The 58,087-nt window shown below is 30.0% G+C and overlaps 8 protein-coding genes and 1 pseudogene across 12 annotated transcripts; 4 read left to right on the top strand and 5 right to left on the bottom strand.

Moving 5' to 3' along the window:
• Positions 1-1,178: 1,178 nt before the first annotated feature.
• Positions 1,179-2,158, bottom strand: LOC102663665 (uncharacterized; annotated as a pseudogene).
• A 570-nt stretch (positions 2,159-2,728) lies between these two features.
• Positions 2,729-7,377, top strand: LOC100790233 (CASP-like protein N24). Its single transcript, XM_041012989.1, has 4 exons — positions 2,729-2,768; positions 5,781-5,955; positions 6,422-6,557; positions 7,179-7,377. The coding sequence occupies exons 1-4, from the start codon at positions 2,729-2,731 to the stop codon at positions 7,368-7,370; spliced, it is 543 nt and encodes a 180-aa protein (XP_040868923.1). The 3' UTR covers positions 7,371-7,377.
• Positions 7,378-9,963: 2,586 nt separating this feature from the next.
• On the top strand, positions 9,964-12,556 carry LOC100793908 (2-methylene-furan-3-one reductase). The gene is made up of 5 exons (XM_041012817.1): positions 9,964-10,115; positions 10,251-10,475; positions 10,915-11,238; positions 11,871-12,030; positions 12,162-12,556. The coding sequence occupies exons 2-5, from the start codon at positions 10,263-10,265 to the stop codon at positions 12,431-12,433; spliced, it is 969 nt and encodes a 322-aa protein (XP_040868751.1). The 5' UTR covers positions 9,964-10,115; positions 10,251-10,262; the 3' UTR covers positions 12,434-12,556.
• Positions 12,557-16,438: 3,882 nt separating this feature from the next.
• On the bottom strand, positions 16,439-18,939 carry LOC100792857 (2-methylene-furan-3-one reductase). Its single transcript, XM_003553804.5, has 4 exons — positions 18,341-18,939; positions 17,864-18,187; positions 17,131-17,290; positions 16,439-16,866 (listed from the first exon to the last, which is right to left on the bottom strand). The coding sequence occupies exons 1-4, from the start codon at positions 18,551-18,553 to the stop codon at positions 16,601-16,603; spliced, it is 963 nt and encodes a 320-aa protein (XP_003553852.1). The 5' UTR covers positions 18,554-18,939; the 3' UTR covers positions 16,439-16,600.
• Positions 18,940-20,638: 1,699 nt separating this feature from the next.
• Positions 20,639-23,170, bottom strand: LOC100791274 (2-methylene-furan-3-one reductase). Its single transcript, XM_003553802.5, has 4 exons — positions 22,616-23,170; positions 21,886-22,209; positions 21,432-21,591; positions 20,639-21,021 (listed from the first exon to the last, which is right to left on the bottom strand). The coding sequence occupies exons 1-4, from the start codon at positions 22,826-22,828 to the stop codon at positions 20,756-20,758; spliced, it is 963 nt and encodes a 320-aa protein (XP_003553850.1). The 5' UTR covers positions 22,829-23,170; the 3' UTR covers positions 20,639-20,755.
• An 11,833-nt stretch (positions 23,171-35,003) lies between these two features.
• LOC100788619 (quinone oxidoreductase-like protein At1g23740, chloroplastic-like) lies at positions 35,004-39,781 on the top strand. 3 transcript variants are annotated; one of them, XM_014771346.3, is made up of 7 exons: positions 35,004-35,218; positions 35,347-35,466; positions 36,140-36,253; positions 37,481-37,692; positions 38,163-38,486; positions 38,792-38,951; positions 39,240-39,704. In XM_014771346.3, the coding sequence occupies exons 3-7, from the start codon at positions 36,220-36,222 to the stop codon at positions 39,503-39,505; spliced, it is 996 nt and encodes a 331-aa protein (XP_014626832.1). In that variant the 5' UTR covers positions 35,004-35,218; positions 35,347-35,466; positions 36,140-36,219; the 3' UTR covers positions 39,506-39,704.
• A 6,532-nt stretch (positions 39,782-46,313) lies between these two features.
• Positions 46,314-49,828, top strand: LOC100786477 (protein KINESIN LIGHT CHAIN-RELATED 2). Of its 3 annotated transcripts, XM_041012816.1 has the most exons (4): positions 46,314-46,454; positions 47,159-47,801; positions 47,868-49,068; positions 49,361-49,828. In XM_041012816.1, exons 2-4 carry the CDS (start codon positions 47,183-47,185, stop codon positions 49,575-49,577), a joined length of 2,037 nt encoding a protein of 678 aa, XP_040868750.1. In that variant the 5' UTR covers positions 46,314-46,454; positions 47,159-47,182; the 3' UTR covers positions 49,578-49,828. The 3 variants fall into 3 exon arrangements, with proteins under 3 accessions (XP_040868750.1, XP_003553842.1, XP_006603813.1); XM_003553794.5 differs by having other exon boundaries at positions 47,159-49,068; XM_006603750.4 differs by lacking the exon at positions 46,314-46,454 and adding an exon at positions 46,543-47,069 and having other exon boundaries at positions 47,159-49,068.
• Positions 49,829-50,200: 372 nt separating this feature from the next.
• On the bottom strand, positions 50,201-51,325 carry LOC102663404 (GDSL esterase/lipase At5g14450-like). The gene is made up of 2 exons (XM_006604887.2): positions 51,034-51,325; positions 50,201-50,337 (listed from the first exon to the last, which is right to left on the bottom strand). Exons 1-2 carry the CDS (start codon positions 51,323-51,325, stop codon positions 50,201-50,203), a joined length of 429 nt encoding a protein of 142 aa, XP_006604950.1.
• A 750-nt stretch (positions 51,326-52,075) lies between these two features.
• Positions 52,076-55,026, bottom strand: LOC100785435 (GDSL esterase/lipase At5g14450-like). Its single transcript, NM_001255055.2, is given in 5 exon segments — positions 52,076-52,566; positions 52,697-52,967; positions 53,345-53,517; positions 54,096-54,296; positions 54,723-55,026. Coding segments are annotated over 5 exon segments (1,140 nt in total). The 5' UTR covers positions 54,982-55,026; the 3' UTR covers positions 52,076-52,330.
• Positions 55,027-58,087: the final 3,061 nt, after the last annotated feature.

Below are 58,087 nucleotides of genomic sequence, written 5' to 3'. Positions count from 1 at the left end.
AAAATTAAGTATCTTTATCTTTTTTTTTTTTTGTAAGTTCCAATGTTCAATTTCCACTCCATTCGACTTTAATTTTTATTTCACAATTTTGTTGCCAAATTATCTATTTTGTGATAAAAACATGACAAACTTAAACTACGTAAGTGACACATTATCAATTTATTTCCTACTTTTACATCGGTTTCTCTTTTATCTTCTTTAAAATATGTTCACCGCATTGGCCATGGATTTTGGAAAAAATTTCTTCTATGCTTTCAACTTTATTTACAAAAAAGACTCAGTTATTTGATGATGTCTCACTTTACGTAGTTTGTCATGTTTTTAATTGTCAGTTTTATTCTTCATAAAATTTAAATTTCTATTTTGTGTTAATTAATTTTTTTGGGCTAATTTAGTTTTTTAAACTTCTAATCTATTCTTAGTCCACCTTTTTTTTTTTTCTAAATTCATTAATCAATCATCATGACATCACTGTGGATGAACCATAGGCATATACATACACCACCACTAAACACCATAAGCTGCCATTAGATGGTTGAATGTGGCCAATGGCCATAAGTCCATGATGGTGGCTATAGCAAATGTAGCAATTTCAATCATTGTCACTAATAATCAAAATCCGACAATATTTTACCTTTGCATTAGTTTAATGATTAACGACCACTTTTTACTGTAAACATGTTGCCACTTGCCAAAATCATATCCATCGCTGCCACTTGCATGTATTATTGGCTATAAATCTTTCATAATAATTCATTTCTAGAATACCCTTAACATCCTGGATTGGATAATCCTTAACAAGAAGGATTTGGGATCGATAATCCGTAATAAGTGGTAATTTGAAAATGTATTTTAGAATAATTATTCCGTAATATATGAATAATCCGTAACAGGTGGTATTTTGAAAATGTATTTCAGAATATCAATTCCGTAATATACCATAAAAAATGAGTTTATTATAATGTGATTTATATTTGGATATTTTTTTTTCAAAAACATGTTGATAAAATGAAATTTGTTTAGATAATACTAAATTACTAATAACAAGAACTTTTACTTGATGTTGGTAAAATGAGTTTTCAAAAGCAACTCCATATGGTTCTTCCAACTAAAACTCAGTTTGGGTTGAAACTTTGGTGAAAAAATGAGTTTTTTAAAGGTTCAAAAGCATGTTGGAAGCCACCAAACGGTGAACCAAACATGCTCTAATTCTGGAATACAGTTTCTGGTGATGGTAACTTAAGAAAAAAGAAAAGTTGAAGGGGTGCATAAGTGAGAAACTGGAAGTGTAAATAGTAATAGCCTAGTAGCAACCGGTTACGGGCCTGGAGCCCAAGAGAAAAACGCAGAACGAAGAACTTTGCGTTGCGTAGTTTCTGGTTGATACCATGAGTGAAGAGAGCGAGAAAGAGACGAATCCGTCGTCGGCGACGGCGGCGCCGTGTCCGACGGCGAGTCAGCGGGACCAGTGGATGGTAGAGTCGCAGGTGTTTCAGATTTACCAACTCTTCGCCACCATTCCTCGCAACGCCCAAAACCTCATGTATCCATCGCACTGCAACATTTCTTCTTCATTCTAAGTTTCGTAGTATTTCGTTTTCTCAAAGTTTTGTCTCTTCTTCTTCATTTTCAGGTTGGAGCTTCAACGCGATAATCACGTCTCCAAAGATCTCCGCCATCTCAATTCCGCATTTTCCGTCTTGGACGCTAAGTAAGTCTCTCCCTCACTCTGTGTTTGTGTGGTTTTAATCAGTCTGTATTAGGACCTGTTTGGATGCAGGTCAGTTGTCATGCAACTTGCCATTGTAGGCATGAAGGTAGGTTGATTTTGAAGTACATGCTGGAAAAATTTCTCCTAGGAGAATTCCCTTAACTAATCTAAATTTCTTTCTAATTTCATTTATCATGATATTAATACTTTTTTATATTAACTTCTTAATTAACTCTAATTCTCGCAGGCACTAGTGAATCCAGTTCAGCTGATTTTAAAAATAAATAACTAGCATACCCCATTGTCGAGAGGCTCTTCGCTATGCGAAGGTATGAGGGAGGAATATTGTACGCAGCCTTACCCTTACATATGCAAAGAGGTTGTTTCCGGATTCAAACCCATGACCAACAAGTCACCAAGGCACAACTTTACCGCTGCACCAGGCTCGCCCTCAGCTGATTTTAAAAATATTGCTTATAAATTTGTTAATGAGTGGAGAGCACAAGAACCACGTTTTCACAGTATTGCTTTACAACAATATATTCTCTTATGTGCACAGGTCTGCATTTTGTCTACTTGTTTCATGTCATGATCCTAGTATTTCTAGTTTCTCTCTTAAGATGCCTTGTTGATTCTTTGAAAGCTTGAAATAAAAGTTTAGCTTTATTAATATGATTGCATCTTGTCCAATAATTTTGACATTCAAAATTTTGATCCATCTGACATTATGTTTTGTAAACATACAGATGGATGACTAGTTAGAAATTTTAAATTTCTGTGTGAACTTTGACATAATCTAAATGTTAGTTGAATCATTTGACACTTTGCCAAAACAAAAAGGCATTGAATCAGTTGACTTCATTTTCAGACAAATTAAAAACAAAGTTAACCTTTTGGTAATTAATTTCTTTTAACCAATTCTATCTATATGTACTTCCATTGCTTGCTTCAATTTGTTGAAATTTGCATTATTAATTTGCTTGATGCAGGAGCAAGAGAGAAATTCATTACTGAGTCATGACAACTGACCTGGTTTTAGCTACCAACAGCTTTATCTGTATAATATAAAATAAATTCATTGGAACATTACATATAAATGTAAAACAGCATTGGATTGCTCGGGCTTTGTAATTTATGAATGCCACAATACCAAGTAATGTTTTGTGAAATGTGAGACCAATTTTTGACACTGCTGAACTGGTTTTTCATTCTATAAATGACTTTGATCGCCGTTTGATTACGTTAGATCCGTGTACTGCGAATTAGTGTCATTGGTTATACTGATTTTTTGTTTTTTTAGGTTTTGTAAACATTGGGAAATCAAATGAGGGAATACCGGTTGTACTGATGATCCTCATCTCTAAATTTTCCCTAAACAAATTGGTTGAATCTCATGCCTGCTTCCTTGTTCGAATCTCAAAATCATATCTCTATGTTCTAATTCTTTATACAATCTAAATATAAGAATTACGATTTTAAACCAATTTCAGTTTTAAATTACAATTCTAATTTCATGTGTAGAATGCACCTTAATGCAGTGTTAAAGTAATATAATCTTGACTTATATAAAATTTGTTGTAAAATAATAATCAATTTCCTCAAAGCAAAAGAACAAACTTATTAAACTCGAGAGTTTATATAGATTAGTGAGAGTTTCATAGACTCGACTCATAAACGGTAAAAGTCTATTTTATATAAAAATAATAACAAAATATCTATAAATAATATATTAATTAAATATTTTAACAATATAATAAAGCAAAACAGTAAATCATAAAATTGAGAATATTTAAATAACTAAGTCTAGTAATAATACATCACCACTAGACAATAACTTGTAGAGGGTATAATAGTGGTAGATAATCCTCACTGAGGGTTTGATGATATTAGAGAATAAGGGTTTGATATTATTAAAGGTGAGAATTTTGTATTTGAGAATAATACGCTAAATGAAAGTATGTTGAATGCTAAATAGACAAAACAATCAAAATGACTTACATTTTAGTCTAATTTTTTTAACTTGTTGACTCGGTGATAAACTCGATTTAGTTAGAATTTATAGATTTATCCATAATCTACTAAAAAAAAGTTTACTCAAGAGTCAACTCGCAAAATATAAGTGGACTCTTAAATTCATACTCATAAGAGTTAGCTAGTTAATTCAAGAGTTTGATAACCATGCAAAAGAAATCATTATTTTTTTTGCCCCTTTTTAAATTGAAAGTTTTAAAATTTGAAGTAAAAGAACAGTCAATATCCAAAAGACATCTATAGCAGAAAGATAAAAAGAATATATCCAAAAGGCATTTACATCTTGCAAAGAAAAAATTATAGGAAACAAACATCATTTTCATCTTGCAGTTAATTTTTTTTTTTTTTTTATCTTTTTCTATCAAGTCACTCCTCGTGATAGTCGAGTGTTGATTTCTTTTCAGCTGAAATAAAAAGGCATCTTCTTCATAAAAGAATGTTTAGAAGGCATCTTCTGTAGTTCTGTTAAGTGTAAGGTAAAACAAAAGAAAAAAAAAGTGTTTTTGACTACAATTTAAAATACACCAAACGGGCGGCAAAGGTCCAGACAAAGGTGAAACAAATTCAATTAAATCCTGTAATTTTTTTTATAGTATTGCAATTAGATAGAATTTGTTTCTTAACATCAACATATTTTTGACGGATTTCTTAAAATAAACATACAATTATTTTTATTAAGCAAAAATAATTTAGATAAAATACTAAAAAAACAAAAAAATATTTATTTTATTAAAATAAGTGATAAAATAATAAGTGTTATTTTTACAAATAAGTTTACATAAATTAGTCATGATCGATGGCTTCAGTTTAATCAATAATAAGCAGTGCGATAACTGATAATGCGGTGGTGCTAGCTACATATGAAGCTCAATGGATCTATTCTTTGAAAATAAGTCATGCATTGCTTTTATATAATTTCACTTATTGTCAGAAGACTTGTTAATTGCTATTAGTGATTAGTAATACCCGCTATTCAATCACCATTCATGGTTTCATTTGCCAAGTTTTTGTTTCAAAGGACTTTAACTCTTGTATAAAAAGTCTATAACAACTCACACATAACTGAGTTAGATTTTCTTTGGTTCATTTAATAAGTTTTGCACAAACTGAATTTAAAAAATGCATATTATATTTTTAGTATGTTATGACTTTGGTTCCTCTAAGTGATACACAGATGGTGTCACACTAATTCTTGAAATAAAGAAAATATTAAATAAGCCTTTAAACATAATTATTTATTATCATTTTTATCCTTAAATATATGTTAATATTATTATTTTGTTCACACGTGTTTTTTAATTTTGGATTAATCAATTTTTCAATTTTAGTTTTAGAATATTTTTCAATTCATGGACTAGTTACAACATTCTACGTACTCTAGGATTAAAATATCATTTATTTAGTAATAATATATTTAACTCTTTAAGTTTCACAGAAAAAAATATAAAAAAGGTAAAATTAACAAATAAGTTACACTTAAATATATCTCAAAAAGTTACATTTAAATACTTCCATAGAAGGACTTATTCATAATATGTCATTTATATATTAATGTCCGACCAAAAAAATTGAAACTTAATATTTTTTGTATAATTGCAACCTCTTAAAGAAAATTGATGATGCGAGTTTGAAGGAAAATACTTTTGAAAAAAATTGATACAGTAGATATTAAATAAGAACACTTTTTTTTATCAATATAATTAATTTATTTTCTTTCTATTCACTAACTAATATCATCAAATTAAAATAAATATTGCAATATTACACAATTAAAACACCTTTGGTACCACTTAAACGCTTGAATCTAGCTAACGTTTTTTCATCCATTTAAATTTAAATTAACAGGTAAGTAAGTTGTATAATTACCTTTTTCTAGTAAAATATTATAAACACATTATACTTAGTCAGTACTCAATTATATATCCTAAATATATATCATTGTAAATTGATTAGTTAAATAATTATCAATTATTAGCTTGCATGAAGTGATATATTTATCACTCATTAAATAGCATACATTTTTAGTGGAAAAAGTGAGTATTACTGCTTAATTTTGTGTTTTACAAAAAACCATTTTCTGTGTTGGCTGCTGATAGAGAGAAAAAAGTGCGTAGAGGGTCATCAACAAACAAATGGTATGGTTTCTACTCGGATTCATCATCATCTTCGTCTCAACATTCTCAAACACATCGGTATGACTACGAGGAATTCAAGTAAGTTTTTCTCTTAATTAATCTCTATATATCTCCCTCCTCCTCATATATAGTTTTTCTTTGTTTGAGTAATAAAAATAGTTTAGAATCATCTCCTTAATTAATTAACAACCTTTAGAAAAAACATTTTTGTCATGTTTATGATTGTAATTAAATAACATTGCTCAAACTTTGATATTTAAATTAACTCTTAAAACATAATGTATAACAATTCATGCATCAATGGGGAAACAAAAAAAGTAGTTTCAATGAATTACGAAATGCTTTTCTTGCAAAACAACAATTTTTTTATTCCATCCAAATATTGGGACTTTTGAGCCTATTAATTAATAAATGAATTTCATTTTATTTACTTTTTTTCTTTTTTGTTTATTATTATTGCTTCTGTTTGGTGTTACTGCTTAGATTTGTGAAGGCGCTGCTATATACAGCTATGAGTGGTTTTGATTTGGGTGTGATTATGCAGGTACTTCTTATCAGTGAATATAATAGGGTTCGTGTATTCTGGATTGCAAATATGTGATATAGTGAAGTACATGATTACTAAAAGACACACAATGGACCCCAAGCTTCGGGTTTACTTCAACTTTGCTATGGATCAGGTAAAACCAGTCTTCAGGGACATTCATTGTATTTGTATTATTAGACACTACCGAATGTAGCCCTACTTGGATTTTGGTTTAAGCTACTCTTAATTTTGTAATATTAATTGGTGAAAGAACATATGTTGATAATATTATACATAAATTTAGTACATAAAATGGTTAGTTATTAATTATTTAATTGTCTTGAGTTGTTAAAATAAATCTCCTATATTGTAGTCATAGAAGTTTTCATGTTGATTGAGGTAATGCATGGATATCAGCATATACAATATATTCTTGCACCTTTTTAGTAGGAGAGATAACACAAAGAGGAGATGGGTGTGTGAAAGTTTTCCTATTTACCATATTTAACCTCATCGTATGTATCTCTCTCCAACGGAAAATTTCCATTATATCCACACACATGCTTAATTCCTAGTTCCATGGATCATGCCACAATGTCTATTTCTTTTTATTACATCATTTATTACATCTCATAATATTACTCTCTCTGTCAAGTATGTAATTTGTTGTATAAATTATTGTATCAATAACATTTCTCATTTAATTAGTTATTGTTATATATGCTTATATACTAAGCTCTAAGTAGGGTGTTTCATCGCTTCAATTTAACTGCAGGTCTTGGCATATCTTCTAATGTCAGCATCATCTTCAGCTGCCACCACAACCTATTATTGGACAAATAGTGCTTCAGCTGCAGACAAGTACGTGGAAATGGCAAAAGCATCTGTTGCGTTATCCTTCGTTGCATTTGTGGCATTTGCCTCTTCCTCTGTTGTTTCTGCTTTCATTTTTTGTAGATTCAACTAGTTTATACAACACTCTTGGTCTATTTAGTAATTTTATATCTATAATCATATGTGCCAAATACACACACTGCATGTGTGGATTTTAATTACAATGAATTTTAGGTGGACAATATTGATATGATTTGCCATTGAAGGTAGATTTGTCTAATTAGCTATGTGATTCTAATTAAGAAGTAGGGGTATGTTACATTTATGCAGCATTTTGTTACGGCTCCATACTGTAATTTTGGGGCAGTATTTCTTTTCATATGTATCATGGATGCTCCATTTTTATTTTACTAACTTGTGCACATCTTATGCCGAGTTGAGTATTATTAATATTTTTACTTAATAAAAAAAAACTGTGTGAGGATTGATGAAATTTTATCATTTTCGAGTTATCAAGTGCCCAAGTTTTCAGAACTAAGATTCGTTTTTTCATGAGATATGTGTTCTGCATTTAAGCTTAAGTAGAAAAAGAAATTTTACACGTGCATTTCAATAACATATATACTATATCATTGTATTGCATATTGTGTAACCAGAACACAAACCATTTACGGGTAATTATAAATTTACAACACAAGCAACAACCATATCTCTAGGAGATTTATTACAACAGACACACTCGAATAGGAAATAACCAAAGTAGAAGAACTTATATAGGAACATGAAATTGGCATGCATGCAAATTATGGAATGGGATGTATGACTACTTTCCCATGAATTTGAATGAGTTTCATCTTTTCCCAGTTTCCTATCTCTTGTTTTCATTTTCATTCATTTTCTACTAACTATTCTTCTTCCTTATCTTTTCCTTAAACAAAATAGAAAAAAGAACACCTTGGATGAACCTGCTCTGCTCCGAGCTTTGTCACGGCAACAAAAGTTTAAAGTTTTAACTGACTTAATTGTTAGTATTAACAATGAGGATAAGGATTTATGTTTGGTAACTTCACTGGGCAAAAGATATACTTATTCACCTAATTTCCATTATATATATACAGGAAACTGTCGGTATGGTGTCAATCTTGCAAAGTAGTTAGTAACATGTTTGCTAAGTGTTCTTGATAGTTGTAGGAGTGTAATAATATCCTTTTCAGATAGGATTCCACAAAAGGTATAGTCATACCATGAAGTTTCTTAAGCTGGTATTATTGAGCAAATTTTTTTCATCTCAGACACACTTATTGTTTCCTTTATTTATCTTTTAAATAGTTGTCGATTATTATAGTCAAAGAACTTGGAAATCATCCAAAAGTTTATATTTGGGATGGGCAAAGTAAATATTTATCCAAGTTTAGATTAGATTATTTAATCAGATTTGTTAAATTTGTTTTAACAGTCAGAATGTGGTTAATCCCGGTCACTAACACAATTTTCAAAACCAAACCCACAAATGGGGCATCTAGCTTGGGCCGATGCATTTGTTGTCACAACAGATTCAGTTAGCATGATAAGTGAAGCTTGCAACACTGGGTATGTCTGTCAGAAATATTTTTCTATGATTAGATTCTCCCCACTCTGATCTTTAAATGATTTTACTAAAATTTAGTATTTATAGAGTCCACTGATACTTATTGATTTGTACCTGATTCTATATGATTTTGTTGTTGTTATTGTTGTAGATTGATACATGTAATTTTTTTTATCTGATATTTGTTTTTAAGAAATCAGTTTTGTTCCTCCCACATGAAGCCTGCATGTGTATATTATGGGAGCTGAGCGTTGCACATGAAAGTTCACAGAATTCCACAAATCATTGAGAGAACGAGGAGTTGTATTAAAATAGTATTTGTATATATTTTCTTTCAATGGGTTGCTAATAATCTAAGATGTTTAGGTTCATTGTTAAACCATCACCACCATACCGCTAATCCCGAAGAATGCACTGTTCAAGACGCACACATGTAATTTTTTTTTTTGTGTTTTTGTTTGAGTGAAATTGGAGTTCACTCCAAAGTCCAAAGTTTTTGTTTTTTTGAAATTTAATTTTGTTGTTGGTGCAGAATGCTAGGTACTTTATGCATTAAAAATAATAATAATAAAATAATCTTGGTTTATACTTCATGAAATTCTTTGTCACCTTATGCAACATTCCTGCATTTTCCCTCTTCTGGTCTTTAGATGATGTGGATCAAAAGGCAACTAAAAAATTATTTTATAGTTTTAATACAATATATATTTTTCTTCTATTGAAAATTTTCCTTTTTATTTCTGCATAATAGTTATTATTATAAGAGTATACATCAATTCTAAAATACTTCAAATATTTTAAATTTTACTGTATAAATGATGCATCATTTTTTTAAGCCAATAAATAGTGCATCTACAAATACTTTGCCTCTATTCTATTCAGAGAATTTGGATAATTTGTCCGAAGTCTTAATTAAATTGAAACATTTTACTGCCATTATAAACTAAAATTTATATATTGTCTTTGATTACTATGGTCTCTGTCTATAATGACACATACTATATCAAGTGACAAGTATTAACGTTTTCTGCACAATTTTGCAATCGCAAGTCAAGACACTTGCCTCTTTTTCAATTTTTCTCGATGAATCAAACTTTACATCTGTCCAGATACAGAATGATTCATCAACCATCCTTTTCTCTCAGTACAATTTTTTCCCATGAGTTTTTAAACTTCAAATAACATCATGAACCTTGCCAGAAAATCGTCATCATGAACGCTTGATGATTTTGGCATGAAAATTAATGGCCAACAAGAAAATTGAAATTGAAATCCAAAGTGATAAAAGTGGTGACGTTTTTTTTCTCTCTCTCTCTCTATATATATGAATAGTATTTGCTCTTGGGACATCAAAATATCCACACCACTGAGTTCAATTACAACCTAGGAACTCTCACATCTTCTTACTCTTAATTTTCTCTTCAGACCACTCAGATAATGGCAAGCACTCCTAGCATTCCATCACACATAAAAGCTTGGGCTTATTCTGAATATGGGAACACAGAAGAGATTCTCAAATTTGAATCTAACATACCTATACCAGACATCAAGGAAGACCAAGTGCTCATCAAGGTTGTGGCTGCAGCCCTTAACCCAATAGATTATAAGAGGGCTCATGGGTTTTTGAAGAACACTGATTCTCCCTTTCCTGTAAGAATATGATTTTATTTTTTTTATATGTGTGCAAGGCTTTAAATTATAGTTGTGGTCACGGTTTTGTTGTGATCAAGATTTTAAATATCAGTTGCGGTTGCATTTATCGCATTTGTTAATATCACAGCAAATTAAGGACAAAATATGACCGATCTGGTTCACAGTTAAAAAACTCTGGGATGTTGTAGTACAAACCACAGTCACAGACCATTTTTTAAAAAACCTTGCATCCTTGATATTGCAGAAAATTATGGACAAATGTGATCACTGCAGTTAATGTGGTCATGGAGAGTCCAAAAACCTTTACAGACTGTTTTTTGAAACCTTTTTTGTTTGTGTAGGATTATAAGCAGAATTTCCAATTTGGACCATCTAAAAATTTTATTTTATTTTCATTTTTCATTGTTTAACTTTGTTTTTGGTGATGGAAATCAAGACTGTTCCGGGGTACGATGTTGCTGGTGTGGTGGTCAAAGTGGGAAGTCAAGTGAGTAAATTCAAGGTTGGGGATGGGGTTTATGGTGACATCAATGAGGATCCTGTGAATAATCCAAAGGCCATTGGGTCTTTGGCAGAGTACACTGCTGTTGAAGAGAAAGTGTTGGCTCACAAACCCTCCAATTTGAGCTTTGTTGAAGCTGCTAGCCTTCCTTTGGCCATCATAACTGCTTATCAAGGATTTGAAAAGGTTGAGTTTTCTGCTGGCAAATCTATACTTGTTCTTGGGGGTGCTGGTGGAGTTGGATCCCTTGTTATTCAGGTTTGATATCTTTCTTCTCCATTGGTTAATTTGTCAACAAGTTTCAATTTTTTCTTTTTGAGGTGAACAAGTTTCAATTAAGTAGTGTCTTATTGAAATAGTTGAGGCTTTAGACTCTGCCACTAATTATTAATTTCACTTTATTTCTCCAAATAACATAATTATATATTGAATTATATTTGACTGTTATTCTACCCGTTTTATTTATACAAAGTTCTGTAACATAATTATATTGTTTGATAAGTAAAAACTTTATTAAACAAACAGAGCAATTGGGTATTCTAATCTATTTACAAAAGTCTTGCATGGCTAATTAGAAAGATTAAATAAAGACAAGTTATTATAGAATCAATGTACTAATTAGAAAAAAAAAGAGTATCGAATATTGTTTATCTTAGCCTTGAATCATGTCCACGATTTGATCTTAATTAAGTCCATAACACCAGTAAAATCAAAAGGTACTCCTTGAAATACCATATTGTTAGTTTGTTTCACATAATCTAAATAGATCAATTCACAGCATGCCAAATGAGATGGCAAATAGAGTGCAACTTTTTCCTTTTGAACAGAGAACTAGACTGAATAAGGTTGTTAAATCAAATTATTTTGTTGTGTATTTGTTGATGATGTAGCTCGCGAAGCACGTTTTTGGCGCATCAAAGGTTGCAGCCACAGCTAGTACTGCAAAACTGGATTTGTTAAGGAACTTGGGAGCAGACTTAGCTATTGATTATACTAAGGAGAATTTTGAAGAACTGGAAGAGAAGTTTGATGTAGTGTACGACACAGTAGGTGAGACATTGAAATTGAACCTATACTTTACTTGGTTCACATGAACTAATAAATTAGTTGCTCATATACGATTAATATAATAGTAATAATAGTAATATTGAAAACTTGTATATGATTGATTCCAAAATCAGGAGAAAGTGAGACTGAGAAGGCATTGAAGGCTGTTAAAGAAAGTGGCAAAGTTGTGACAATAGTGAGATTTGGACATCCTGAAGCTATATTCTTCATACGAATTTCAGATGGTACTGTGTTGGAGAAACTAAAACCTTACTTAGAGAGTGGGAAGGTGAAGCCAATATTGGACCCTAAGAGTCCCTATCCATTTTCTCAGACCGTGGAGGCATTTGCACACTTGAAGACTAATAGAGCCATTGGGAAAGTGGTCATACATCCCATTCCATAATTTATGTTTGCGTGATCAAACGTGAATATCTCTTTCAGAATTGTGGTGGTGAAAATTAGATACTTGGCTTGTGGTTTGGTTGCAATATAAATAATAAGACTCAATTGGTCCAAAATTTCCAAAGGATGAAAAACTTATTTTCACATCATTGTCCTCTTTCAAATTTCATATATAGTTGTATCCAACATAATCATCACCTACGTATACAAGTTTAGGGTAAAAAATGTCAAGTAACATTCTTTTACCTTCAATGGCATCTATAAGTATTTTTCTTAAAACAACAATGCAACATTTCTTCATTAGTTTTAATGAATTTAGTATTATTAGAATATTCGAACAATATCCCCTTAGAAGTTGATACCATATCACCATCATAATACACAACAACAATTTTTAATTTTTTTCATTTTTTAAACAATATGGTGAATATCAACACAATGCATTGAGTTGCCTCAGACCATCACTGATATTTATATTAGATCATGTATTGTTCTCTTTGATTCAATTATCACACCCAATGTATTGTGTTTAACCAAAGCAAAGCAACGACTAAGATTGTACTGATTAAATAGACGGTTTAGATTACATCGATATTTACAAGGGTATTGTTCAGTTGCCACATCATCATTAATATGGTTGTTTTACTTCAAATTTTTTTTTTAACATGATTGTTATGTGTAGGAGAAAAAGCAGCCGTCCAGATTTGCCATAATAATTATAATATAAAACATTAGATTTTAATTTTTTTAATTAAAATAATTTTATATATATAACAAAATAAAAACCAACATAGTGGAAATATGATTCTACCCATGTGGGTAGTGTCAATAGCAAAAATGATGGTTTTAACAATAGTTCCCTTTCTCTTTTTCTTTTGGTTCCATTTTTCTGACTGCGTGGGGCAACTTGATTTCTACTGCTGGCCCACTTATTAGGAGTGTTGGGTCTTTGCTAGCTGAGCTGACTCTTTTTGAGATTTTCTTCCTACACCCAATATAACTTCTTCTACACCCGGCAAGTGTAATGAAAAGATCAAATTACCCTTCTATTAAAAATTAAATGCACCATCCCTCCCCACACAAATCACCCATGCCCTTGAGGCCTCCTTCAACTCCCTGCTAAGTTGTGAGTCTGTCCCTCCCCTCCGTCTTAATCAATTTGCATTCTTCCATTCCATCGCACGTCCCTGCCATGAATATCCCCTTCTATACATCTTCATTTTATGACTGCCTTAAATCATATGGATTGATCATACGAATTGTCAATCCGTATTTTTCTTCATTTTAAATATTTGCATATTTAATAAATTATTTATTTAATAATTTTTATTATTTAAAATTTAATGTTTAAATTTTGTTGTTATTTAATTATTTTATAAATAACTATTGTTGTTAATTTTATTTAACTATTTAATTTAATAATTTTTTTGTTTATTTTAATTTAATAAATAAATTATTTATTTAATAAATTTGTTAAAAAATCAATGTATAAATTTAATTATTTTATAAATAACTATTTTAATATTATATATATATATCTAAGATAGATATTTTAAAATATTTAAATAACAAAAATTTCAAATTTTTATAAAGTTTATATTTTAAAATTTAGTTAAAACAAAAATATGTAATACTGTATAATTTTATTTATTTATATATTTTTATAATATTAAATATTTAATAGTATTAAATATTTATATAAATATTGTTTCAAAGTTTAAAAATAAAAAAATATCTTTATTCATTTATAAATATTTAAAAGTATTAAAATATTTATTTATAAAATAATAAAGTAGTCATTTATTAGAAATAAAAAAAATGTACTTTGATTTTGATCATATATTTTAGTTTGCTAGATTTAGTGATTTCAACTATAAAAATTTATTTATGAATAATTAAATTATAATTTATAAAATATTTAAAATAAAATTGTAGTTAGATTTTGATGATGTATTTCAGTATGGTTTTAAAAGATTTCTTTAGCTATTTTGTTAGTTAGTTTTTGAGTAATAGAATGAAAAAAATATATATTTTGAAACATGAAAGCCAACTATTATTTGAACGATGACATTACTTGATATTAATGTGTAAATTTGTAGATTATGGTTAGAAGCATATGATTGCATCGGGGCTTCAGGTAAAGTTTTAGGGAGAGCCTTATGCTGGTGATGAGAAAGAAGCTCCTTAGGGTTTGAAGGGTGGCAGCATGTAGACAACGAACAACTTAAAGAGACACCCACATTTTTACTATTCGTACTAAATCTTTTTTGTATGTCCTATATTTTTCACTCTTCTCACAACCAATTAAAATGTGAGGTTCTTTCTTTCTTTTCCGTATCTGTGTCTGATCTCATTATCACCATCACAAAATCAATATCATACATAATAGAGTAAGCCCAATGCAAAACGTCATTACAAATAATAAACACCTACAAAAGGAATAATACATGTCTAGTCTTCAAGGGACATTCATTTACTTTAACAAAATACAAAATCATATCAATACCTGAGAAGTATTGAAGACATCAAAACAATCAATATTTTCAAACACATCAGGTTCCTCTCTATTTTCTTGATTCATATTAACTTCTTCATACATGTTGTCATATATTCACTAATCTTCGTTCATTTTAACAAAACATTAAAAACAATTCAATGACAAACTAATGACCCCTAACGACACCATACATAATTCTAATTATTTATAAATAAATCTATTTATTTTAAAAAAACTTCCATGTTAAAATTTATTTTAAAATTTTCTACACTAGATAAGTATGTCGATATATCAATAAATATGATTTTTAACATATATTATGACACAATTTTTTTTTTTACTGCATATACTAATATATTACATTGAAATTGATAAGCATATATATGAAAATTTATATCTAAATTTTCATATTTTATACACTTGCATAAACTAGTTAATGTAATAATATTTACACAAATATTATAAAAAAGTATAAATAAATTTATAAAAAAACATTAAAAATATATATTTTTTAATTTTTTTTAAATATTTAGGTTATACAGATTGACAAACTATATAACTTATACGGATTAACAATTTGTATGATTCATAGGATTGACAATCTATAAGAACCATACGGATTGACAATCTATAATATTAATGCGGAATCAATTTGTATGAATTATATAGATTGTTAATCCGTATGATTCATACAGATTAGCAATGTCTAAGTTTCATACAAATTATCAATTCATATGTTTATTATGACACGGATCCAACTTGTAGACGAAAAAAGCTTACCTCTTCCATTGTTGCATTGAAATACCTACCACGACGACAATCATGTACTGCGAATGACCATCGCAACAATTCAACTCAACTAAATCAACACAAGACTAAAGGAGGAACTCAACCAAAAGGATACGAGAATTGTGTATGAAGAAAAGAAAAGAAAAAACCAACAAACGTAGAAGAAATTAATAGGGATAACTTTCAAATTTTTTTAAAAATTATTGGATGTAAAAGAAATATGTATAATGTAAGAAGAAAATCCCCAGATTTTTTGTGATGTAATGAAGCTACTCGTTAATGTGAATTAGTGAAACTCTTTGAATGGAAAGCATGGCTAGACATAAGTTGAGTACCATTGACCTTGAGCTATGGGTTATCTCAACCGCCAGAAGTGAATATTGACTCATGCTTTAGAGGTGCAATGTATTTCACACACACACACACACACAAAATGATTTTTAAACCTAGCTTTTATTTTTATAGCCCTGCGATTTTATTATTTTTAAATTTAAGGGTATATCAAATTAGAGAATATTATTTAGAAATTAAGCTATTACCTTGTCATTTTTCTCTTCAAACTTTATTTCTTAAACATAGTTTGAGTTGGAATTAATACAATAGAAAATGTGAATTTGAGGATTCTCTATTGATCATAATCCAGCTAAAGCAATGTTAGCCTTCCAACTCACAAAAGAGACCTGCAAATCCACTTGTGTCTTTAGAAGCTGCCTCATCTGCTGAACGATAACACCACCTTCATTTGAACTAGATATGACAAAATTTACCAATACAACCTTATAAGGACAATCTGTTTCTAAATCTAAACATTCTTGACTAACAATATTCATATTACATAATTAAAAGGCTGTGCTCTCTCCTTATATGCTTAATTAAATATGTTTATGGGATGGGATGTAGAACTACTTTCCCAATGGCTCTATTAGTCTTCAAGTATGCAAATGCTTCCACTGTCTGAGAGAATGGAAAGGGACCCTTAGGATCCAATACTGGCTTCACCTTTCCACTTTCTAAGTAAGGCTGTAATTTCTCCAACACCGCACCATCTGAAACTGCAGAGAAGGTTATAGCCGGTGGAGTCGCCGGTGGTACTATTGTCACAACTTTGCCCCCTTCTTTAACAGCCTTCAATGCCTTATTACTTTCTCCTGTGTTTTTTGGAATTGACCATGTCTTAATTTTCAGTAATAACAATTGAAAAGTGCTAATAACATACTCTTTGACCCACTCATTTAAATACTTACGACTTAAAATTAATTAAAAGTTATAAAACTAAAAGAGAAACATTAGCTATAATGTAAGACTCAATGTTATTATTCTCAATAAATTTTAAGCAATCAAAAGGTTTGTGTTCAAAAGAGCAACCAACTTCATGTAAAGCCAAAAATTTATGATCAAGATCAAGTACTGACCTACTGTATCATACACTACATCAAACTTTTCTACCAGTTCTTCAAAATTCTCCTTTGTATAATCAATAGCCAAGTCTGCTCCTAAGCTCCTCAACAAATCCTGTTTCGGAGTACTAGCAGTGGCTGCAACCTTAGATGCGCCAAAAACGTGCTTGGCGAGCTACATCATATCAAACAAATACACACATCAAATAATTTAATATTTTATAAATATTGTATATAATTATGCTACAAACATTGTGTAAACAAAACTGGTACGTGAAATTAGTTTCTTAGAGGATTAAATCATATGATTTGAAAAAAAAGAAGAATAAGGTCATATCCACGTAAACTTCTCCGTAAGTAATTATAACAGAAAAACAAAATGAAACGAGTTTTGCTATAAAATAATATTAATTTATGTATAAGTTAATTTATAAAATTTAAAATAAAAAGAGATTTTGTCATAAATTAATATTAATTAACTCATACATAAGTTAATTTATAAAAATTATCTCGTAAAAACTTTTCTAAAAAATATCTTTTAACTTAATTATACATAAATTAATTTTATTGTTTTTCTATTCTTTTTATTACAATTGCTTATAGAGAAATTTATCTAAATAGATCATAAATAATCAATTAATCCAGTGGAAGGAGTGAAATGGTTGAACTATTTCATCTATTAGACTCGATCTACTTAATAATTTAAGCTTCTTGACAAGTTAACTAATGGCAATGGAAGATATCAAACCTGAATAACAAGGGATCCAACTCCACCAGCACCTCCTAGAACAAGTATAGATTTGCCAGCAGAAAACTCAATTTTATCAAATCCTTGATAAGCAGTGATGATGGCTGCAGGAAGGCTAGCTGCTTCAATAAAGCTTAAATTGGAGGGTTTGTGAGCCAACACTTTCTCCTCAGTAGCAGTATATTCTGCCAAAGTCCCAATGGTCTTTGGATTATTCCAAGCATACTCAATGATATCACCATAAACTTCATCTCCAACCTTGAATTTGCTCACTTTACTTCCCACTCTCACCACCACACCAGCAGCATCAAACCCTGGAACAATCTTAATTTCCAACACCAAACTAAGCATTAAACAAAGCAAAATTTGAAAATTATTAAAACTATATTAATTAGATGAAACAAAATGGAAAATTCTTCTTATATATATAGACTCACAATAAATATAATAATAATAATAACAAAATCATATTCTTACAGGTAAGGGTGCATCAGTGTCCTTGAAAAACCCAAGAGCCCTCATATAATCTGCAGGATTAAGCGCCGCAGCCACAACCTTGATGAGCACTTGGTCTTCCTTGATGTCTGGTATGGGTATGTTAGATTCAAATTTGAGAATCTCTTCTATGTTTCCATATTCATAATAGACCCAAGCTTTTATGTGTGATGGAATGTTATAAATGCTTGCCATTATCTTAGTGACTTGAAGGAAAAAGAGTTCCTACCTTGTAGTTGAACTCTGTGGTGTGGGTATATGTGGTATTTATAATGAAGCAGGACTAAATATTTATGCAAAAAATTAAAAATAAAACATCACATTATTATAAGAGACTTTCAACATTTAAAAACTTAAAACCTAAATACGAGTAATTAAAATTATTATAAAAACTAAAATCGACCAAGATCCCTCGTTGATGGAGTATACGAGGATAATAATTCAGTCAATCTTGAAAAACAAAAATTAAAAGTTGAATGAAAAAAAGGCACATCATCAAGAAAACACATCATGTATGACGTGAAAACGTATGGCGGCGATAAACGACTCAACATTAAAGTTTAAAATAATATAGTTTTGATAGAATTTTCTTGATGAAATATGTATTTATATATCAACTCTCATGTAGCCATGGCAATGAGACGGATCGGGTATGGGTATTGTCTCCCCAATCCCTTACCTCGACTCCTCAACATATCCCCATATCCGTATCTGATATCCGACGGGTTTGAGTTTATTGTCCCATCTCCGTACCCGTCGGGTATCGGGTATTCTCAACCTCATTCCACACACCATTTAGAAAAATATTTTTTTTTAAAAAAAAAATATTAAAAATTTGATTTTAGAAGAAAAATAAATTGATTGTTAAACATTTATTTTTAACTACTTATATATCGATAAATTTATTATAACGCGTGTATCTATATAAATAGTTAAGAAAATAATATTAAATTATGTAAAAATTCTAAAATAAAATTAACTAATAATAAAAATTATATGCCTTTTGATTAAATTATGAAAAAATTCTAAAAATTTTAAGTGGCGGGGCGGGTTCTGGTTCTGGGTCGGGACGGGTCTAGTAATCCCATACCCGCACCCGTACTCGACTTTTGATTATCGGGGAAAACCCGAACCCGAACCCATACCCGGTCAACTCAGATATTACCTGTCAAAATCGGGACGGATTCGGACGGGTACCCACGGATACGGGTTTTCTTGTCATGTCTAAACTCATGGAATTGATTTATTCAATCAAATATCAGTTTAGTCCGAGGATGGACAATTTAAATAAGGTTAAACTTCTATATTTAAATAAGTTTCTAAATTAATAATTTTTAATTGAGTTTTTAATCGTGTAAATTCTCAATTGAGTTTCTAAAACATCAAAAACATTATTAATTATCATTTTCCCACAATCTTAAAGTTAAACCACAAAAAGGGATAAATTCAAAAATCTATTAAAGGGGATTTTTTAAAATATTTAAATGTCTAATTTTATTAAATTAAAATTATAATTTATAAATGATAATATCAATATTTCGATTATTTGAGCAATACTACGAACTCGATTTCTTAATCAAGCTCTTAAGAAACTAATGAATATTACATACTAATATCATAGTTATAAAAAAATTATAAATGATATATATATATATATATATATATATATATATATATATATATATATATATATATATAAAAGTATAAGTATGATAATACAATTTTTAAAGTTTTAAAGTATAAAGTTTAATATATTTATTTCTTTCCTAAAAAAATTCCGAGTTATGGTTCAAAAATAAATTACACCAAACCTTAATATGTACAATGTTGGATTTAATTTTTGAAAAAAGTTGAAAATTATAAATAGAGCTAAAGTTGAAAAAATTCAGAGTTGTGATTTAAACATAAATTACACCAAACCTTAATATACATAAGCCTTTCAAAGTCAAACTTTGAAGAAAGATATATTAACTAATAGATGCTGATCGAAGCATATGTACAATGACGCAATCTCTGACGTTTCAATACCAAAACGATAGTGCAATTCTCGAAGAAGCCATAAGATTACTAAACTGTAAGCTCAAATAGAATCATATCATGTCCCTCCTCAACCTTAACGTATTATTTATTTTAACCAAATCCGAACTTAGTTAAATATGAAAGTGTAACAAATAATAAATACATCTATACTTTTGTTTTTTTAATATTACATTTATACATATAATAAGAGCTTTATTAGTTATTACCAATTTACATATGACTGCAATATTGACATAATTATATTAGAAACATTTGTGCTCTCTCCTTATCAATCATATAAATATTAACCTTATTAACACAAATTAAGGTCAGAATGCACAGCAGGACTTGATAGTATATTTGCATAGTTATATATGTTCAAGGGATGGGATGTATGACTACTTTCCCAATGGCTCTATTTGTCTTCAAGTATGAATATGCTTCCACAATCTGAGAAAATGGAAAGGGACTCTTAGGATCCAATACTGGCTTCACCTTCCCACTTTCTAAGTGAGGTTGTAACTTCTCCAACACAGCACCATCTGAAGTGAGAAAGAATGGGATAGCAGGTGGAGTTGCTGGTGGTGCTATTGTCACAACTTTCCCCCCTTCTTTGATAGCCTTCAATGCCTTGTCACTCTGCCCTGTTTTTGGAATCAACCATGTCTTCATTTTCAATAATAATATTGATACACATGAAAATACTTTTATACTATCCACTAATAAAAAAAATAGATAACAATTCTTAAAGTAATTTATTATTATCAACAATCTTATTACACATGGTAATCAATAATAAGATAACAAAAGTAATAAGTTGTATGTTACATGTTAATGCACTTTAAATTAATTGTATAACAACATTCTTTTGTGTTAATATCTCTGGTGTACATTATTTATTACATGTCATAAATAAGTAAGATAGGTATAAAAACTAATAGTTCTGTACCAATTGTTGTACTCATACCACATCTCATATGTTAATATTGTATTAGTCATGACCAAACTGACTTCATGTGAAACAAATAATTTAAGTTCAATTTCAACATCTGACCTATTGTATCGTACACTACATCAAACTTCTCTGCAAGCTCTTCAAAATTCTCCTTTGTGTAATCAATAGGAAAGTCTGCTCCCAAGTTCCTTAATAAATCCAGTTTTGCGGAACTAGCAGTAGCTGCAACCTTGGATGCGCCAAAAACGTGCTTGGCGAGCTACATCATATCAATCAAATACCCAACAATTCATTATTAATTATATAATTATGCTAAGAGAGATAGAGAGGAAAGAGAAAATATAAATAAATGATAAATGATATGATATGAGGTGTCTGAAATTTAGAGAGATATCTAAATATCATTGCTCCTAAATCATATGATTAGAGAAGAAGAATAAAATAAATAACTAAAATACTGAAAAAGTGAAATTAATGGCTCAATATTTCAGTAAGACACTGTTTAATTGAAACTTATTGTCAAATTAACCAATGGAGATGGAAGATATCAAACCTGAATAACAAGGGATCCAACTCCACCAGCACCTCCTAGAACAAGTATAGATTTTCCAGCAGAAAAATCAACTCTTTCAAGTCCTTGATAAGCAGTGATGATAGCTAAAGGAAGGCTAGCAGCTTCAATAAAGCTCAAATTGGAGGGTTTGTGAGCCAACAATTTCTCTTCAGTAGCAGTGTACTCTGCCAAAGTCCCAATGGTCTTTGGATTATTCACAGCATACTCATTGATATCACCATAAACCTCATCCCCAACCTTGAATTTCCTCACTTTACTTCCCACTCTTACCACCACACCAGCAACATCGTACCCCGGAACACTCTTAATTTCAAAAACCAAACACAAATTAAACAATGCAATGATAAAAAAAAATGGCTTAAATACAATTTTAATCCTTATAATTTATTTATTTTTTATTTTTTTACTTACAAATTATTTTTTATTTTTGATTCTTACAAATTATGTTTATTTTATTTTTTATTGTTATAATATTTTTTTACTATTCAAAACATTATCTAAAATAATTTAGGAAAGAAAAATAAAACAAACATAATTTATAAAAACAAAAACAAAAAAATAATTTTACAATAACAAAAAACAAAAAAATATAAATTATAAAAACTAAAAATATATTTAAACAAAAAAGAATTATATAAGGTGGTATACAAAATGGAAACTATACTAATTAATAATCCACGCAAATATAAATTTAAAATCATGATCTTACAGGTAAGGGAGAGTCAGTGTTCTTGAAATAGCCAAGAGCCCTCTTATAATCCACAGGATTAAGAGCTGTAGCCACAACCTTGATGAGCACCTGGTCTTCCTTGATGTCTGGTATAGGTACGTTGGGATCAAATTTTAGAATCTCTTCTGTGTTCCCATATTCAGAATAAACCCAAGTTTTTATGTGTGATGGAATGCTAGAAATGCTTGCCATTATCTTGGTGACTTGATGGAAAAAGAGTAAGAGGATGTTAGAGTTCCTAGCTTGTAGGTGAACTCAGTGGTGTGAGTAGTATAACGAAGCACGAGTAGATATTTATAGAAAAAAAAATCAATAAAAGTAAGAAAAGTTATGTTATATAAAGATCTCAATGCTTGCATATTTACTTCAACACTTTTTTAACACTACTTCCATCACTCTTTTTTTTTCATAATTAATGTAAGAATAGTAAAATTTAAATTTAAATTTATTTTCTCTTTCTTTCTGTTATTAAAAGAAGAAAAAAGTTGGTTGATTTTTTTATATAATAATTACCTTAAAATTCATACCTATGATGATTTATCATTAGATTGTAGTGTGTTATATAGGAAAGTTATTAGTATCATGCACCTTTCATTCCTCTCAATTCTATTTCTTCTTTTTTATCTTTGAATGCAATTTTGACTTTTCATTATGGCCATTAATTTTTCAGCATGAATGAAGACCATTTAGTGGCAAGGTTCATGATGTTATGTCCCGCTCTAGATGCTCTTGATCATCATTAAATTGACCCATTGTGCTTTATTGAGGGAAATTAAAAATGTTGTTGGTGTTCTTTCTGTGTCGATCGGGACAGATGTACGTACAAGTTTTGTGCCATTCAATTAATAGAGCTAGGAAAATTGACAAAGGTAAAAATGTCTTGATGTTTTATGTGTTTGATAAAATTGTATTAACGCGCGTATAACAGTTGATAACATTAACCCCATGGGACTGTACGTACCTTAATAATTAGAACATGTGTGATTGTACTGTTATAGAAACTAGGTTGTAGTTGGAATAGGTAGTATTTTTTGTTTGGTAGAGCGGAGTAGTAGGTAGTATAATAATATTTGAAATTTTGAATAGTCACAACAACTAAAAATATCTTCTACAAATTCAAAAGGATCTTAGTTGAATCAAATATAACTATACAAGTGTTAAAAGTTTTTCTTATGAGCATGTAAGGTAAAAATATATATGATATGAAATTTTGATGATGTCAAAGATAGACATTTTTGAAGTTTAATTTAAGTCAATAATCAAGGAATTCAAGAAGAACAATGAACTTAATCCATAGGATGTTAGAAGAATTCTTTAAATGAGGTTGCCCAGATTTGACTTTGGCTGAGAATTAACTCCTTAAAACATCTTACAAAGCTTTTTAGTGAAATTTTGTTTTCAAAATAGATGTTTTTCTATCTGGTAATCGATTACCAATGGTTAAATGAGTTTTAAAATAGTTTACAAAATTTTGAATAACTCCCAAAAGTTACAACTGTTCAAAAGATTTTGAATAACCACCAAAGGTCTATAAATAGGTGACTTGGGATTCAAATTTTCTTAGAGTTTTGCTGAACAAAATTGTTTTATCCTCTCAAAATCAAATTATCTTATCCTCTCAATATATTATTTGGTCAAACATTTGCAAATTCAATAAGGAATCTTGAGTGATCCTCATATTGTAATATTCTTCTCTTCAAAAGAGAAATTTTCTTCTTCATATTCAAGAGATTATTGTTCAAAAGACCGAGAGTTTCTTAAGTTGTAAGGATTTCTGAACACAAGAGAAAGGTGTTTTTGTGTGCTTCAGACTTTGTAAAATGATTTTTACAAGATAGTGGAAACTTCAAGCGGGTTGCTTGGGTGGGGATTGGATGTAGACACAGAGTATGGTTGAACCAGTATAAAAACTGAGTTTGCATTCTCTCTTCCCTTAAACTTCTTTTATTTATTGCAGTTTATCTTTTGCTTTAAAGAAGTTTATTTTGAATTGTTCTTTGAATAATTCGGGTGCATTGTTAATCCAAAAGAGAGTTAAAATTTTAATTAGGAAAACTTTTGTATCTTAATTCAATCCCTTTTTAAGATATTTGAGGCCACTTGTCTAATAGTATTGATTAAATAAGAACAATTTTGTAACAATGTGCACTAGCTAGCTTTCCTTTTTTTTTTCTTGGAAGAATGTGTACATATATTTACACATATATAACAAATATAAACATGGTGTTTTACTCTTTTTTTCCCAATTTTTTTGTCAATACTATTTTTTAGACCATAATCTTTTTACAATACTTCCATTTATCCATTATTCTTTTCAAAAAAAAAATGAAGGAAATAAATTTTAAGTTTAAATTTGTTATAAAAAATGTGTGTGAACATGTATATTGTAAATAAATTCTTATGTAAGATACATAGCTTTTTTTCATCAAAAAAAAATATCCACCTTCTCTTCCTCTCAGTTTAAAAAATATCTAGTTATTCTACTTTCTTCTTTTGTTATTTTCTAATGTAATTAATTTCTGGAGGTGTTTCGATCATCATCCATATGCTCCGATTATCCACCAGATTTGTGCTTTCAAGACCAGACCTTAGCAGCTATTTCAGCATGTTCTCAGAGAAGTCAACTGGTGTGCAAATTGACTTTCCAAGAAGGGTTCATCTACAACAGAACCTATGTACATTTTGACTTCTTGTCCAATTTTGTTACGTTCTTTGTTGATGTCTGATGCTCTTGGGATTTCTTCCTTAAGAGTGTAGTTCTGTTTTTGTTTTGTTCTCTTTATTTCCCATTGATAAAATAATAAAAAAAAATGCAATTTCGACTTTCTTCTTAATTGGTCATTAACTTTATTTAATAAGATTGTACCTTTATTTAATAAAGGGTGATTGTGAGGTTAACTGAAACTATATTACTAGCCAGGTTGTATAGTTGAACTATTTAACTACTCTTTGGTGTGGGTAGTAGAGTTGAGCCGGAGGAGTAAATATTTATACAAAAATAGAGGTGAATAATACATATCTCATATGTATATTGAGATATAAAGTTGATCCATTTAGGTTGACCAAGGATGAAAGGAAAAAGGAGGAAGAAAGATCACGGACTGAAATTCTTTAACTAATATTTTTAACAAAAACTAACATTTATGGATAAAAAAAAAATATCTCATTCAAATGAATTTGAACTTACTGATGTAGACTTGTAGAGTGAATGTGACATAGGCCTAATCTTAACCAAATTCAAACTCAAATCTGAAACTGTCACACACACACACATATATATATATATATATATATGAAAGATTTATATTCATTACCAATTTACAGCTCTCTTGACCAGCAATATTGACACTATTAGAAAATTAAAATGTGACGCCCTTTCCTTATCACTCATATTAATTAATATTAGCCTTATAGCACAAATTAAGGTCAGAATGCACAGAAGAACTTGATATACATGCAAAGTAATTTATTTTTATGGAATGGGATGTATGACTACTTTTCCAATGGCTCTATTAGTATTCAAGTATGCAAATGCTTCCGCTGTCTGAGAAAATGGAAAGGGACTCTTAGGACCCAATATTGGCTTCACCTTCCCACTCTCTAAGTAAGGCTTTAACTTCTCCAACACAACACCATCTGAAGTGATAATGAACGGCATAGCAGGTGGAATCGAAGGTGGTGCTATTGTCACAACTTTCCCCCTCTTCTTTGATAGCCTTCAATGCCTTGTCACTCTGCCCTCTTTTTGGAATCAACCATGTCTTAACTCTCCAGAATAATATTATATGAGTTTAATATTGATACACATGAAAATACTTTTTAAAAAAAAAGGCAATACACCCACAAACTTACATCCAATAACAAATTATTATGTATTATAAGTTTATTAATAATTGTATAATTAACTTAATCGTCACACCAACATTGATGTGTAATTAGATGATAATATAAAATTATTTTATAACATAATTGGATGTTACTTGTCCGAACATCATTATTAAACTTTTTTTATCATACATAATCTCAATAATTACATAAGAAAGTAAAACTCTTTATATGACATGTTAATACACTCTAATTAAATTGATAATGTTAATATTGTATAATTCATTACCAAACTAACTTCATGTAAATCAATATAATTTAGGTCAATTTCAAAATCTGACCTACTGTACACTACATCAGACTTCTCTGCAAGCTCTTCAAAATTCTCCTTTGTGTAATCAATTTGAATGTCTACTCCCAAGTTCCTTAGCAGTAGCTGCAACCTTAGATGCGCCAAAAACGTGCTTGGCGAGCTACAACATATCAAAATTTAATATTTTATAAATATTGCTATTAATTAAATATAATTATGCTACAAACTGTATGTAAACAAAACAGGTGCAATAAGGTTCATAGATGATTAAATCATGGCATTAGGGGAGAAGAATAAAACAATCAATTGAAATAGTGGAAGAGTGAAATGGCTCAACTATTTCAATAAGAAATTACTTAATTGAAACTTTTTTTATTAAGTTCGTCAAACTCAAAAGTTTAGGTAAACTTATAAATTTTTTATAAATGCAACTTATAAAATTGACTCATAAATTCATAAAACTTTACACAATAAAAATAATAATATTAAAAAACCTATTAATAACATTTACACTTAACAAAATGTTGTTACCACAACAATAATTTAACATTTAAACAACATAATAAAGTCAAATAACAAATCACAATAATAAAGTATAACAATACATTAGTACAAAATAATATGAAAATACATGAATGATCAAATTATATATAAATTTATAAGAATATAAGCGATTATAGTATGTAAAACATTTAAAAAGAGTTAACTTTTTCAAATTGTTTGAGTCACGCTTAAATATTGTTGTTGTGGGGTTTAGGTGGGAAAGAATATTATAGTTAATTTCAAATACTTCGACTATCTATTTGACTTGAGAGTTTATGTATGTTTACTCAAAAAAAACTTTCTAGAGAATTAACTTATTTTTGTTTATATAGACTCATAAAATCGTAAGAGTTTAAGAGTTAATTTGAGAGTTTGATAATTATGCATGTTCTTGACAAATTAACCAATGGAGAAGGAATATATCAAACCTGGATGACAAACGATCCAAATCTACCAGCACCCCCTAGAACAAGTATAGATTTGCCCGTTAACATGGTCGGGGTCACCGTGATAAAAGGTGGCATACAAAATGAAAATTATGTTACTTCCTCCGTCTCATTATAATTGGCGTCCTAAGTTGCTTTACATAGACTAAGAAAAATTAATAAATAAACAAGAAAATAACAATTTTATAAAATTAACCTTATTATCATTAATTAATTTTTTTTTAGCTTACATCATTAATATTATAAGAGATATAAGTGGTAAAATAATAATTATTTTAGGACAAATTTTTTCTTACACAATAATTTTTGTGAAACTGAGAAAGTAATTAGTAATCCTTACAAATATAAATTTAAAATCATGGTCTTACAGCAGTGTCATGTTGACATTAAGGCCAATTATGTCTGTGTCTTAGGCCCAGAAATTGAAAAGTTACTAATAGTGTAGATTTTTTTTTGCTATAATAATATTATAAATATTTGAAGGATACACAATCACAACCACAATCATAGATAAATTGTCAGTAAATTAGAAATATTTAATAGCAATGAGATACAATTATTAATTTTTCAAATTTCAATATTCACATAATCATTGGCCACAGAACTTTTCAAGTTTCCTTTTTTTAATGATATATTGAAAACATTGATTTTTAAAGGTAAAATTTTAATAGCAATATATTCATTTGTGATTAATAATAAGATTTTAATCGAAAGAGAAATCATTTTGATGATTAGCTATTTCCAATATTATACCTAAAAGGTTTTTTTTTTATCTCTATATATATTATAAAAAATAATATTTTTAAATCATTCTTTTCATTATTTCATACCTAATCTTTTCTCTCTTCTTTTCGTCATCTTTCTATTATTTTCCTATGACTTGAAGTGAATTATCAGATTGAATAATTGGTATCAAATTGTTACAATAGAAAACATCAACGTATAATTTTCTCGATTTTCAGGTTGTATCGTTTCACTGTTTTCTCTTTTTTACTTTATAAAATTTCTATTTATAAATTTTATTGTTGCCTTTTCATTTTATTTTCTTCTTAGAATTTTAGAATTGTGATAATATAAAATATCAAATAAGAAATGTGAATCTTGTTTTGAAAAAAAATTTAAAAAATAGAAAAATTGAAAATTTAATTGAATTTCAACATGGTGCTCTTGATAAATTTGATATTGTACTTATCAAAATCCGAAACTGACATACGTCAAGGTGAACGTGGCTAAGATGGACTCCTGAACATTGCACGTCGGATTGAGGGAGTGACCTTTGTTAGGAGGACAAGAGGGAAAGACCTGTAAAACAAAAGACATTGATGCTCAAGTAAGTATATGAGTTAAGAGAGTATGAATGAGAATACACAAGTTTGTGAGTAGGTGTGTGTTGTTGTTGTGAGCGTAGGTGTCAAGAGAGTACGGGGAAACCTAATACTTATAGTGGGGAGAGAGAGTTGCGGGTCCTTATTGATAGGGACTGATACGTCAAATAATTACCGGCTTATAAATAATAACATATAACTTATTGATAACGTTAGGGATGATGTATAGCTTAGAGATAAAAGCTAACAGATAATTGTTACTTACAGATGTGTAACCTTGTAGATAATTGAATACCTACCAAGAGATAAAAAAGATGATATTCAAATAATAAAAGGTTAGAGATAACCTATCGATTATGGAGCCCAGTTGTTAAGGGTTGGATGTTTGTGCTCCTGTGTCAGGACTGACATGGAGGGTTGACGTTTGTCTCGAAGTGTCACATAACATGACACATGTATTTTTTAGACCCTTGACAGTACAATTACTATTCATAAAAAAGATATAGGAATAAGTACAATTGATGAAAAAATTATAGAACAATTACTCGTAAATAACATTGAAAATACAAATAGTCTTAATTCTAATCAAGAACAAAAGGATTTACCTGTGAATACTTCATTAGAAGAAAATAATGAACATAGTAACACCCCGAGTGACGTTCCTAAAAATATTTATGATTCACGGAAATGGAAAACTATTGGTGTAAAAATTTAGAGATTTAATGATAGAAAAACGTCTAATTAGACATAACGATTTACAATTTCCAAAAGATAAAAAAATAGACATTTTAATTCATCTTTTTATCAAAGGATATTACGAAATAGAGAAAAATATGATAGGAAATGACTAGTTTATTCTAAAGATTTACATAAAATGTATTATTTTTGTTGTAAGTTATTTTGTTCAAGTGGTATTAGTCAATTAGTAAATGAAGGAACATTGGAAAAATCTTAGTTCAAAACTCAAAAGCCATGAGACAAGTCACCAATATATTAGTAATATGATCAAATGGATTGAACTAGAAAAAAGATTGATAAGAAAAAAGACTATAGATAAAAATTTACAAGAACAAATTAAAAAAGAAAAGGAACATTGGAAAAAAGTTTTACTTAGAAATACAGTTATAGTTAAATATCTTTCTAAAAATAATCCTGTTTTTCGTGGGACAAATAAGAAGCTATATGAAAAAATAATAGTTACTTTTTGAATTTGATTGAAATGCTTGTAGAATTTAATCCAATTATAAAATAACATGTTAGACACATAAAAAATAGTGAAATCCGTGTTCATTACTAGTACTTAAGTAATACTATACAAAACGAACTTATAAAATTGTTACCCTTCCAAATAAAAAAAAATCATTATAAAGAAAGTTAAAGATGCAAAATATTTTTTTGTTATTCTTGATTGTATACCTGATGTAAATCATCAAGAACAAATGACTCTTATTTTGATATGCGTTTATACATTGAATTCTCCAATTTAAAAGTTGATGATACATCGGGAAAAGGTATTTTTAATGAGCTTATTAACGTTTTGAAAAAAATATGAGTTTGATATTTATGATATAAGGGGACAAGGTTATGATAATGGATCTAACATGAAGGGTTAAAATCAAGGAGTGGAAAAAAGATTATTAGATATGAATTCTAGGGCATTTTATACATCGTCTGGATGTCATAATTTAAAATTTAGTTTTATGTGATATGACTAATTTATCTCCTAGGACTTTCTTTTTTTGAAGTTCTACAAAGTATTTATTATTTATTTGCTTCATCCACTAAATGATGGAAATTTTTGCAAGATAATGTACAGAAATTTTCTATTAAATTATTATCTCAAACTTGATGTGAGAGTAAAATTGAAAATGTCAAAGTAATAAAATTTCAAGCACCAAAGATAAGAGATGTTTTGCTTCAATTATCAAAATGTTGTGAAGATCCTAAATTAAAAAGTTAAGTCATGTGCTCAGCAACTTATGAGATTGAAAATTTTGAATTTTTATTAGGAATGAATATTAGGTATAATATTTTGTTTGTCGTTAATTCTATTAGTAAGATTTTACCGCAAAAGATATGCGTATAGATGTTGTTATAGATCATTTAAAAGGTCTTATTGCTTATTTAAAAAGTTATAGGGACAATCACTTTAATTTTCCTTTGGATTCCACAAAATAATTAGTTGTTGAAATGGATATAAAACCTAAATTTCGTGGAAAACATATAATTCATAGAAAATCACATTTTGATGAAAATGTTAATGATGAGATCACACATTCAGCTGAAAACTCTTTTAGTATTGAATATTTTATATGCATAGTAGATCAATCTATTTCTTCTATCGAGACTCGATTTGAGCAAATTTTACAATATGAAGTTATTTTTGGTTTTTTATTTGAATTTAAAAATTTAAAACTTTAAGCGATGATGAATTAAAAAAATATTGTATTAATCTTGGAAAAAATTTAAGATTTGGTAAACATTTGGACATTGATGATCTTGATTTATTTTCAAAATTAAAAGTACTAAAAGAAATATTAAAAGAAGTTAATACTCCAATAGAAGTATTAAACTATATAAAAGGATCAAATTCTTTTTCAAATGTGTGTGCATTGCTTATAGAATATTATTAACAATATTAGTAACAATTGCTTCTGCTAAAAGAAGTTTTTCAAAATTAAAATTGCTTAAATTTTATCTAAGAGACACCATAACCCAAGTGAAGGGAAACAAATAGTGAAACGGTGAGTGACAGGGGATACCAGGAGAGTGTGTGTTGTTGTGTAAGGGGGGAGTGTGCGTTCACTGCATTCAGTGGCGAAACCAAGACCCTAAGTTAGTAAAGATAAATTATAAAAAATAAAATGAGTGGGTTCAACTATATAAATATAGATGAAATAAAATACAAAAAATATAAGATTTTATTTACAATATTTAATTTAAAAGAAAATTTATTGGTGAATTTTAAAAAATGAAGAGGTGCAAGTGCGCACCCTCAACCTAATGTAGGTTCGCCACTGAGTGCATTACTATGTAATGAAAGCGAAAATGTGAAACGACGTGTCTGTTGTAACTTGGAACCTAAACAAGTGAACAGAAAATTGAAAACCCTAAACTAAAATAACAAAAGGACATTTTAATAAGTTCATTATGGGAACAAGGTATGGGGATAAATATGGGTATGAATACGGGAACAGGACAGGTAATGACATCCACATCTCTGGATACAAGAACGGGACAGCTAATGACATCCACATCTTTGAATACAGGAACAGGACAGTTAATGACATCCACATCTCTAGATACAAGAACGGGACAGCTAATGATATCCACATCTTTGAATACAGGAACGGGACAGTTAATAACATCCACATCTCTAAATACTGGAACGGGACAGCTAATGACATCCACATCTCTAAATACAAGAACGGGACAGGTAATAACATTCACATCTTTGACTCCAATTAAAAAAAAGTCAAATAATTTTCAAATTTGTACATGATCAACTTAGATATTTTTTTTTATCAAAATCAGAATCATACCCACAAATATGAGTTTGGTTGTCATGTCTATGCCTATAAATAATATTTATAATGAAGCACGACTAAATATTTATGCAACAAATAAAATAAAAAAAAAACATCACATCTTTTAATCACAATTTATATAATATATATAGAGAGAGAAAGAGGTGAATAATACATCTCATTTCCTATATCTGAATTCAATTTAAGGTTTTGAACGTAAAAAAATATTATATATATATATATATATATATATATATATATATATATTACTTTATTTTATGTTGTTTTTATCATTAAAGAATTGTATTTATTGTCATTCACGAATCATTTCCCATCTGCATTAGGTGATCAATTACATCACCTGTGTTAATTTTTATTCACATTTTCAAAGTTTGAACTAGTATAGAAATATTAATCAATGGATACACCTCAAAATGACTTGATTAATTATACTTTAATCTCCCTATATTTTATTTGATGTATAATTTTGATAATCGAGAAAACAACAAACACATGCATGACGGCAAACGTATGGCGGCTATAAACGACCCAACCAGCTTAAAGTTAAACATTATATTGTTTTGATATAATTTTCTCCATGAAATATATTTACATATCAATTCATCGAGTTAATCTATTCAACCCAACATCAGTTTAATTCGAGGATGGACAATTCATTTAAGGTTAAACTTCTATATTTAAATAAGTTCTTAAATTAATAATTTTTAATTGAGTTTTAAATCGTGTAATATAAATTTCTTAATTGAGTTTCTAAAACTTCAAAAATTTATAAATTGTCATTTTCCGACAATCTTAAACCACACACATAGGGATAAATTCAGAAATCTATTAAAGGGAGACTGGATTTTTTTTTCTTTGTAATTGTTTAAGAAAACACACATCATGCATGACGTGCCGAACGAAAAATACTGCGTGGATAAACGTCTCAATCCTGATTTTAGAATATTCCACATTTGTAACAATTAGATATTTATTTTTAATGTGAATTTTTTTAATTACAATTAATGAGATTTTCAAACATTAAAGAATTTATTATAAAAATAAGATAATCAAGTTCTATTGGGCTATATATAGTAACACATTACCATATTAAAATTGGGGTAGTTAGGCAAGCATGATAGGTATGTAGTTAGGTACATAAAAGATTAGGATATCCTTTTGCCCGGCTGCTATAAGTTTATATATTCTTTTAAATAAGTAACCAAATACGATCATTCGATATTAAATATATCTGAAGATTTACGAGTTACTTAATAAAGCAAATGTTCAAAAATATTTTAGTAACATCTTACCGATTTAATACACTCTCTATTTAAAAAATTAGAAGTGTTATTAACCGGAGATTAGTTTCTTATTCTTAACCGGAAAATGTCATAATTTCTTTCCTGAGTATTCTAAATAGCATGTGTTGAGAAAGTTTAATCCGTTATAACTTATAAGGTTATATAGATATTAGTAATTTAAAAAAATTAGTTTTTCAGCCAAAAGGTTTAACACAAACAAACCCACTTTTAAATATTCCACAATTATTATAACAATTCGATATTATATTCTTTTACAATGTACGTGAATAATCTTTCATTATACAGTGAATGAGATTTTGACGCATTATAGTATTTATTATTTAAATAATTTAATCAAGTTCTACTGTTGTCAGCAATACTTTTGTTACCATATTTAAATTCCGGTAGGTAAGATAATAGGCACTTAAAAGATTATGATATCTTTTTGTCGGACTACTATGTTTATATTTTCTTTTAAATAAGTAACGAATATGATCATCCGATATAAAATATATCTAAAGATTTTCATGTTACTTAATAGAGAAAGGCTATAAAAACAAATATTTTTAACATTTTAATAACATCTTAAAAATTTAATATTTTATTTAATAATACTATTAAACACGTGAATCTACTATAATAATAATTTTTAAGGAAAAAGCTTTAAGCAAGCTAGACAATTAAATACTATGAAATATCATTAATTAATCAATTCATCAATAATGATTACTATAAGACAAGCACAAAGTTTTAAATACAATGAACACAACTTATTTATTTAAATAAAATTTCAAAGCAAGAGAAAAGGATATACCCGTATGATAATTAAAAAATAAAACATGACAAAATGTAAGTCAAACAACTATAAGCTAGAGTTTGATTTCTATTACATGATTTATTGTAAATTTCTAATATTCGAATTCGATTTTTACTCATAAAAGTAAAATTTTAAGTGTAACATTGTGTTTTTTTAATTAATTGTTCAAGTGATTTAATTAATTAATTAATTTGGTGATTTTGTTGTATTTGTGTATGTGGTTAGTGAGTTTTAGTGTTTAGGGCTTATCAAGATGGATTTTAGTTTATGGTTTGAGGGGTGGGTGTATATAGTAAGGTTTAGGTGTGAAAAAGTGAAATTACAAAAGTCATAAACCCTCTTTTGTGTTGAAACTCTCTCCCTCAACACACTTCTTCATAGTTCTCTCTTCTCCAAGAACCACCATTAGAGAACCTTGAACCCTGGTGTTGTACAAAAAGAACTCATTTCTCCTCTCTATAGTGGTTGTTGATTGGCCCTAAGTGAGATAATCTCTCATTCTTTCTCTCTTTGAGTTCATTTTCATTTTCCCTAGAGCAACCATGAACTTTCATGGAAAAGCTTGATTTTAAGGGGTTTTGATTTTGTTTTTGGTTGGCTTTGGGGTTAGGTTGGGTTGATGATGGTTTAGTGTGCTTGTTGTGGGATTGAAGGAAAGTTTCTCACTTGGACCCAAAACTTGCTCCTTTTTCTTTTCTTCTTCAAAGAGTCATCATATTGGATTTGATAGGTAAGAGAAGCTTTGTCCTTTTCTATGCTTAGGTTGTTGTAAATTGGTTTCAAGGTTGCCGAAAAATGAAGCATGTTGTTTAAATATGAAAGTTTGAACATTTGAGGTTTTGAGTTCTAAAATTTGGGTTGTTATTTAGTTGACGAATATTGATTAAAAGTTCAAATTTGTGAAATATTTTGATGTTGTTTATGTATTTGGAATTGATGAAAAAGAGTTTGAGTTTGTTTTGGGATGATTTGGAAGCCATGTGAGGCAGTTCTACAAAAATTTTGAAATTATGTAGAATTTGCATTTAGTGACTATTTTCGTGTCTAGTGACCATTTTCGCGTCCAATGTTGTGTCTAGGGACCATTTTCGCATCCAGCGTTCAGTGACCATTTTGAGTCCAGCGACAAGTTTTGAGTCCAGCGACCAGTTTTGAGTCTAATGATCAATTTTGAGTCCAACGACCATTTTGTGTCCAGTGACCATTTTGAGTCTAATGGTCAATTTTGAGTCCAATGATCAGTTTTGAGTTCAATGACCAATTTTTGATGTGGATGTGATTAATTTTTGTCTTCCTTGCATAAATTTAATATTGAGATCTTAATGAATTTATGATGATATGAGATGCACTTAAGATGATATTATTTTATTATTAAAGTTGACTTTATGTTGATTTATTTGCAGGAATTCAACATACAAGTTTTTGGTGAGTTATTTGCAGGAATTCAAGGTGTTGGAATGTCTTGTTATGCTTATTGAACTATATGTGGGTTCATGAGTCTGATGAACATATAAATGGTGAATCTATGATGTTATAACCTCTTATGATATTGAAATTAGTGAATGAATTTGTGATGACAAATGATATTGATTTGAATGATACATACATTGATGAATGACATTGCATGTGAGTAGGCATATAAGTTGGGGGTGCTAAGAAGGCCTTGAACCTAGTGCTGGAGGTTGTCGTGGTGACTAACGACGAATGAGCCTATAGAATGGATGAGTGAGCGAATCCCTGGATAGGTTAAGTTCTTTGCAAGTCTTACTGAGGAAAATCACTACCCACGCTCATTCATTTTCGATAAAATCACACTTCTTTTGCAAGGTTAATTCAAGTCTCCCTGAATGTTTAGATCATAGAATGAGATTATGTTAAGGGATGTACTTGAGTAAATCGTTCAAAAGATAAAATTTTCTGGAAGTAAAGAGTCAGCATAACATAACATGATAGTTAGACGTGTGTTTTGATAATTGTAACTTGAGAATCGTGTTACTTAGAGGAGTTGTATTAGTACATGATTGTTAAAAAATTAATTTCTACATTTCTTTTAACATATTAATCTTATATTTCTTTTACATGTTATTTTCTTTTAAAATGAGCTTATCCTTACATTTTTTATTGAACTGTGATGATCGTGTCATTTGATACGATAACATATTATGATGTAACTTTTGAGGAGTATGTTACTTGTGATTGATGTGGATATGGTTAATTTAGGGGTGAGATTCAACCCTTTGTCATTTATTTATGTTTTGACTTAGTGGGGAGCATTTTAGGATTTATATATCTTGATAGATCTATATTGTATTTATTTCCTGAATTAGACCCTTGAATTCTGTTTAGAGATTTGTTTATGAGATTTGATGATGTAGTGCCTTGAGACATACATACATTCATGTTTTATGACTTGATCGAGGACCTTTAATGGATAAAGTTTATATGACATACTTGTATTTATGAAAAAAAAATAGTTATATGTATTTTTATTAATTAAATTAATTTAAGAGTTTTAAAAAAATTAAAAATGAATCTTTAGTTTCTACGTTATAAAGTCTTATTATTTTATGTAATAATGTTTGGGGTTATTATATTAAGCTGAATGAGATTCCAACGCTGATTTTCCACCAAGTTAGAGTCTATAAATATATTTGCTATCACTCCATCTCCATAAGCCAATTAATTAGTTGAACACATTATAACTCCTGTTTCTTTATTAATTCTCTCTTTCAAATATATGGCAGAAGATGCTTCAATTATTCCAACACACACAAAAGCTTGGTACTACTCTGAACATGGTAGTCCAGGTGATGTTCTCAAATTAGATCCTAATTGGCCCTTACCCCAACAACTCAAAGATGACCAAGTGCTCATCAAGGTCATCGCTGCATCCATTAATCCCGTTGATTACAAGAGGATGCACGGCGAGTTCAAGGACACTGACCCTCATCTGCCTGTATGTACACCTTCAATTTTTTCCTTCGTTAATTTGTTTATATAGAGTTTTTCATAGAGTTATTTGGTTATATATATATATATATATATATATATATATATATATATATATTGAGATTTAAGGCTCATATATGACTAATGACTTAGTTGTTTTTATCTTGACGGTTCACATTTAGATTCAATGGTCAATATATATTTTCCTCACTCTCATTAGATAGCTAGTTTCCTCTCTCTATCTATCTAAATATATAAACTTGTAATATTTAAGTTTTTTTATAATAACCTGTCACTTAAAAATTAGGATTAATTTTATAATATAATAACTTTAGAATAGATAGTTGCCGCTCATTATTCACAATGAATTTAAAATAATTTAATGGTTTCTAAATCTTAGTGGGCTAGGCTGTAATATATTATTTAGAATATCAATCTAACATGTACTTTATTCTTTTGTTTTGATGGTGTGAGAAGATTGTGCCGGGTTATGATGTTGCTGGCATAGTAGTGAAAGTGGGAGGAGAAGTAAAAAAATTTAAGGTTGGAGATGAAGTATATGGTGATATCAACGAGCAAGGCTTGTCGAACCTTAAGATTCATGGCACTTTGTCAGAGTATACTATTGCAGAAGAGAGACTATTGGCTCATAAACCATCCAATCTAAGCTTCATTGAAGCTGCTAGCATTCCTTTAGCACTTGAGACTGCTAACGAAGGTTTTGAACATGCTCACTTCTCTGCTGGCAAATCTATCCTTGTTTTGGGAGGAGCTGGTGGAGTTGGAAACTATGTTATTCAGGTACATATATATATATTAAGATTGCCACAAATTTTTAGAAATTAATTAAGTTGAAAGATTTTACATTGATTTATGTGTAAATTTATTTTTGTTATCATATTATTGATATCAAGCATTTATTAATTTTATCAATGATTAATTTTCATTAGAAATTTGATTAGTCATTTTTTTGGATCTCTTTTTTCAATTACATATTTTTGATCTACAAAACTTAAATTTAAGACTTTATTCAAGAAAACTTAGTTTAGTATTATTTGAACCAATAACTTTATTTAATTAAGTGATGTGACTATATTTGGATGTAGCTAGCTAAACAAGTTTATAAGGCGTCTAAGATAGCAGCAACTGCTAGCACCGGCAAACTTGAACTTTTAAGGGAGTTGGGCGTTGACTTGCCTATTGATTACACAAAGGAGAACTTTGAAGACCTTCCAGAAAAATACGATCTAGTGTATGATGTAGTAGGTTAGACTTCTAAACCAAATTAAAAGGGTAAAACATATTGGTAGTTTCCAAAATATTTCAAAATTCAGTTTTAATTCTTATAAAAAATAAATATATTTTTAGTTTATAAAAAAAATGATGCAATTATAATCATTCATATGAGACTAAAAACATATTAATTTTTTTTATAGAAATTAAAACTGAATTTTAAGAGATTAAAAAATATTCTAACTCGTAAAAAATGTCCATCTATATACATTGCTTGTCATGAAACATTAATAATTGTTTACCATAATTACTGATATATAGGGCAAGGTGATAGAGCATTTAAGGCCGTTAAGGAAGATGGGAAAGTTGTGACAATAGTACCACCTGGACATCCACCAGCTATGTTTTTCGTGCTCACCTCAAAGGGATCTATCTTAGAGAATTTAAGACCTTACTTTGAGAGTGGTAAGTTGAAGCCTATACTCGATGCCAAGACTCCAGTGCCATTTTCTCAGGTTATTGAAGCCATTTCCTACTTAGAAACTTCAAGAGCCACAGGAAAAGTGGTCGTTTATCCCATACCCTAACCACAATATATTATTAACTCATCATATAATTATAATTAATAATGAACATTAATTTTAAAGTGTGTACTAAGATAATTGATCAATTAATTAAGGTTTGTGTCAAACAAAGTCCCTTGTACTACTATGCTTTATGTTTATGTATACAAAGAAACCTTGCTGCTGAAAATAAAGATTGATATATGGTTGCAATGTGATCAAATATATCTTATTGGTAGACGATATGTAAATATTCTTGTAAGCATTCTATGAGTTTTGATGCATGTTCTAGTTTGAGTGAATTCCGGCAACTGATCAACTCATCTATTTTTATTTTTTTTTATCAATTAGCCAATAAAAGTGAATAAATAAATAAAAAAGATTGGTAATTGATGTATCTGAAAACCATGATCTAGTTCATGTACATGCAGTTGAAATTCTAGGTTGAAACGGACAAGACCTGGTTTTTACTCTCAGAGGCAGTTTGTATACTTTATATTTTTCATTTTTATACCATATTTTATATATATATTTTTCTACTATATGTTGATTTTTCTTCTTGTGTTTGATGTAAATTTTGTTGAAACACAGATGCGTGTATCAGTACTACATTATGACTTCCCTTTGCTCTCAAATGTTTTTTTATGCTTTGATACGTTATTAGATTTTTATTTGGTCTTGACTATCCTTCTTTTGCTTATCCACTCCCTTTTTCTAAGTAAACATGAAAATGTATTTTTTGAAAATAAATTGAAAAAGAGGGTGGATAAGCAAAAAAGGCGAGTGAATATAGCAACTGCCAAACGAACAAGCTTGGAAATTTGAGCCTAAGAGATCAATGGACCTCATTGGGCCATAAGGCCCATAAGATTGAAAATATTAAAATTTGAAAATTAAGTTTTCAAAGTGAACAAAATTTTATAACAATTCCGAAATTTAATTAAGAGATTGAGTGACATAGGAAAAATAATAAGCTTCTGAAATTTAGTTTTTGAAAGTATTGAAACTTTGCAGGCTTCAAGAATTAATTTTCGAAAATATGCAAAAATTTCAACTCTTAAGAGATTTAATTTCCACAAGTATAGGTAGGAATTAGAATCCAGAAGTGTTCTTGAAATTTTTTTTTTTTTTGCACTTCCATAATTTAATTTTTGAAATGTTAGATCCAAACACGTGTATAGGGGTATTTTTTGAGGAAAAAAATGCAACAAGAATTATGCCAAAGTTGATTGTAAAACTTAATAAGAATGCAACTTGACAAATTTTATAGCATGATTACATGCCATATGCATTGAACCAATAGTTTGTCCAGAAGCCTGGGAATCAGTCACATCTTAAGTGTGGTTGAAATTTTTTGTAAGTGACCTAGAAAACCCTCAATGTGTATGTAATCAGGTGGCAATACCCTTATAATATGGTAAATCAATTTAATGCGTAGTATAAGTATTTCCATATAGAAGTTATTGGGCACGAAAATTGCTTATAAAATAAAGTGAGCACATGCAAATTGACATTAAGGTATGAAGTTTACGTTCCTTAGAGATCTGTCGATCAATCATGCATCATTGAGTCTTATTCTCTACATTGTTGATTTAAATAGCAAAATCACCTAATAAATTGATTTCCATTTCCTTGTGATTGGAAAAATTGAACAGTTCATTTAATTTTCTCAAGACAGCCGTTGAAGTTTGACTGATGAATGATGATCGTGATGGACAAGTATCCCTATTTATATATGCATCGTCAATACTTAAATTATTATCCGAAGAGGTGATATCAAATCAAGAATTATAAATATTCAAATAAATGTATATATATATATAATATAATTTATATATAAATAGGTGTTACATTAATCCTTTTAAGAGAGTCTCAATGCAACGTTCTATAGTATGTATGTGTGTATGGGATATATTGTTAATAAGTATTCTTATAATATTGGTTAAGAAATTAAAATAAAAAAATAATTATAGATATTATATAGAAAAGCATAAAAAAAAGTCTTAGTGTAATTTTATACAATTTTTAATAAAAATATATTACTTTTGTTTTTTAACCAATATTTTAAGGATATTGATTAATATTTTTTTAAAAAAAATTATATATACATTTCTTATTTATACTTTGTAAGGATAGAGCTTGGTTTCTTTTACAAAATTTTAGTAGGTAAGGCCACTACCGTTGTTTGCCAGTGGTTAGGGGGGAAGCATCCCATTAAATACAGGAGAAATTTTAGGTGAATATGCCCAAAAAAAAATAAAATTGTTCGTTGGTGTATCATTTTTAAGATTCCCTATCATGGAATTGGTGGATCGTACGTCTACTTCCCTATGAAAAATTATACATCACCAGAAATAAGACGGTGTCTTCTTTTATAGGCTTGTTTATTTCTTTAAGATTACAACTCGTTAAAAAGAAAATATATAGTACTAAATAAATAAATAAAGTAGCACAAGATATTCGTCCTTTCAAGTCTGGTGGTGTTTTGGTTGTCTTTATTTAACTTCAATTAACATTCATATCTGTGCCATAAAACCAATGGGGCCACTTAAAGTTCTTCGTTAATTACTAATTAGCTTGTGATCTTTCTTATCTACTAATTAGTAATTAGTCCTAACCACTGGATCAGGTGCGTATAAATGTGGGTCTGGGTGGAGGAAAAGAAAAAGGAAATATTTTGGATAAGATGCATTTTAGATCTCTCAATTTCTAGTCAAAATTAATGTTAATCATTATGCTTTAAGTAGTTAGGAGTTTGTATTGTAGTTGGCACTTGGCACATAACAATATTTTTTCCAAGTATGTAGTTAAGAGTTTGATTTTTTAATGAAGTTCGTATATAATTAGTTAATTAGCAATTTTTAGTCAAAATACACGTTAGTGTTAACCACATGAAAACAGTTTTTTTTAATTAATTAACAATGTTAATTTTATAATTATCTAATTTATACAAAAATTGCTTTCGTGCGGTTTGCACGAACATGTATAAAAAATAAATAAAAAAAATACCAGAATCAAGATTATTATTTTTCATTATGAAACTTAAGAATTAAGATATTAGGGTGAGGGAAAAAAGTCACTAATTATTAAAAAAAATATAAGAATCAAGATTATTATTTTTAAATATAAAAAACTAATTTGATATAAAAAAAAATTGAGGATATAATAAACATTCTATCCAAATATTTTGTTAAACCCTAGGGGCACCAACCTTCGTCTTTTCCCCAACTGTGCTAAATTGCTAATGATATTATTTGTCTTGATTTGGTTCCTATGACTCTGCATGGATTCATTCCCCCTCCTCTTCCCTATTAACTAATTATATAATAATATGGTGAAACCAGAAATTGATTAATGGCTTTCTATAACTGGGACACGAGACTGCTATGTTTGGTTTGGGAAAGATAAGAGGGAGCACTTATTGTTGTTCATATATAGTGAAATTAGGTGGTTTAGTCCTTCATTTGGAGATAAACTCCTATTTGAATGTATGACTTGGACATGTGACTTCAATAATTATTGTGCATTTACAAAGCTTTTAATGAAGAACTCTTCAGTCTTTTTTTTTTAGTTACTTTCATTTCTTATTTTGGAGAAATTAATTCTTCTTTAGTCATGGTATAGCACACATCATTTTTCAAACACTCAAATTCTTATATTGAATATAAAGATATTTTAAAAATAAGTGCATTTTTAACTTCTTTTCATAGCATTTCATATTTTGAATAGTAATTCAAAGTTGTTCCTAAATCTGAATTGAGCAATTGATATTATTTTATGGTAAAGTTTTTGACTTAATTGTATTTTTGGTGTCTTTATCATCATCATTTTGTAAATTTGGTTTCTCTATCTTTTTTTCAAGAATTTGATCATTTCATTATAGAATTGGGTAATTTTGATATATTTGTTAACTTGAAGTCCAATATTTAACATAAATATTGTCATGGTAGTAGAGTGTTAATGTGGATGTGTTGGCATCACAATATAGAATAAATGAGAATTACACAATTAAAATAGCGACAGAAACAAATTAAAATAATAGTAATAAAGAAATTAAAAGTGTAATTAATTTTTTTTTTCATATGTGGATGGTGCTTATGGTAAATAAGAATAGCTCGTGTACCTATAAAAGTCCTCTATGGTTCAAGCAAATTAATTAACGTATAAAAATACATATAAATTAGAATGAGATGCATGTGTGTACCTGGGCTTGAAAAAAAATTGTGCGTATCTGACTTACATTTTACTCTTCAAAGCATTAGAGTATCTAACTTACTTTTCAATGCATTTCATATTTTAAAAAATTATTTGAATCAAATTCACATTTTAAATAAAAATTTATCCAAAAGACAAATAGACAATATAAAATAAATAAACATTTATTTGTCTCTTAATGTTTTTAGGGCCTGTAAAACTTTTTTCTTTCACAAAACAAATCGAAACCATGTTACAAATTTACGTATTTGTAAACTTTAATGTCATTCAATAATTTTAAATGAAACAAACACAAACTACAATTGTATACGCGTCGTGTCAGCTAAAAAATATATCTATGAAACACACGTTATCTACCTGTCAACAAAATCCAAATTTCTTGACTTGCATGATCCTTTTTTCCAAATTCTTTTTCTTTTCTTATTTTTCTCATTTGCATATAAAGAATCATATTAAATAAACTCGTGTTTTAATTTCTGAACTTATAGGATTCAGTGTTTAAATTTTAACTCCACAAGATTTTCTTTTACTTCACATATTTTACAAAATTCCATTTATATCAGTCAACTAAATAATGAAAATTAAATAAATAAACTCAATCAAAAAATATGTATCGTGTCTGATAATATTGATTTTTTTATTATAATAATAATAATAATATTGAAAAAACTATTTATCAAAAGAGTGTAGTTTCAAATCAATTTACATGCGAAGATTATTTTTTGACGTTACTTTTTCCTATAACGGTTATATTTAAAATTGATGTTAATGTGTACATAAATGATTTTTTTTTATATATTGGATATATTTATAATGATGTAAAGTTATTTTTTACATTGGTTATTCAGATAAACACCACTCATGACGCGCCTACTGAACAAAATAACGTAAAAACAACAACCCCTGCATTACTGCATATAAATTATTTTTAAACTATACTCTTTTGATAAATAATTTTTTTTAATCCTATTGTAAAAAAGTCGATGATAATATTGCTGTGTTCAAATTCTATGAAATACAAAAAGTCATATTCCTCAGGGAATAAGTAACTTTTGGGTAGTGGGCCCAGGCCCGGCCCACGTCTGAGGCTTGGTATGAGGGGTCCATCACTTACAGCTGGATATGTGGTACACGTGGACTCCCACATTCCCAACCAATCATTGCACTCCACTTTCGCCACGTGTCCACTTTCTACTAGGACTTTCACCCCCTCACACGGAACCGGACGGTCACTTTACCTTTTCCCTTGTCCCTAGTCTTTTCGCGTCCAAAAGCCGTTAGTCCCGCCACCATATGCTTCTTACGTTTCAACTGCAACTCCGAAACTTAAATAAATCCATCAAAAAAATTATATAACCCAAAAAAATTATATAACCCAATTTTTTTTTTCCTTTTTTTCAGTCTTTAATGATGACGAAACACGAATAAGAAATCTCTATAAAAAAATTATGTAATAAAATTTAAAATAGTTGAAAAACACTTATCTAATAAAAAGTCAATCAACTACCTTTTTCTTGAAAAAAAATGTATAATTTCTAACATGTTTCATTAACATATGACTCAAACTCAATGATAATGTTTTTAAGGTTGATGCGATGCTATAGTGCCGGGTATTTTTATTTCTTCTGATATAAGAAATTTTTTGATTTATAATTTATTTTTTATTCATCATCAGTGTAAAAAAAACATTACATAATCAATTAATTAAAAATAAGAAAATCATAGTTGACATCACTTCTGACACGATTATTATTAAAGTCAATAATAAATTGAAAAAAAAGGTTATAAAATGATAGGGTAAAATTTTTTATACAGTTATTTAATAATAACTCATTATATATAATAAATTTATTAATTTTTAAAATAATTTAAATAATAATTTATAATTAGACCATAATATAAAATTAGTTTAAACTGCATAAACATTAATCTCTAATAAATTTATCATACATAACAATTTACAATTATGTCATTACATTCAAAAAAATCTTTTATACTATCAAATTACATAATAGTTGTAACCTAATTCCTCTAATTTTTTGGGTGTAAAATATCAAATATTTGTTGAACACTTATTCTAACAATAAATATTTGGAATTCACTCAATATAATCAATAACATAGTTGACTTGTATGCAAACATCGTGATAATCATTTAGGCTTAAGCAACAACAATGATTCTTTTTTTTTTCATTTCTAATTTGGCTTTGGATGCTGCTAATTAAGCTATTTCTTTTCATATAAGAAAAACCAGTCAATAATTAATACATGATTGAGAATTGTCAATAGACAATTCATACATCTATCTGGCAACAATCCTTAATTGATAGTACTTTGAAAAGAAAAAAAAAATATCAATTCTTTTATGAGAATAATAAAGCAGTTAAGTTGAAGATGAAGGAAAAGAGTGGGAGAGAGGTCACCTTCTTGGTTTTGCTTCAACATTCCAACTCTGTGGAGCAAGTACAACTCTTACAAACATGACATGATGCATATATTATCTAGAAAATCTCAATAATTCCAATTTTAATTCCCATTCTGCCCTTCACATTCACGCAAAATTTCCATTACCTGACACGGGTCTTGTTCCACACCCTACATGCACATATATATATACATATATAAATGCATGCCATTACAAATGGTACAGCTATGTTGACCCATATCTCTTCATCTGTACACAACATAACATAACACCCATACAACCAGCGAGCAACCTTGGAAAGTTTTTGGCTTATATTCTTCGGAGAGTACTAAAGGTAACAGTAGCATAGCACCCCCATTCATTGTCTCTATTGTGCTATTGTTTTGCTTTTCTTTTCTTTGGTTCCTGTATTTAATGTTAATGCCTTCAATCACACACATGACACACACCCTTTTGTGTATATGCTCTTAATCTCAATCAGGTTTTGTTTGGTGTTGCATTTTCCTTGCTTTCTGCTATTTCCAACAAAAGTTTTTTTTTTTTTTGTTTCTTGATTGTGTTCCTTGTTTCATTCACATTGCTTTTTTTGTTGTCTTGAGTTTGATCACTGACAATGATGGACTTTCAGAAAACGTTTTTTGTGTTGTGTTGTGAATTGTACATAAGGAGCATCTGGGAAGAAGCAATGTCACGCAATTAAATCGTCCAGATGGAATATTTTTATTTGCTTTTGGCTTCTTTTTTTCTCTTTTTGGTTTGCTGTAATGGGTTATAAAGTTTGATTCATTTCCCTTTTACTTTTGTATCTTTTTTCTGTTTCTCCTTAGACAGTAGCATTCTTTTTTATTGAAATATTATTAGCACCCGTGAAGTCATCATTGGTTTTGGGGTCTGCACCTGAAAAGTGAAAATTGGTTCTTGATTTTGGATGACACCCCCAAAAATTATTGTATTGCAAAATGCAAACTTCGATTTTTTTTTGTTTTCCTATTTTTGAATAATTTCTAACTGTTTTTTTTTTTTGCTTATTAATTTTAGGTGAGGTGCTGATTGTTGTGTTCGATGCCTGGTCTGGCCATGGATGAATTCAATGTAAATAATGCAGCAGAGGAACCAAGTGGGAGTTATAAGGAAAACTTTGCTCAACAAGCATCACCAAGGAGTACACTGAGTCCAAGAAGCATTCAGAGTGATTCAATTGATTTGGCAATTGATGGAGTGGTGGATACCTCAATTGAGCAATTGTATCACAATGTGTGTGAAATGAGGAGCTCTGATCATTCACCCTCAAGGGCTAGTTTCTACTCTTATGATTATGATGGTGAGTCCAGGATTGATTCAGAACTAGGCCATCTTGCTGGTGATATTGTGGATTTGGAGATCACAAAGGAGGTGGTTACAGAGAATAAAGAGGACTACAATGGCAATGCTAGTGGCAAAACTCCTGAGAAAGATGTTGTTGTGTCAAAGAAGGATGAAAAAGTCATTGAAGGATCATCCAAGGCAACTCCTAAGAGGAGCGAAAAGGGTGTCAAAAAAGCGAACAGTGCTAATTACCGGACAGGGAAGCATAGGAGGCACCTTGGTTTGAAGGCGATCGAGGAGCGTATTGCTGCAGGGTTAGATAATCCTGACTTGGGACCATTTTTGCTGAAGCAAACAAGAGATATGATCTCCTCAGGTGAGAATCCCCGAAAAACGCTTGATTTCGCTCTTAGAGCTTTGAAATCATTTGAGATTTGTGCAGATGGGAAACCAAGTTTAGATATGGTAATGTGCCTGCATGTCTTGGCTACAATATACTGTAATTTAGGACAGTACAATGAGGCCATTCCGGTTCTGGAGCGTTCAATTGATATTCCGGTGTTGGAGGATGGCCAAGATCATGCACTGGCTAAGTTTGCAGGGTGCATGCAATTGGGAGACACTTATGCAATGATGGGGCAGATTGAGAATTCCCTGCTGTTTTATACAGCAGGTCTTGAGATTCAAGGGCAGGTCTTGGGGGAAACAGACCCGAGATTCGGTGAGACGTGTCGCTATGTGGCCGAGGCACATGTTCAGGCACTGCAGTTTGATGAGGCTGAGAAGCTGTGCCAGATGGCTCTTGACATTCACAGGGGAAATGGAGCTCCTGCTTCCATCGAGGAAGCTGCTGATAGGAGACTAATGGGGCTTATCTGTGACTCAAAGGGTGATTATGAAGCTGCTCTAGAGCATTATGTTTTGGCAAGCATGGCTATGGCTGCAAATGATCATGAAGTAGATGTGGCTTCAGTTGATTGCAGCATAGGTGATGCCTATTTGGCGTTGGCGCGCTACGATGAGGCAGTGTTTTCTTATCAGAAAGCACTCACTGTGTTCAAATCAACAAAAGGAGAGAATCATCCAACAGTTGCTTCAGTCTATGTGAGGTTGGCTGATCTGTACAACAAAATTGGCAAGTTCAAGGAGTCTAAGTCTTACTGTGAAAATGCACTCAGAATTTTCGGGAAGATCAAGCCAGGGGTCCCCTCAGAAGAGATTGCTAGTGGCTTGATAGATGTTGCTGCAATCTATCAATCCATGAATGATTTGGAGAAAGGATTGAAGTTGCTCAAAAAGGCCTTGAAGATATATGGCAATGCTCCTGGTCAGCAAAGCACTGTTGCAGGAATTGAGGCCCAAATGGGGGTTATGTATTACATGCTTGGGAACTATTCTGACTCTTACAACATCTTCAAAAGCGCCATCGCCAAATTTCGCGCCAGCGGAGAGAAGAAAACTGCTTTGTTTGGGATTGCTTTGAACCAAATGGGCCTTGCCTGTGTGCAGTGTTATGCTATAAATGAGGCAGCAGATTTGTTTGAAGAGGCCAGAACTATATTGGAAAAAGAATATGGTCCTTATCATCCAGACACCTTAGGGGTCTATAGCAATCTAGCAGGCACCTATGATGCAATGGGAAGGTAATATATTTACTCTCCTTAATCCTTGTTTTGGTATGAAAAGAATTTAATTTCTATGTATTGTTAGGGTAGAAAATTTTAATAATGTTAATCAATTAGAAATTATTGTTGTTATGATTTTTAAAGTAGTTATTATAAAAGTCAACAAATTTATCTGAGAGCATGGTGGTATTTGTTAGTTGTCACTATTCCTTTCTTCATCTCTTATGTTTACTACTTCATGCATTACAAGAACACTTAATTTTCAGGCTATGATTGCTAACATTTCTAGTTCGATTGTGATGTTTTGCAGAGTGGATGATGCCATTGAAATTTTGGAATATGTAGTTGGCATGAGAGAAGAGAAGCTAGGAACAGCAAATCCTGATGTGGATGATGAGAAACGTAGGTTGGAAGAGTTGTTGAAAGAATCCGGCAGGGCACGGAACAGGAGATCAAGAAGATCATTGGAAACTCTTCTTGACACCCACTCTCAGCTTGTGAAAAACAATGGCATTAAGGTCCTATAAACCTGTGGTTGTATATAAAAACAAGATTAACTATTTTTCCTCACTATGATCATTGCTTGCATATTTGGCCGGGGAAACAATAACAAAGTGGAAGTAGGTTTCCACTATCCAATTGTTTGTTACTAAAGGATGTTCACAAAAGTTACTTCATATATGTCTATTTTCTATAGTGAAGAGGAAATTCCGGTTATTCATATTTTTCCTTGTATAATTGAATTTATATAAATGGTGGAAATTCAAATTTCTATGCATACAAATGGATGTTGAAACTTAATTTTCCCTGTTGCTGGTACACCAAACGTCTCATTAGAAAACTCAGTTGCTTCTAACCGCGTTTTAGATGCAACATAGTTTTACAAGTTCCAATGTTCTAGTCAAGGATCTTATGAACGTGACAAGCATGAATATGACACAAGATGTTGTAGGTGACATCATATATCAAAATCTTATGCTTACATTGTAATGCACGACATTTGCGTAAAAATGTTATTTGCCCACGTTTTGACCAGTCCTTAGGATTTAGATAATTGTGATATTATATAAAGATTTATATATATTCTGAAGTACTAATTGGGCTTTAGATAAGATAATTCTAATATCATCTGAACTATTAATTCTTGTTTTCAATTAACATGTTGAGACGGATTTTTGCATTGATCACCGCCATATACTGTTCCATTCATTATGGCTTTCTGCATGCAATGTATTATGTTGTAACCATAGTAACTTCCACAACAGAATTCCAATGGAGTAACAAAACCTGTCACAAATCAAGAAAAAATTTTATTGGACAATAGCAACTTGTAAGATAATCAAAACGTTGCACTCCTCTCTATATTTGCATGAAATATATTTTTAGTTCCTCAAAATATCTTGAAAAACAGTTATAATTCTTATTGATACAAAGTTAATTTATTTTAAGTCTCTATTTATTAAAAGTGATGTGAAGTGACTAAAACATGTGTTTTTGTTAAAATGTAAGAACTAAAAATGTATTAAAGTTTCATAAGAACTAAAACAGTAAAATTAATCTTTGAGATAATTTGAAGGATCAAAAACATATTTTACTCCCTAAATTATGTGTTACTTTGGAAGCTTAAAGACACTACTACACATGTGAATTTTAGTAATATTTTTTTGCTTAACGGTTATTAACCATGTTGTTAAAAGCTTTTGACAACATTTAAAAAATGTTCAAATTTTTGAATAAATGTTACTGATATGTTTTCGTAACATTTTATCAAATGTTGTATATAGTTCATGTCGCTAAAATCCTTGTGAACCTTTAGAGACATAGACTACACACAACATTTGAAAAAATGTCCAAAAATATTAGTAATATTTATTTATATTTGACAATATTTTTTTAATGTTGTCAAAAGTTTTTAGCAACATTTTTAATTAGTATTAGGTGGAAAAATATTCCTAAAGATTACATATGTTGTAGTGAGATCACCTTGGTTCCTTGAATTGCTGATTTGTTCATATTTGGCAGTGTACACATCAACATATGTAAACCTGACAAGTGGAAGCTTTGTTCTCATCTTAAAATACTTGGTCTTTGAGCTAATGAGTTGCTTGTTAAAATCCTGAGCAAGCTCATTCTGAGGTTTCACATAGCCATTTGCATCCAGGTTAGGGTTGGGAGCATTATAAATGTAACTAATGGGAAAGCATCCAGTTGGACCAGGATCATGAATCCAGAAAACTCTTGTCCCTTCATTGTACAGTAGCTTAAATGTACACATTATTAAGTGTTAGTTCCACAACTAAATTTGATAATGCCAACAAAGGCTTTGGTTCTCACCTAATTCATCTTGGTTCTCACCTAAATTTGATAATGCCTTTCTGAGTTTTAGGCTTCGTTAGCCATTTTCGAAAGTCCAAAAAACACAAGCCCAGCCCAGTTTTCATTATTTTAATCTGCCAAACAAAAGGCAAATACTAATTACATTGTATAATTTAATCACTTTTATATATATATATATATATATATATATATATATATATATATATATATATATATATATATATATATATATATATATATGAATATTGAATAATGCCCACACTGATTTTAAACACCAATAAAAAAAATTATGAATCATTCGTTTAAATCCAATCTATTTAATTGGATATAATTTTTTTTTATAAAGAATATGAATCAGTTATTTTTTTGTTGAACCCACTATAATTAGGGTCCTAGGTTTTCCAATGGAATCCTGAAGTATTTCTCCAAACTTTATTTTTTTTGATCAACTATGATACTAATCCTCAATTTAAAACTTAGTTATACTCAAAGTTCATCATTCTTAAGAGTGTAGTCCGTAGGGATTGAACCCAAATTTTTCCCCAATGTGTGTTGTCAAATGAGTTAAACTCATTGTTGGGTATGAATTATGTTTTTTAAAATTCAATCCATGCTCACTAACTTCGTGAGATTATGAAACAGTTGGGGCAAAAGGCATTTTGGATTGAACTATAAAAGGGACCTGCACTAAAATCCAAATATTTAAGTTGACTGAACTAACATTATCTGGTAGTTGAGCCGTTACAGTGTGACCTCACATTTCCAAAATTAAGCTACAATAGCTTTTCCCACAACATAAATTATGATATATGTTCTTACTCATGTATACGGCTCCCCAATTAATTGTTCTAACACAATTGCTTGTTTATGGAAATAACAACTTGAAGAATGAAGACCCCCATAATGTATGGTACTCTATCTCAATATAAGTGACTAGCTATGCTCAGAAACATGCCTGCCCAATTGGAACTGGTGGATCAGAGAGGGATCCATAGAGAATTTTTTTAGCGACCCATTGATTTGCTGCTTGAGAGTAGTGTATGCCATCCCAACTAACATGTTGGGAAGGATTTTTGCATGGATTTCCATATACTGTTCCATTTATTATGGCTGTCTTCCCACAATTTATGTGGTAACCATAGTAACTGCCACAACAGAACTCCAATGGACTCACAAAACCTGTCACAAATCAAGCATAGAATTACAAGTTAATTGACCAACAGAAAAATGATAATTAAGTTGATAACCAAAAACAATGAAACATTGTTTTTCCCTAAATTTTGAGTGACTTTGAGGACTTGACGACCACCTTGGTTTCTTGTATTGTTGATTAGTTCATATTTGGCAGTGTACACATCAACATATGTAAATTTTGCAAGTGGGAACTTTCTCCTTAGCTGAAACACTTGGTCCTTGAGCTGTCTGTTAAATTCCTGAGCAAGATCATTCTGAGGTTTCACACAGCCATTTGCATCTATGTTACCCTTCTTGGGCTCATAATAAATGTAACTGTAGGGCAAGCATCCAATTGGACCTGTGTTATGAATCCAGAACACTCTTGCCCCTACATTGTATAGTTGCTGAAATGCAAAATTACAAAGTGCTAGTTACAGAACCATTTTTTATTGCTATATGATATATCATACTCCCTCCTTTCTCTTTTATAATCAAAAAAGTTTCAAATTTTGTGTTCTCAAATATAAGCCATAGTTAACTACTTTTGCCTATTTAATAAGATTATGCTTAAAATACCCTTCATTTGATAGGAGGCTTGTGTTTAATATCAATTTTCAATGAAGGATAGTTTAAGAAAAATGTTTGTTTTTTTAATTGAAAATGAGACAATTTAATGAAGTAAACTAACTTTTTTAATAAGTGTGAAATCCATTTTTTTTTCTTATAAAAGAGAACGGGTGGAGTACCTAATAATGCCAACTAGGCATTGAGAATTGCTTACCTGCACTGCTTGGAAGAACTGGTTTAAGATTTCAGGAATTGACTTTATAACTTGTTCCTGTGAAGTGTGTTGAAGACCAAAGGCAAGATCATTTTGTCCAATATCAAAGGTGTATAGGGCCTTGGAAAAGTCCTCCGGCCTTGGAAGACTATTCTTGAACGGTTGTTCTGTCCCTGGAAACATCACGCTGGTTCAAATTCTTATGTCATCACTCATTAGGAATCACCATCTACTGCTTTCATAAAAGTGGTTCTCTTTCAAATATGCCATCAATTTTAGCACTTAATGAGAAGGTTAAGACGGGTGTGTGACGACACAAAAAAAAAAAGAATACAGAATACAAAATTTAGGAAATTATTGAATACAAAGAGATATATATGTGTGATGTCGATTGAAGAAAAGATGACAAAGGATCTGTTAAGGTGGTTTGGATATGTATGAAGAAGGTCAATCAAAAAAGTAAATTACATAGTTTTTAGCCTTGTGAAAGAGGGAGAGGGAAGTCAAGAAGAACATTGGAGGAAATTATTAAGAGGGTTCATCTTATAGTAAATAATATCACGTCTTTAATCGAACTCAATAGCATCGTGTGATCCATGCTAAGACTTTAGTTGACATTATTTTATTAAATTCTGATTATGCTTCAAGATGTTTGACTGTTCTTGTTGGAAACAATATCAATACACATTTGTCTAGCACACTAATTAACAAAAACACATAAAAGAACATGCAGAGGGGAAGAGAAACTAACTGTTGTTAGAAAACTGATTGAAGAGAGTGTTGGTGTGAAACTTGAACAGTAGGAACTGAGCTACTTGAAGGCCAAGAGGGAATGGACTAAAACCACCAGGCCGAATGGAGGAGCCTCCTACTGCAAAGTTTGCACCATGCCTGTAATTCGATCCAACCGAGTCCAAATATGCATTCAGGTATGGCAGCTTCAACTCTTCAGCTGCACATGTCCACACAAACACACACACAAAAAAAGGAGATATACATAAGAAATATATAACATAGATCCTATTTTGGTAAACTTATCCAGAAGGACTCCTAGGAGAAAAAAATAAGAAGAAAAAATGAAATGAACTTCTTTATAAGTTAATCAACAACGACTTCCCTAGTCCAATCAGTGATTGAGCAACAAATAGGGTCGGAATCAGAATGATCCCACTAAAGATGAGTAAAAAGTTGCCTATTCAATTGATACATACAAAATAAAAGGCTCAAACAAGTCAATGTATTATCATACAGAGAGGAATGCCAGCGACACTCTCTTTCGGAGACTCTTTCTATGATTGGTTAGAATTTATTGAAAATCACCAACATAAAATATGAATATGCAAAGGGAAATGGAGAGTATAGACTATGATTTGCTTACTCATAAAATCTATGATGAGACGACCATCAGAGGCCCTTCCTGAGAGGCTTCCAAAGAAGCTTATGCCATTGGGAGGCTTCACCCCTGTGAATGCTGCAAAAACAGCTCCTGTGTCTGAATTTGAGTCACCAAAGTTGTAAATTGCTGGGAACCAACACTTGCTGAAGTTAGAGGCGTCCAGACCTGAAACTTGAATGAATGTGCATGCCACATACAGATTGAACCACACAACTACATAAACCAACCTCCTACAATTCATGGTTGTGGTAGCAATCACTATAAGACTTAGTAAGACAATTTGTTTCTTAAAAGTGGTCCACTACCACTCAATAAATAGGGATCATGAAGTGGCCTCCTTAGACTCAAGTGAGGCAATTACTATTTCATGCCAACTCAGAAGAATAGAGATTTATATCACCGACAATATTTTCTAAATAAATTCATTTACTCATTAAGTTTGTGGCATGACTGTCAATGTCATTTTTAAATAAAAACAAACCTTTTTATTCATAAGCATTGTTGTGCATAATCCATGCTCTCTCTCTTGCTTTGGGGAATGTTTTTGTTTCATGTTTGAAAAGAGTTAAATGGACTTTTTCTTTTTTCACTCTTCATTGCTGAATATGGAAATGAAAAATCACAAGCAACCTTGGTAACAGTGTAATCATTTTATGAATGTTATAAAAAGGATATATATATATATATATATATATATATATATGTGTGTGTGTGTGTGTGTGTGTGAGATTCGTGAATTATAAGTTACTTTTTTGTGATATGTTAGTATCAAGTGAATGGATTTTTATTTGTCAAGTATTATCATTTCAAAGCGTTTGAAGTGTATTATACAATTTCAATTACAACATTTTTTTTTCTGGTAAATTCCAAATTGAGCCTGTTTTACCTTTTTCGATTTTTACTTCGGTTTGAACCTTTTATCAAGTTTTGAATTCTAGATTTCTGGGTCGCTGGGCCCTTTTCTGCTTGTAATATGTAACAATATTTTCACATAAACCAATAAGTAGTATCTTGAAAAAGAAACATGAAATATTAACAAAAATGAAACACGTGGCAATCAAATTTCTCTTTATCAAAAAACTCAAATCCAGACTCCAAAAGCAATTGTATTTGTGCTTGATGTCCTAAATGAGGATGATGCTCAGAAGATCTGAAGTTCCAAATGGAGGATGATTTTATAAATAATTCATTTGCACGAGTTTAGAACAAAAAGTCATAAAATCATCAATGACAATAATTTATTTGCAATTATTAATGTTTGTATTTTAACTTAGTGTCTTGATTAACCATTCAAACACATTTTATTGTTCCTTCTCTTTCTTTAATGAGAAGGCTCACCAAATTGATTCGCAACTTAAGAGTGAAGGATAAGGTTCAATGATTGGCGGTGAAGGTTCAGAGTTCAGACAGCAGCCATCAATGATGCTCAGAGATTCGCTGCATCAGTTCAGTGGTGAAATGGGCCATGAATGGTCCTTCTATTTAATTCATTGCCACAATGTATGTTTAAGTAGATAAAATATCATACAATTTCGGCCTTTCGATCAAAGTAGGGTAATTTTTTTCAAGATTATTGAATGGGGTAGTTTTTGAAAAAAATATCCAATAAGAAGTAAGTCACAAAAGTCACCATGACTTCACACCCAAAAGTCATAAAAAGTCTATTGACTTCTGCATTTAAATGATCTATCGAAAATAATTAAAAAATAAATAAATGCAGAAATTGTAAAATATTGTAAATCTTGGATGTGAAATCGTGGTAGCTTTTTAATTTACGACTAATTTTTTATTGGATATTTTTTTAAAAATTACTCTTATTTGGTAATTTTGAAGAAAAAATACTCCTTTTGATTAAAAAAAAAAACCCTACAATTTTTGCAAAACCTTCACATATAAAATTTCAACATACCCATTATAAGCAACTGTTTATAGCTATGACCAAAATTTCAACATACCCATTATAAGCAACTGTTAATTGTTAAATAACATAGTGATCAGTCTGCTAGTTTCTTTGATCTTACTCGGTAAATGTCTAGTTTATGTAAAATTTGTGCAGTAAAAAAATGTAAAATTTTATATGCATGATAAAAATAAAAAATAATATCAAATGATTCAATGGTTGAATTTGTCAATTTCGTATTTTACAGAAAATTATTAAGTAATGTAAGTGTGAAAGTTTGACACCAAGTGATAATTTTTCTTGCCCCTTTCATTTAGTTGGACAGCATACTTCAATTTCCACAATGAAAATATTATCTCTCTTGAATTACATGAAGGGGTGACACATGGAAAATTTTGATAATTATGTAGTTTTATGCAAGAAAAGTAAAAATGTAAAATGACGGAGGGATTACACAATGACATCAGCTTATATCAATCGATCATTTGATCATGTCCCTTTTATTTGGTTGGACAGCATACTTCAATTTACAGTATGAATATTATCTCTCTTGAATTAAGTGAAGGGGTGTCACATGGAAATTTTGACTGTTACTGGTTTTATTCAACAAAAAGTATAATGATGTAGGGATTAAACCTTGTTGATACATATGTAGAGATTATACAACATTGTTATGTTAGAACCACTTTATCTCCTTGTTTTCTTTCAGCTTGTGTTTAGAAGGGTTTCTTATCCCATATTTATATTCCCTGTATAGTGATGGATTGGATTGGAAAGGAGAAGAGCAACAAGGAATTAGAATGTTGGGAATGTGTGAACACATGCACACATATGCTGCCGTCTCACTTTAATGTGGCAGGTCAGCACTTTCATACATTATTTTAATTTAAATTTTTTTTTTCAATTTCATTTTTTTCATTAAATGATCAAGCTTTTGCACACATACCTCAAGTCGCGTGTGCAATTATCTTTTTCCAATGTTGTATAGTTTGTATGATGGCAACGGTAAATGATTGATTACAAACCACAACCACCTCTATTCTGTCACTCTATATATGCTTTCTAACAAGCATTAAGATTACTCTGTTAATAATATGATTATTAATAGTGAATGATGTTGTAATCCTATCACAAGCATAATTATAAAAAATCAGATCGGTCTTAGATTGAGATCCAGTATCCTATACTGTCCGCTTAAAAAATAGAACTAAAAATATAAGTGATCTAATTTGACTCGATTTAATCTTGTCGAGTTTGATGAAGTCAGAGATCTACATCAACTTGATTCAGTTGAGATTTTTTTTTTTTTACATTTTTTATAACATGTTAAATTATTAAATAACATATAATATATTCTTTTAATATTATTTTTTTATCTTGATAACAAAAAATATATAATTACTAATTATTATCATATTAATCATAATATGATTTAATATTTATGTGT

The sequence above is a fragment of the Glycine max genome, chromosome 19, assembly GCF_000004515.6.
Source record: "Glycine max cultivar Williams 82 chromosome 19, Glycine_max_v4.0, whole genome shotgun sequence".
NCBI classification, from domain to species: Eukaryota; Viridiplantae; Streptophyta; class Magnoliopsida; order Fabales; family Fabaceae; genus Glycine; species Glycine max.
This window is presented reverse-complemented; position numbering and strand designations above follow the sequence as displayed.

Excerpts from the sequence above, each read along its gene's own strand:
- LOC100790233 (XM_041012989.1), top strand. The coding sequence starts at position 2,729 with ATGACAACTGACCTGGTTTTAGCTACCAACAGCTTTATCT. Across the intron at positions 5,956-6,421 it reads TATGACTACGAGGAATTCAA|GTACTTCTTATCAGTGAATA; the intron begins GTAAGTTTTTCT and ends GTGATTATGCAG. Across the intron at positions 6,558-7,178 it reads TCAACTTTGCTATGGATCAG|GTCTTGGCATATCTTCTAAT; the intron begins GTAAAACCAGTC and ends ATTTAACTGCAG.
- LOC100793908 (XM_041012817.1), top strand. The coding sequence starts at position 10,263 with ATGGCAAGCACTCCTAGCATTCCATCACACATAAAAGCTTGGGCTTAT. Across the intron at positions 10,476-10,914 it reads ACACTGATTCTCCCTTTCCT|ACTGTTCCGGGGTACGATGT; the intron begins GTAAGAATATGA and ends ATGGAAATCAAG. Across the intron at positions 12,031-12,161 it reads TGTAGTGTACGACACAGTAG|GAGAAAGTGAGACTGAGAAG; the intron begins GTGAGACATTGA and ends TTCCAAAATCAG.
- LOC100792857 (XM_003553804.5), bottom strand. The coding sequence starts at position 18,553 with ATGGCAAGCATTTATAACATTCCATCACACATAAAAGCTTGGGTCTAT. Across the intron at positions 18,188-18,340 it reads ACACTGATGCACCCTTACCT|ATTGTTCCAGGGTTTGATGC; the intron begins GTAAGAATATGA and ends TTGGAAATTAAG. Across the intron at positions 16,867-17,130 it reads TGTAGTGTATGATACAGTAG|GAGAAAGTAATAAGGCATTG; the intron begins GTCAGTACTTGA and ends CAAAAAACACAG.
- LOC100791274 (XM_003553802.5), bottom strand. The coding sequence starts at position 22,828 with ATGGCAAGCATTTCTAGCATTCCATCACACATAAAAACTTGGGTTTAT. Across the intron at positions 22,210-22,615 it reads ACACTGACTCTCCCTTACCT|AGTGTTCCGGGGTACGATGT; the intron begins GTAAGATCATGA and ends TTTGAAATTAAG. Across the intron at positions 21,592-21,885 it reads TTGGATCCCTTGTTATTCAG|CTCGCCAAGCACGTTTTTGG; the intron begins GTTTGATATCTT and ends GATATGATGTAG.
- LOC100788619 (XM_014771346.3), top strand. The coding sequence starts at position 36,220 with ATGTGGGTTCATGAGTCTGATGAACATATAAATG. Across the intron at positions 36,254-37,480 it reads GTCTGATGAACATATAAATG|AAGATGCTTCAATTATTCCA; the intron begins GTGAATCTATGA and ends AATATATGGCAG. Across the intron at positions 38,487-38,791 it reads TTGGAAACTATGTTATTCAG|CTAGCTAAACAAGTTTATAA; the intron begins GTACATATATAT and ends ATTTGGATGTAG.
- LOC100786477 (XM_003553794.5), top strand. The coding sequence starts at position 47,183 with ATGCCTGGTCTGGCCATGGATGAATTCAATGTAAATAATGCAGCAGAG. Across the intron at positions 49,069-49,360 it reads ACCTATGATGCAATGGGAAG|AGTGGATGATGCCATTGAAA; the intron begins GTAATATATTTA and ends GATGTTTTGCAG.
- LOC102663404 (XM_006604887.2), bottom strand. The coding sequence starts at position 51,325 with ATGTGTACATTTAAGCTACTGTACAATGAAGGGACAAGAGTTTTCTGG. Across the intron at positions 50,338-51,033 it reads CAGCAATTCAAGGAACCAAG|GTTTTGTTACTCCATTGGAA; the intron begins GTGATCTCACTA and ends GATTTGTGACAG.